The 70616-nt window shown below is 41.9% G+C and overlaps 3 protein-coding genes and 1 pseudogene across 3 annotated transcripts in view; all 4 read right to left on the minus strand.

Annotated features, from left to right (window-relative positions):
* Nucleotides 1-8110: 8110 nt before the first annotated feature.
* LOC148086615 (intestinal mucin-like protein) lies at nt 8111-14407 on the minus strand. Its single transcript, XM_087783011.1, has 19 exons — nt 14269-14407; nt 13966-14171; nt 13674-13842; nt 13295-13545; nt 13037-13220; nt 12689-12959; nt 12415-12587; nt 12265-12334; nt 12032-12153; nt 11916-11947; nt 11469-11637; nt 11035-11133; nt 10904-10944; nt 10131-10430; nt 9209-9307; nt 8987-9115; nt 8873-8912; nt 8678-8798; nt 8111-8332 (listed from the first exon to the last, which is right to left on the minus strand). The coding sequence occupies exons 1-19, from the start codon at nt 14405-14407 to the stop codon at nt 8149-8151; spliced, it is 2799 nt and encodes a 932-aa protein (XP_087639137.1). The 3' UTR covers nt 8111-8148.
* Nucleotides 14408-21891: 7484 nt separating this feature from the next.
* LOC148086616 (mucin-2-like) lies at nt 21892-40886 on the minus strand (annotated as a pseudogene).
* Nucleotides 40887-48382: 7496 nt separating this feature from the next.
* On the minus strand, nt 48383-50696 carry LOC148086617 (intestinal mucin-like protein). Its single transcript, XM_087783012.1, has 6 exons — nt 50460-50696; nt 49604-49702; nt 49382-49510; nt 49270-49309; nt 49075-49195; nt 48383-48656 (listed from the first exon to the last, which is right to left on the minus strand). Exons 1-6 carry the CDS (start codon nt 50694-50696, stop codon nt 48458-48460), a joined length of 825 nt encoding a protein of 274 aa, XP_087639138.1. The 3' UTR covers nt 48383-48457.
* A 4740-nt stretch (nt 50697-55436) lies between these two features.
* Nucleotides 55437-70616, minus strand: part of LOC148086618 (mucin-5AC-like) — a 19181-nt gene continuing 4001 nt past the window's right edge. The window contains exons 10-29 of the mRNA XM_087783013.1: nt 70569-70616; nt 70270-70339; nt 70029-70166; nt 69770-69934; nt 69597-69691; nt 69402-69528; nt 69024-69269; nt 68533-68642; nt 68308-68459; nt 67011-67149; nt 66693-66797; nt 66209-66376; nt 65856-66095; nt 65499-65655; nt 65264-65392; nt 64986-65133; nt 64824-64867; nt 64524-64706; nt 63114-63946; nt 55437-55466 (exon numbers count right to left, since the gene is read on the minus strand). The exon at nt 70569-70616 is cut by the window's right edge and continues 60 nt beyond it. Coding sequence (XP_087639139.1) covers nt 55437-55466; nt 63114-63946; nt 64524-64706; nt 64824-64867; nt 64986-65133; nt 65264-65392; nt 65499-65655; nt 65856-66095; nt 66209-66376; nt 66693-66797; nt 67011-67149; nt 68308-68459; nt 68533-68642; nt 69024-69269; nt 69402-69528; nt 69597-69691; nt 69770-69934; nt 70029-70166; nt 70270-70339; nt 70569-70616 — 3327 coding nt within the window. The remainder of the gene's footprint in view (nt 55467-63113; nt 63947-64523; nt 64707-64823; nt 64868-64985; nt 65134-65263; nt 65393-65498; nt 65656-65855; nt 66096-66208; nt 66377-66692; nt 66798-67010; nt 67150-68307; nt 68460-68532; nt 68643-69023; nt 69270-69401; nt 69529-69596; nt 69692-69769; nt 69935-70028; nt 70167-70269; nt 70340-70568) is intronic.

A 70616-nucleotide genomic window follows, 5' to 3' on the forward strand; every position in this document is an offset into this window, starting at 1 on the left:
CTATAATGCCTTCAAAATCATCTTGTCCATTATTGACATTTTATCCATGCTCTTCACAAATAATAGTATATTAAAAAGTGAAAATGTTTAATAAATGAATGATGCATTTAAAATTAATTACATGCCAGGCTTTAACATAATTTTAGACTCTTATTATAACTTTTTTTTTCCACATTTATGTTCTATGATTAACATTTATTTTATCACCTAAAGCATTTCTTACTCTATTTCTGTGATTAGAGGAATATCTTTGAGGAAACTGCTTTCATGAGGCCTCGATCCAAATTAAATTGCCTACAGATTAAATTGTTACAGATTATTATTATTATTATTATTTTTATTTCAAATTTTATTGGAAAACAACAAATAACATCACAGTGTACATCACACAATCTTCTTTGACTTCTTTGACTCTTTTTTTTAAATTGCAATACAAGAAAACAAACAGCACCCTTTTGAGCTTCTGGTACTTCTGTAGTTTTTATAGAATAGGTAATGTTAAGGAGAGTCCGCATGTTAAAAAATAGTTGCCATCCTATAATGAAACCATTTTGTTCCTCTGTAGTAATGATTGGCATTGCCCCTTTTGGTCTCAGAGCAATGCGTTTGGCAAGATTTAACATCTACATCCAATAACGAAAGTGGTCTATTTGAAGTACACAGTGTTGGGTCTTTACCCTCTTTTAGAAGTAAAGCCATAGTTGCTTGGACTGGTGCTCTCTTCGGCTGCATTGCTTTTATGGCACTATTAACTTCCTCCAATGATAGCGGGGACTCTTAATTCCTTAGCATAGATATTAATATTAATTAATAATTGTTGGGATGTCAAGATTATTTAAAAAAAATGCATTTTAGTTTTATCATTTGGAGCATTTGATTTATACAATTAAGTAAAAAATAATTTAAACATTTACAAAATAACTTTCTTTTTCATCAGAACACCAGCAACCATTATGTACCTACCAAAAACACCCCACTAAAACAAAAACACCCCAATTCTCCAAAAGAGAAAGAGCGGTGTGAAAAAAAAAACGACTATAGTTGCCAAACTAAAATGACGCCAAAAGCCATGAGAACCTTGAAGTTGAAAACCCAACCGATTAATTTGCAGAAAAAAAGAGAATAAATAATACAATACAAATGTAACTTATGAAACAATAGACACAGCATGTAGTTATGGAATACTTTAGATACATTGCACCAAGCATACTTAAAGTATAAATTAAGTCGTAAAAAACATAGTGAATACTAATGTAGCTTGTTAACCTGAATAGTTTTTTATTTTTTATTTTAAGATTGCCGTATTCCGGCACGCCAATAATTCTGATATTATTACGCCAAAATTTGGAACTCAACGTCTTCATACTTAGCTTTTAGCTTAACAAACTCAGCCGCTAAGTGCTCAAAATTGCTTTTCAGTTCCACCACACCGTCTGTGTATGTTGATAGTGACTCGAACCCACAGTGTTTTTGAACGTGGCCATGTTTGCATCCAAAGCGGCCTTCTCATTGGTGAGCTGTGCTTACAATGACTTGATATCAGTTTAAGTGTGCTTAAACCATCAACAAGTAATGCCTTCAGTTCAATTCTGAAGATGTTAGATATTTATTTTCCAAGTGATGCCATCAGCTCCAATGAGTCGACAGCTAGCATACCTGTTGGGGAGGGGTTAGCTCCTCTGGGTAAAATCTGGTCTTTTTCTTCAAATAAATACCTTTCAGACAGTAATAATCACGAATCAAATACATTTCTTGCTGTGTGGTCCAGTAACAAATGTCAGACTTGAGCCCAGATCCCGGCCTACTTATGGGGGACTGCTGGGCAACATATTACGCCTTTCTTCTTAACACACCTTGCTATGCTTCTTCTCACGGTCCTCCTTTACCAGGTCTTCTAATAAGCACTTCCATTTCTTACATTACTTTTCTTATATGTGATTTGTCTTTCTGTGTTTGTGTCAGAGCAACTGTTTCTATAGCAGGTATCACTACTACTGTTTGGACAGAGAGACGTTCAGGGTAAAAGAAGTAACAATATTTATTGAAATACGTTTAAACGTTTCTAAATACAATCCTTTAAATGGCTATTGGGAAATACATACACGCATAAATGTGTATATTAATGTGTATATGTAATTCCAAAAAGCGATTTTTCTATTTTCAAACACTTTACAATTAACTAATTATGGCACTACATGTATTCCATAAAGGAAAAATACTAACAATTCGAAAATTTGGGTTTATTACTCTTTTTTTTCTATAATTCTTCTAAAGATTCAAGAATTGAAATCTCAAATGAGTGTCTTTGGTTGACAGCGCCTCACACCTCGTTGGCAATGATAATAAGGTGCAAACAACACCAGTGTTGGTCTAAGGAGGAATAGGTTGCGTTGATGCTGGAGGACCAACAAAAGAGTCACTTTGTGTCATCCACAAGGATGCAGATCCTGTGCTGTCTCTTTGAAAAATCTCTACCCATCAGTGTTTGTCTTTAGTCAATAATAGCTTGTTTGATTTACTACACTGCGTCAGTACATATAGGGTAAGATTTACTAACGGTTTGTGTGAACGGACAAACATCTTCCTGCATTAAAAAAAGGATAATGCTATCAACTTAAAAAAAGATTCCAGTAATGTAAATCTTCATTGCATTACTCTTTAGGATGGTAGTTAAATGTCGAAGTGATTTCTGGCATACATTAATGAATGAAATGAAAGATACTTTATGAATCTCCATAGAGAAATTCACAAGTGGTGCATGGAAAAACGCAAGACAATCACAGAGGCAGCCATGACAGCGCCAAAAACTTGTCTTGCACTAAAATCACATAAGGAAAGTGGGAGGGGGTGCAGGTGCAGAAAAACAGGCATCCCTGCTCTGCTCCTGAAGGGAGAAACACACCTCTGAACACAAAAGCTCAAACCACGACAGAGACAAATAGGAGGGATGTAAGGAGGCCCAGCCCACAGTGGCGATGGGACTTCAATCAGGTGATCATGAGGGAAACCGGATTATATTTTGATATGATTTATTTATTTTAACTAGGACGATGTAAGCACAATAGCTAATTTTCATCCGTTGTCCTAAGGTAGGTTAGATGACACAGAGTACATACATGAATACAATAACAACAATACATTATACATTACAGGTAAACCATAGATTGATAAAAATGACGTGAAGTTGTTTCACAAGAATGTCTGTGACTCTCGTAAAACAAGCCATAAAAAGTGCAATGAAATAGTGCTTCTAAAAACGGTCCATATACAGTTGTCGAGTATCCACTAATTTATTTGCAAACATTACTTCTCAACATGACTAGTAAGGCTGACATGGATCTGAGCAGTAAATATGTACGACACCTTCAAACTTGTCAGGAAGTCTGCACGGTTTCATCGTCTTTTCATTCTTGATACAAATGAAACTTTGATGCTAAAAATTACGTGCGCATGCACGCACTCTTAGTACATGAGGCCCAGGGGTTCGAACCTACAACTCCAAAAGAGAAAAGTGTTGATTCATTATATTCTAATTTTGGAAAGCAATTATTCATTCTTCCCCCACTGTTATCTTGGACAATATCACAGTAAACTAATGTACGAATCATGACAAGAAGGTTTTGTATTCCTTGAACATCAACCTTGCACAATGTGCACGAATATACTGTACGAATAGTCTCTTAGTAAAATGATATATATTTTTTAATTCTTTCTTCACATTGTATTGTTTCCTATATTGTTAACTATCTATAATGAAGCTAAGCGAAAGTTCAATCAGTAAGACTTCTTGTGTTTCCTTCCCACAAGTCTTTCACTCAGTTTTGTTCTAAAACATCTCGACGATCGAAGTTCCGGGGAAAAGTCAAGGCGGAGAATGTGTCCTCCTCCTGCCATGCATGCCATTGACACACGTTGCAGTCTCCGTCACCTCTAACGCTCGACACCTTCAAGTCTGCTGACACAACAGCTGAACCATATTCCAGCTACCCAAGTCTTCTGCTGATATTTCATGAGATATTCACTCATTTAGCGCAACTTCTCTGGTCACCGTAGGCAGAAAATGCATTCGAGGTAAGATGACCCTTTATTTATTTATTTTGTTTCAAGTTTGAGTGTGACAAAAGCAGGGAAAAAATACTTACTTGAGAGCAAATCAAAATGAATGACATATAATTAAAATGCATAAATACATTCATTTAATGAAAGTAATATCTCATTCTCTGGAGCCGTGGTGTTTATTTACTAAAAGTCTCTGAAGCTCTTGCAGGATCTCGCGCTGCAGAACAAAGTCACATCAGTTCTGTAAAAATAATTTTTGCCATACGAAATATCTTCACTTTCACATAAAAGTCACTTTTAGTCTTCACATGTAATAGCAATAAAAAAAATCATAATAAAAAATTCAAACAAAATAAATGAATGATAAAAAAAAAAATGAAAAAACAATAATGAGAGATAACTAACTAAACAGCCGTCTTTTTTCATCTTCTATGAAGATCCATTCTGCAAGGACATTCATTCACATTACACCATTTGAATTGTACCATGTTCACTTGATGCAGTTGTGGTGGGGGAGAATTCAGGCTAAATACGGAGTTTTCTAGAACCAGTGGGAAGGTTTGACTTCTTGATGAAGTCACAGTTCTTATACACTTGAGGTCATCAGTTTATTCAACACTGTCCAAGCATCATACAAGCACCTAAAGAAGTTCCCACCTCATTGCAGCCCACAGTACCAACCTTCTCAGATTAAGACTAAGAGTTGCTGCTCTACGATTTCTTTCAGACGCCTTGGCCTTCAGGGTTTCCTTTTTCCAGGCCAGTGATTTTCCAGGTTTGGACTTGTTTTTTTCCCTCTCATCGGCACTATTCTATATCGAAACCTGCCATCGCATGTCATGTTCGCAACACTAGCTGTGAAGCGCATTGCAGTACTCATTGACATTGACAAGACGTCGTCGAAATATTTAGGGGGTTCTTTCCCAAACGCCACCATGCCATTCACGAGTAGTTTTACTTGATTCGTCGTCAACCACAATTTCACCACTGTCGTCATTTATCAAGTCACCTGAATATGTAGCTGATGCGCTTCTCTTCAACTGCCAGATTTCAGGAGCATCTGTCCAGAAGCCATTCTGCACTTACACAAACGCTTAGCTAATTTTGAAGGACATGAGATTCAAAATGAGTGAGTACTTTGCAGGTTATACCTAAAATATTGCGATTTGCACAGAATCTTTTGCTTACCTCTTCTCAGCTTACCATTTAAACTAGTCCTAATAAGACTATACTTGCTTCTTCTACGTATTGCTTAGCCTCAGGCATTTCAAGCTCGATGCATTCACGGTTTGTTCTCTGGCTTCAAAATAAACATTAATTATTTGTATCCATTCTGTCCAGGTTATTATTAAACAGCTATGAAACTATTACTCAAAGGCATAGCAAAAAGAAAAATGACAATAATAAAAATTATTTCAATAATATGCCATGCAATGATAAAAATGGATAAATAATAATAAAATAAGTTAAGTTAAAATCTTACGTCACAGAGCTTGATATTAGCTTTCTGATTTTCTTTTTAATGCATTATTCAAGCTACAATTAAAAAGCGCACATTTGCATCATAACCATTGTAACCATTTTTGGGCCTTATGCTACCCTCTCCTGTATTTCGGGATCCTCACTCAATCACAGTGGTTCAGATGAAGGTTTCATTAAATGCAATTTATCCAGGCAGTGTTCAGGACAATCTTCCAGGATCGCTGCAACCAGAAACTGTGGCGCTGTTCTTCTTGGACACCATCACCACTACAAGAGCCCACGGCTTACTTACTTACTTACTTGCTTACTTACTGTCATTGTCATTGGTTGTGCATCCCCAGTGTCTGCATCAAATGTGCAGACCCCACCTAATTGTCTGTTAGTACAAAAATGTTGGAGAACTCGGCAAGCAATTTCCACAACAATTTCCCTGATTATTTGCATACTTGGGACAGTCTCTGACAAGATGGCCTGGCTGTCCACACCTCCAGCATACTCGTGAACGCTGTTGAGGTGGCTGCACTGACACTGCCCTGATCAGTCCAGTAATCTTCTCGACCCACCTGGGTCTGGTGTCAGCAGGGTTTACATAGCAGTCCTCACTGCAGCAGGTACGTTGTCTTCTGCTCCTTCTTCCACAATCTCTAGTTTCATAGCAAGCTCAAAAGCATCTTGAGTAGAGTGGGGATAGGCCAGTTTAGTTTGAAAAATGAAACTTTTTGGTGTTACAGCTTGACTGAACTGGTCAGAAGCAATCTCCGTCTGCACTGCAGGAGGCATGTGGGCGCAAGCCCTTCTGGCCAGTATCTAAATGTAATTTGCAAGCACACAAAGAGGTTCCCCAGGTTATCTGTGACTACTGTCTACTGTCACTGACTACTAAGTCCTGAACACAATGTCACAATGTCAAAAAGGTCTCTGCAGAGCCCTAACAAACGCTCCCTAGACTGTTCTTTCTTCTGGACTGAGGAGCAGAAAACGCATTAGTGTTTCCCCAAGGTCAGGTTGACACCGTACAGATCTCTAGGCCCTGTCAGGCTTAGGGCCAGCTTTTGTGCATGGAAAGCTTGCCGGTCAGTTCTACCAGAGTAATTTGGAGTTTTGCATACTTTCTGGACGCTCATGCTGCAAGGGCGGCACGTTGTTGGTGAAGACTGCGCTTTGTCCTTCCCTCCACCGGGTGTCAGCAGAACCAAACCCTGCATCCACAGCCATGTGTCTCTCAAGCAAATCTTGAACTGTCACTCACTATGTTCGGGGACACCAAGAAAAAAACATCTGGGTTCCAAATGCCAATAGAGCTAGCCTTTGATTGTCTAGAAGTCACGTTGGGGAAGTAATGCCTCCCACAGACTTCCCACTGTAAGTGTCTAAAAAATATGCCCATGACGTGGGAGAGAGATTTGATGATTTGTTGCATTGACATTGCCTAATAAACAAATGCTCTTGTGAAGTAAATTGCTTCAATAAAGATCTGAGTCATCCTTCTGATTCTGTGTCCCTCTAATATTTGTTTTGGTCAATCATTTCATAACCAATACTCAAGCCCTTTAAAGGGTGTAGAACCCATTACCATATTTTAGGTTGAGTTGAGAAGGAAGACAAGATGTAGGATTCAATACAAATCAAGATAACACTCATGTGAAGGCTCACAGTCAGAGAAAGCAAAGCCCAAGCCCAACCTGGCCAAAAGTAGTGTTCTTAAAACCATTGTATATCTGTTGCTTTCCTTAGAGTAAATCTACCCTTTACATCACAATGTTGTGGGGCCCTTTCCATACAGTAGTCTGTTACAGACCCAAATACTGGCCCTTGTCCTTACTCAATTTCCAAAAAGTTAACCAAAAACCGTGCCACAAACATGGCCCGTCTATGTGTGATTTTAGAAGTTGGTGGTGACTACTCATGATACTGAAAGGATCAAGGACACATAACCGTTTATCCCTGTGGTTGACTGATGTGATTGATTCAAGTTCAAACTTACAAGTAAATCATCGTCATATCCAGTTTGACCTCTGCCTAATACCTGAGGTTAAATGTTAAGCAATCCTCAATCACTGAAGACTCCCATCTTAGAGTACCTACAGGTAATAACTAAGTAGACCTATAAAAAGACTCCCTTTAGCAGTGAAGAAAGCAGAAGGTCTAGGCAAGCAACCCTCACTGCTGCTGGAGATTAATCTTGTAAACCCTCCTCCAATACCAGGCAACTATAATAATGCCAGTGTTAGCAGCAACATCAAGGCCAGTTGCAATCCCTTGTGACTCCTGCGAGTCGCACCTGAAATCCTCACCAAAAGGTCAGTATTCTACATGCTGACTTTGGAAGTTTCTCAAACTTTAAGATCAAGTGGAAACACACACATACAAACACAGGCATGTACATGCGCACACATAAACGAACATACTTGTTCATATGTAAATAAATATTAACACCGGTTTTCATGTTGCAGGAAATATGTTTTAATATTCACCATTTTTAAATTAGAGAGTTTACATGACATTCTGTCAAAATGTGACAAGACAAAAAGAAAAAGTGAAAGTTAGTGCTTTAAAACGTGTCAATCATTCCGGTCAATCCATGTAGGTCAGGTCTGTGCTCATTGTCTACTGCGGCGTGGATGTGCCTGGGACACACTCAGCTTTGGTGCAGCTGCATGATTCCACTACGGTGTAGGTGTGCGGGATTTTGGTTCCATCCTCACAGGTCATCTCTACCTGCCTATACTTGGTAACATCCTCTTGGCAACACTCACACTGGTGCGTCATTGAGTTTGATGCAGCAGAATATCTGCGCACACACACAGAAAAAACAAGTTTGTAAAACGATGGATTGTATTTTCTTTTTTGCTAAAACTTAACTTAAGAAAATATGCTCAATCACTGTGGCACTTGTTAAGTTTGGGGACGTTTTTTAATGGTCAAGTACATGTTTGTTGTTTGTTGTTGATGTCTGTCATTTTAGCTTTTTTTTCTAGCCTTATGCATTTCTTTAGCTTTTCAAGAAGGGTAATTATACGTAATTTGAAGATAAATCTGGAACAAAGGCAATTTCTGAAGACGGTTCTTGCATGATAATTTCCAAAGTATATTTAAAATTTTTTTTTATTAAATATTGAAAATTATGTTCACTTACTTGGATGTGCTTCCACAGTGGCCTGCACAGTAGGTGACGTTGACCGGCACAGTTGTTCTACACTTGTCATCCTTAAGGATGATCTCTTCAGTTTTTACCTCACAGACACTGCGCAGCTGGCCTACAACAGAGAATTGTCTAAAGTTAGAAAAAAATTATTGAATTAAAAAATGTGCAGTTTGACCAGTAACTTACAAGACTTGCAGCATCCATCAGCATCAGTTGTCTCTGTTCCCTGGACATTGAGGAAGATTTAGAAGATTAGAGGTAAAATAGTTTTCTGATGTAAAATTGTGTTGACAAACTCACAGTCTCACAGTCATCTGGGTTGAACGGGGGGCAGGACTTGATTGTCTCAAGGGTCATCAGTGTACCACTGATCTTATCACAAGTATATGTGACACAAGGATCATCAGGGGAAACATAAGTCTCGTTGAGCTGTGGGAGGATTACAGAACCACAAAATGACTCAATGTGTCTACATAATTCTGGCCCAAAAGGGGTTTTGTGTAAAACAAAGTTAATACGTACCCCAATGAGAAGAGTAGAATTATCTGGAGCAGAAACGAGACAGCTCTTCTGAACACACTTTCCACAGCACTTGTCAGGATCAGGTTGATATTCATAGCCCTGGATGGAAAATGTTATCAACTCACACAACTGATTCTTAAATGACTGATGAGGAAGAAGATAACAGTGAAGGCCCAGCTCAAGATTAAATCTAGGATCTGGATAGTCAGGAAGTGTATGAGTGAGGCAAGTACCTTGAGAATGCAAGAAAGAGAAATGTTGGAGCAATCTTTTTCTTTTTTATTAACATTTATTTATACATGTAAAATTCTCATTGAGACCTAGAGTCCCATTTTCAAGAGAGACCTATAGGCAGAGATTTTGAGTATCAGGAAAAGAAGACAGCAGATAAAAATGTGAGATAAGCATATGTGTGCCAATGTCTTTGTCTATAGAAAAGATATGATATGACATAGTAAAAAATATATGACAGTTGTGCCTATATATATATATATATATATATATATATAGTGAGAAACCAAGGCTTGGCTCCCAGCCCATTCTTGGTGGAAAGATAAGGTAAGTTGACGATTATTTAAAGGGTTTGAGCTGGATAGAAAAGAAACAATAAATTAAATAAAATTGCATATGTGTAAATTAGAGGGAGGCAGAAGGGAGAGATATTAGGGAGTCGATAAGATCAGATAAGATATTTAAGATCAGTCTTTGGGAAGAGTGTACCAAGATGGGATGGGTGGACACACTGAAAGGTTTGATATGTAAAAGCAAAAGTGAAAAGTAAGATTCATAAGACAGTGGACCTGACAAGAAACGGAAGGCATAAAGGCAAGAAGCAAAGATAGACGTGGCTGACTTCTAGATGGTCAGGTTTTTATTACAGGTCTGAGGTTAATGGATGTAGAGGTGAATTCAAAGCACTTACCTCGGAGCAGCTTGTGTTACAGATGATAGGCTTGCAAGAAATTATGTTGAGTCCTGTATCTGGATCCATTTTTGGACCACAGTAACATTTTGTGCAAGGTCCAGGTTTAAAAGGTGTGATAGGTGCTGTTGTCTTTGGGATTGTTCCAGATGGCTGTGCAGGTCCTGTAGGTAATGCTGTCGTCCCTGCTGTTTCAGATGGCTGCTCAGGTCCTGGTAGAGGTTCTGTAGTTCGTTCTGCTGTACCGGTGGGTTGACCAGGTACTGTTGTGGGTTCTGTTTCTGGTATTTTCTCACCAGGCTTGGAAAGAAAAGAGAACATTTATTACAAATTCCATAACATATTCCAGATGTTTTACACAAATCACAAAAGAAGGTTATGGGACAGGGAACAGCTGATTCATTTTTCATTCTTAACAAAAATGAAAAGTGTATTAATTTCTAAACGCGAATGGTGAGTTAAATAAATGAGAACAATATCATGAAAGAAACATTTGATTTTTTTAACATGTAAATACAGATTATTATCAGCTCAATCAATTGCTTGAAATCAAGTGTATTGTATTCACCATTCGCTCATTCAAATAGTTTAAATACTAGTTTAAGTACTTTAACTGTAAACCAAAAATATTTGTAAAAGTGGTTTTATACATTTATTGTATGCTGTGTTTAATAAAGTAATACACAATTAGCTCCCCTGTTATTATTTGTATAAATTCTGAAATGGTTTCACAGAGCTGAATTACTTTCATATATACCCAAAAGGTCTGTTACCTCGTATTCAGTCATGTCGTAGACGCATACACCCTTTGGCACTGCAAAGACATTCAGGCGACGTAATTAGACCAATTGATTTTGATTGAATTATGTAATCAACGAAAAAAGAATTAATCTGAAGATCTTACCACAGCTGTATGTCTGACAGCAGGTTCCATTGTTGGTTATGTTGAGAGTGAATCCCAATTCACAGGTGATTTCCTCAGGACAAAGGTTTAAATTGCATTCTGAATGGTAAAGAAATAACAATGTTACTATGTATCGTCATTATTAGATTATAGTTGTTCATAGGTTATAATAGTCTAAATGCTCAATTGATGTTCCATCATTTGTCTTGAAATAATTCACTTTAATATACAAATGGGTTCTAAAAATTCAGAAAAGCTCCTCTTCTTTGTAATATTAAGAAAACGTTTGAAATGTATTAGGAACACAGGCTACGTTTTGGATTACACACTGTTTAAGACAACAAAGTATTGACTGTATTGAACTACAGTGCCAGTAAATCAATGTTAAAATCTAAAAAAAGATTACATCAAAATAATCAAACATGATAACCAACCACAGGACTGTTTAGTGCAGCAGCCTTCTGTCTTGTTAATAAGCTCTTGGCCTGGCTCAGAACAATCCAGAACTTCGTCTTCTTCACACTTCACTGGCTCACAATGGATGCCCATGATGTCGCTGTCACACTCACAGACTTGGCAATTGGCCATCCAGGTATCACCAGGCTGTTGTAATTGAAACATTAATTAAAGTAAAACTTCTTCTAGATTAAGTTTGGCTTTACTCATTTGGTTCTGAAAAATCGAATTTATTTCCAATCTAGGAACGCTGCAAAACATAAAACATCTACCGCCATCACCATTAAAAAAGAATCATCTATGCCTCCAAACCTTTGCAACCGATTTAATTTGTTTGTCATCCTACATCTGTGGTTCGACAATATAACTGTGAGCCTGGTTAAGTGTGTTGAGGAGGATCTAACATGGATTGAAGAGTTTCTTACTTTCACTGGGCGTCCATCAGGGCCGACACAATCTGGAATTGAGACAAGGTTTACCAGTGTTTATGCATCTGTGCTTACAAAATGATCTAAGTCAAAAAGAGGGACTTAGTTCTTACCACAATATTCAACACATGTGTCATAGACAGTGTTGAACAAGGTTGTGCCCTCAGCACAGTAGCAGCCCTCTTTTGTCACGTTGTTGGAGACAGAGTTGTCTGCCTCGTACTTTTTATTGTACCTGTTCCCAGAGAAGGTGTGATGTGTAACATCAAATATCAAATAGATCAGGAGGCAAACTTCTATACCTTCAGGATCATTAAGAATTAAGATTATCAAAGGTATACTTTACCTGTCATTGCATGTGGGCTCAACATTTGGACCACAGGCCTTGTACACTTTATTTGTAGGACATGTGTGCTCTGCGGGAAAGAAATTGTTTTTAGAAGCATGATTTAACAATAACCTTTATTTTCCCTAAAATGATAAGTTTTTAAATTACCACATTGCCCGTTGGTGTAATTCCTCCAATCAATACAGACGCCTTCCCTAGCGCACTCAGTTGCATATGCATCCAGGCTTTCACATGTGTTACCGCTGTTATCACAATTGTCTGTTACACAGGATGTTTTATAAGGATCAGGTGGTACAATTGATAGGCAAGGCTCAAACACACTGCAAGGAAAAGAAGACAGTCAGAAAGCAAGGCAAAAGAAAACATTTTAATTTATTTAGAGCTAAAAAAAATTCTAAACTTACTACTAAAAAGTTCATACCTGCTGGTCAAAAGGTCACATATGGCCGGACTGCAAACAGTGGGTGTTGTGGTGGCAATTGGTGTGGTTTTTAACGATGGTGTTGAGGGTGTTGCAGGTGTTGTAATAGATGGTGGAGTTGTTAATGCTGGTGTTGTTGTTGGAAATACTGGTGTTGTTGTAGGGTAACAAGGTTTTCCTGGTACAGTCCACTCTTCTGACGTGGTAGGACAATCTCCTACATGACCGTTGGGAGAGCGGCAGTCGTTGGCCTGTGAGTTGTCACATGTTCCTGTAACATGTTTTTATACAATTCAAACAAGGCCATTTCACGTGGTTTGCTTTTCACTTCCTGTCAGAGCAACTCACCACAAAGTCCCTCAGTTTTACCACTAAATATCTGATAATTAAGTGAGGCAAGGATGAGAGTCGGCGAGTAGAGAACTTCAGTCTTGATATCAGGTATCTCCACTTTAACGACCATATCAGAGCTTGTGATGAGTAATCCAGAATTACTGTAGGCAGGGTAGATTCTTTTCTGGTATAAATAAACCTACATGAAGACAAAGATGGAATTGATCTTATTTTAAATTGTATAAGTCCATAAAAAATAAGATGAAAACTTACCTCATTAGTTATTTCCGAAAGTGAATTCTTACTGTGAGTTAAATATATTGAATGCGCTCCATATGTTATATTAAGGGACTGGGGACAGAAGCTTTGGTCTCCAGCTTGACAGTCTGCGTTGTTTATAATAAGACTAAGTTCATAATTATTTACAATTTCTTTGACCAGGTAGTAAGAGCACTGGCCCTTAAAATCATATTTAAATCCGTCAAATGTCTTGTAGTGGTTTTTCGTCCAGGTACTACAGATACCTAAAAGAAAATAATTAGTGTAAATAATAATATTTCCATATCAGTATGTTGATAATATAAATATAAAAAAATCTGCTGAAAATGATTTTTATCAAGGTATGAATAAATAAATGTATGAAGGTACGTACATTGGCATTGATTTTCGTAGCAGCAACCATCTTCAGTGACCGAGACAGGCTCACGTCCATTGGCACACACAATTGGCTTCGGTGTGGTACAAATACTAGCGACCTCTTCAACATTTCCTTCAACGCATGTAGCTGTTGTGCAATTATCAGTCTTCCATGACTCACCATTCTATTTGGGAAAGAATAAAAAAAAGAAAAGTTACTCACTTAGCAGGATTACCACAAAACTTGGGAATACTATCGACTATAAAGTGTTAAAAGCTTAATTCGCAAAAGAAAAAACTTGACAAACCTTCCGAGGTGTATCCAAATGTGTACAATCAAGAGTAGTTGTAACTTGTGGGGTAGTGATAGTACTCATGAATACAGTTGTGAAAGCTGGAGCGGTTGGGCTAGGAGTAACACATTGACTGGATTGTGTCTCAATTTTACATGATGCATTGCAGTATGCAATATAACACCAGCCCAAGCCATCTGTGACATTGTAAACAGTTTCACCTGTAAAGATGGATATACAATGTTATTTGATTAAGTCTTGCATACTGAAGATGAGATAAAATACAAAGAAACATACAAATTTAAATCAATGACTTACCTGGATTAAAAGAGGTACCATTTACAATGCAGGTACATATTGGTGGCTTAGTGAATGTAGGGACTGAGGTAGTAGCTGTAAAAATAGAAGTAAAGTGAGTTGTGCTGGTTGGGGGTGTCTTTGTAATAGGGGAAATCATAGATGTCGCTGTTACTGAAGGGGTTGTTATCCTTGTCTGTGTAGTTGATTCTGGTACTTTGGTAGATCCTGTGACAAAAAATGGCGTTGTGGTTAAAACAGCTGTGGTGGGCCCTGCTGTTGTCTCAACTGTGTCGATAACAGGTGTGGTAGCTGTGGAAACTGGACCGGTGGTTTCAACTGGAGGCTGAGTTGTTGCAGCAGTAGCAGTTGTAGGGGCTGGTGTTCCTGTTACTGAAGGGGTAGTCGTGGCCACCTGTGGAGTTGTCTCTGGTACTTTAGTAGTTTCTGTGATAATAGATGATGTTGAAGTAACAACAGCTGTGGTGGGTCCTGCTGATGTTTCACCTGGAACTCTAGTGGTTGTGATGATAACAGGTGTGGTAGCTGTGGAAACTGGACCAGTGGATACAACTGGAGGCTGAGTTGTTGCAGCAGTAGCAGTTGTAGGGGCTGGTGTTCCTGTTACTGAGGGGGTAGTCGTTGCCACCTGGGGAGTTGTCTCTGGTACTTTGGTAGTTCCTGTGACAATAGATGGTGTTGATGTAACAACAGTTGTGGTGGGTCCTGCAGTTGTCTCAACTGGAATGTTAGTTGTTGTGATGACAACAGGTGTGGTAGCTGTGGAAACTGGACCGGTGGATACGACTGGAGGCTGAGTTGTTGCAGCAGTAGCAGTTGTAGGGGCTGGTGTTCCTGTTACTGAAGGGGTAGTCGTGGCCACCTCTGGAGTTGTCTCTGGTACTTTGGTGGTTCTTGTGACAATAGATGGTGTTGATGTAACAACAGCTGTGGTGGGTCCTGCAGTTGTCTGTACTGGAACTCTAGTTGTTGTGATGATAACAGGTGTGGTAGCTGTGGAAACTGGACCGGTGGATACAACTGGAGGCTGAGTTGTTGCAGCAGTAACAGTTGTAGGGGCTGGTGTTCCTGTTACTGAAGGGGTAGTCGTGGCCACCTGTGGAGTTGTCTCTGGTACTTTGGTGGTTCCTGTGACAATAGATGGTGTTGATGTAACAACAGCTGTGGTGGGTCTTTCTGTTGTCTCAACTGGAACTCTAGTTGTTGTGATGACAACAGGTGTGAAAGCTGTTGAAACTGGACCGGTGGATACAACTGGAGGCTGAGTTGTTGCAGCAGTAGCAGTTGTAGGGGCTGGTGTTCCTGTTACTGAAGGGGTAGTCGTGGCCACCTGTGGAGTTGTCTCTGGTACTTTGGTGGTTCCTGTGACAATAGATGGTGTTGATGTAACAACAGCTGTAGTGGGTCCTGCAGTTGTCTCAACTGGAACTCTAGTTGTTGTGATGACAACAGGCGTGGTATCTGTGGAAATTGGACCTGTGGATACAACTGGAGGCTGAGTTGTTGCAGCAGTAGCAGTTGTAGGGGCTGGTGTTCCTGTTACTGAAGGGGTAGTCGTGGCCAGCTGTGGAGTTGTCTCTGGTACTTTGGTGGTTCCTGTGACAATAGATGGTGTTGATGTAACAACAGCTGTGGTGGGTCCTGCAGTTGTCTCAACTGGAACTCTAGTTGTTGTGATGACAACAGGAGTGATAGCTGTGGAAACTGGACCGGTGGATACAACTGGAGGCTGAGTTGTTGCAGCAGTAACAGTTGTAGGGGCTGGTGTTCCTGTTACTGAAGGGGTAGTCGTGGCCACCTGTGGAGTTGTCTCTGGTACTTTGGTGGTTCCTGTGACAATAGATGGTGTTGATGTAACAACAGCTGTGGTGGGTCTTTCTGTTGTCTCAACTGGAACTCTAGTTGTTGTGATGACAACAGGTGTGAAAGCTGTTGAAACTGGACCGGTGGATACAACTGGAGGCTGAGTTGTTGCAGCAGTAGCAGTTGTAGGGGCTGGTGTTCCTGTTACTGAAGGGGTAGTCGTGGCCACCTGTGGAGTTGTCTCTGGTACTTTGGTGGTTCCTGTGACAATAGATGGTGTTGATGTAACAACAGCTGTGGTGGGTCCTGCAGTTGTCTCAACTGGAACTCTAGTTGTTGTGATGACAACAGGTGTGAAAGCTGTTGAAACTGGACCGGTGGATACAACTGGAGGCTGAGTTGTTGCAGCAGTAGCAGTTGTAGGGGCTGGTGTTCCTGTTACTGAAGGGGTAGTCGTGACCACCTGTGGAGTTGTCTCTGGTACTTTGGTAGTTCCTGTGATAATAGATGGTGTTGATGAAACAACAGCTGTGGTGGGTCCTTCTGTTGTCTCAACTGGAACTCTAGTTGTTGTGATGACAACAGGTGTGAAAGCTGTTGAAACTGGACCGGTGGATACAACTGGATGCTGAGTTGTTGCAGCAGTAGCAGTTGTAGTGGCTGATGTTCCTGTTCCTGAAGGGGTAGTCGTGACCACCTGTGGAGTTGTCTCTGGTACTTTGGTAGTTCCTGTGATAATAGATGGTGTTGATGAAACAACAGCTGTGGTGGGTCCTTCTGTTGTCTCAACTGGAACTCTAGTTGTTGTGATGACAACAGGTGTGAAAGCTGTGGAAATTGGACCGGTGGATACAACTGGATGCTGAGTTGTTGCAGCAGTAGCAGTTGTAGTGGCTGGTGTTCCTGTTACTGAAGGGGTAGTCGTGACCACCTGTGGAGTTGTCTCTGGTACTTTGGTAGATCCTGTGATAATAGATGGTGTTGATGTAACAACAGCTGTGGTGGGTCCTGCAGTTGTCTCAACTGGAACTCTAGTTGTTGTGATGACAACAGGTGTGGTAGCTGTGGAAACTGGACCGGTGGATACAACTGGAGGCTGAGTTGTTGCAGCAGTAGCAGTTGTAGGGGCTGGTTTTCCTGTTACTGAAGGGGTAGTCGTGGCCACCTGTGGAGTTGTCTCTGGTACTTTGGTGGTTCCTGTGACAATAGATGGTGTTGATGTAACAACAGCTGTGGTGGGTCCTGCAGTTGTCTCAACTGGAACTCTAGTTGTTGTGATGACAACAGGTGTGGTATCTGTGGAAATTGGACCGGTGGATACAACTAGAGGCTGAGTTGTTGCAGCAGTAGCAGTTGTAGGGGCTGGTGTTCCTGTTACTGAAGGGGTAGTCGTGGCCACCTGTGGAGTTGTCTCTGGTACTTTGGTGGTTCCTGTGACAATAGATGGTGTTGATGTAACAACAGCTGTGGTGTGTCCTGCAGTTGTCTCAACTGGAACTCTAGTTGTTGTGATGACAACAGGAGTGATAGCTGTGGAAACTGGACCGGTGGATACAACTGGAGGCTGAGTTGTTGCAGCAGTAGCAGTTGTAGGGGCTGGTGTTCCTGTTACTGAAGGGGTAGTCGTGACCACCTGTGGAGTTGTCTCTGGTACTTTGGTAGTTCCTGTGATAATAGATGGTGTTGATGAAACAACAGCTGTGGTGGGTCCTTCTGTTGTCTCAACTGGAACTCTAGTTGTTGTGATGACAACAGGTGTGAAAGCTGTTGAAACTGGACCGGTGGATACAACTGGATGCTGAGTTGTTGCAGCAGTAGCAGTTGTAGTGGCTGGTGTTCCTGTTACTGAAGGGGTAGTCGTGACCACCTGTGGAGTTGTCTCTGGTACTTTGGTAGTTCCTGTGATAATAGATGGTGTTGATGAAACAACAGCTGTGGTGGGTCCTTCTGTTGTCTCAACTGGAACTCTAGTTGTTGTGATGACAACAGGTGTGAACGCTGTGGAAATTGGACCGGTGGATACAACTGGATGCTGAGTTGTTGCAGCAGTAGCAGTTGTAGTGGCTGGTGTTCCTGTTACTGAAGGGGTAGTCGTGACCACCTGTGGAGTTGTCTCTGGTACTTTGGTAGTTCCTGTGATAATAGATGGTGTTGATGAAACAACAGCTGTGGTGGGTCCTTCTGTTGTCTCAACTGGAACTCTAGTTGTTGTGATGACAACAGGTGTGAAAGCTGTGGAAATTGGACCGGTGGATACAACTGGATGCTGAGTTGTTGCAGCAGTAGCAGTTGTAGTGGCTGGTGTTCCTGTTACTGAAGGGGTAGTCGTGACCACCTGTGGAGTTGTCTCTGGTACTTTGGTAGATCCTGTGATAATAGATGGTGTTGATGTAACAACAGCTGTGGTGGGTCCTGCAGTTGTCTCAACTGGAACTCTAGTTGTTGTGATGACAACAGGTGTGGTAGCTGTGGAAACTGGACCGGTGGATACAACTGGAGGCTGAGTTGTTGCAGCAGTAGCAGTTGTAGGGGCTGGTTTTCCTGTTACTGAAGGGGTAGTCGTGGCCACCTGTGGAGTTGTCTCTGGTACTTTGGTGGTTCCTGTGACAATAGATGGTGTTGATGTAACAACAGCTGTGGTGGGTCCTGCAGTTGTCTCAACTGGAACTCTAGTTGTTGTGATGACAACAGGTGTGGTATCTGTGGAAACTGGACCGGTGGATACAACTGGAGGCTGAGTTGTTGCAGCAGTAGCAGTTGTAGGGGCTGGTTTTCCTGTTACTGAAGGGGTAGTCGTGGCCACCTGTGGAGTTGTCTCTGGTACTTTGGTGGTTCCTGTGACAATAGATGGTGTTGATGTAACAACAGCTGTGGTGGGTCCTGCAGTTGTCTCAACTGGAACTCTAGTTGTTGTGATGACAACAGGAGTGATAGCTGTGGAAACTGGACCGGTGGATACAACTGGAGGCTGAGTTGTTGCAGCAGTAGCAGTTGTAGGGGCTGGTGTTCCTGTTACTGAAGGGGTAGTCGTGACCACCTGTGGAGTTGTCTCTGGTACTTTGGTAGTTCCTGTGATAATAGATGGTGTTGATGTAACAACAGCTGTGGTGGGTCCTGCAGTTGTCTCAACTGGAACTCTAGTTGTTGTGATGACAACAGGTGTGGTATCTGTGGAAATTGGACCGGTGGATACAACTGGAGGCTGAGTTGTTGCAGCAGTAGCAGTTGTAGGGGCTGGTGTTCCTGTTACTGAAGGGGTAGTCGTGGCCACCTGTGGAGTTGTCTCTGGTACTTTGGTGGTTCCTGTGATAATAGATGGTGTTGATGTAACAACAGCTGTGGTGGGTCCTGCAGTTGTCTCAACTGGAACTCTAGTTGTTGTGATGACAACAGGAGTGATAGCTGTGGAAACTGGACCGGAGGATACAACTGGAGGCTGAGTTGTTGCAGCAGTAGCAGTTGTAGGGGCTGGTGTTCCTGTTACTGAAGGGGTAGTCGTGACCACTTGTGGAGTTGTCTCTGGTACTTTGGTAGTTCCTGTGATAATAGATGGTGTTGATGAAACAACAGCTGTGGTGGGTCCTTCTGTTGTCTCAACTGGAACTCTAGTTGTTGTGATGACAACAGGTGTGAAAGCTGTTGAAACTGGACCGGTGGATACAACTGGATGCTGAGTTGTTGCAGCAGTAGCAGTTGTAGTGGCTGGTGTTCCTGTTACTGAAGGGGTAGTCGTGACCACCTGTGGAGTTGTCTCTGGTACTTTGGTAGTTCCTGTGATAATAGATGGTGTTGATGAAACAACAGCTGTGGTGGGTCCTTCTGTTGTCTCAACTGGAACTCTAGTTGTTGTGATGACAACAGGTGTGAAAGCTGTGGAAATTGGACCGGTGGATACAACTGGATGCTGAGTTGTTGCAGCAGTAGCAGTTGTAGTGGCTGGTGTTCCTGTTACTGAAGGGGTAGTCGTGACCACCTGTGGAGTTGTCTCTGGTACTTTGGTAGATCCTGTGATAATAGATGGTGTTGATGTAACAACAGCTGTGGTGGGTCCTGCAGTTGTCTCAACTGGAACTCTAGTTGTTGTGATGACAACAGGTGTGGTAGCTGTGGAAACTGGACCGGTGGATACAACTGGATGCTGAGTTGTTGCAGCAGTAGCAGTTGTAGTGGCTGGTGTTCCTGTTACTGAAGGGGTAGTCGTGACCACCTGTGGAGTTGTCTCTGGTACTTTGGTAGATCCTGTGATAATAGATGGTGTTGATGTAACAACAGCTGTGGTGGGTCCTGCAGTTGTCTCAACTGGAACTCTAGTTGTTGTGATGACAACAGGTGTGGTAGCTGTGGAAACTGGACCGGTGGATACAACTGGAGGCTGAGTTGTTGCAGCAGTAGCAGTTGTAGGGGCTGGTGTTCCTGTTACTGAAGGGGTAGTCGTGGCCACCTGTGGAGTTGTCGCTGGTACTTTGGTGGTTCCTGTGACAATAGATGGTGTTGATGTAACAACAGCTGTGGTGGGTCCTGCAGTTGTCTCAAATGGAACTCTAGTTGTTGTGATGACAACAGGAGTGGTAGCTGTGGAAACTGGACCGGTGGATACAACTGGAGGCTGAGTTGTTGCAGCAGTAGCAGTTGTAGGGGCTGGTGTTCCTGTTACTGAAGGGGTAGTCGTGGCCACCTGTGGAGTTGTCTCTGGTACTTTGGTAGTTCCTGTGATAATAGATGGTGTTGATGAAACAACAGCTGTGGTGGGTCCTTCTGTTGTCTCAACTGGAACTCTAGTTGTTGTGATGACAACAGGTGTGGTAGCTGTTGAAATTGGACCTGTGGATACAACTAGATGCTGAGTTGTTGCAGCAGTAGCAGTTGTAGGGGCTGGTGTTCCTGTTACTGAAGGGGTAGTCGTGGCCACCTGTGGAGTTGTCTCTGGTACTTTGGTGGTTCCTGTGACAATAGATGGTGTTGATGTAACAACAGCTGTGGTGGGTCCTGCAGTTGTCTCAAATGGAACTCTAGTTGTTGTGATGACAACAGGAGTGGTAGCTGTGGAAACTGGACCGGTGGATACAACTGGAGGCTGAGTTGTTGCAGCAGTAGCAGTTGTAGGGGCTGGTGTTCCTGTTACTGAAGGGGTAGTCGTGACCACCTGTGGAGTTGTCTCTGGTACTTTGGTAGATCCTGTGATAATAGATGGTGTTGATGTAACAACAGCTGTGGTGGGTCCTGCAGTTGTCCCAACTGGAACTCTAATTGTTGTGATGACAACAGGTGTGGTAGCTGTGGAAACTGGACCGGTGGATACAACTGGAGGTTGAGTTGTTGCAGCAGTAGCAGTTGTAGGGGCTGGTGTTCCTGTTACTGAAGGGGTAGTCGTGGCCACCTGTGGAGTTGTCTCTGGTACTTTGGTGGTTCCTGTGACAATAGATGGTGTTGATGTAACAACAGCTGTGGTGGGTCCTGCAGTTGTCTCAAATGGAACTCTAGTTGTTGTGATGACAACAGGTGTGAAAGCTGTTGAAACTTGACCGGTGGATACAACTGGAGGCTGAGTTGTTGCAGCAGTAGCAGTTGTAGGGGCTGGTGTTCCTGTTACTGAAGGGGTAGTGGTGGTCATCTGTGGAGTCGTCTCTGGTACTTTGGTAGTTCCTGTGACAATAGATGGTGTTGATGTAACAACAGCTGTAGTGGGTCCTGCAGTTGTCTCAACTGGAACTCTAGTTGTTGTGATGACAACAGGTGTGGTAGCTGTGGAAACTGGACCGGTGGATACAACTGGAGGCTGAGTTGTTGCAGCAGTAGCAGTTGTAGGGGCTGGTGTTCCTGTTACTGAAGGGGTAGTCGTTGCCACCTGGGGAGTTGTCTCTGGTACTTTGGTAGTTCCTGTGATAATAGATGGTGTTGATGTAACAACAGTTGTGGTGGGTCCTGCAGTTGTCTCAACTGGAATGTTAGTTGTTGTGATGACAACAGGTGTGGTAGCTGTGGAAACTGGACTGGTGGATACAACTGGAGGCTGAGTTGTTGCAGCAGTAACAGTTGTAGGGGCTGGTGTTCCTGTTACTGAAGGGGTAGTCGTGGCCACCTGTGGAGTTGTCTCTGGTACTTTGGTGGTTCCTGTGACAATAGATGGTGTTGATGTAACAACAGCTGTGGTGGGTCCTGCAGTTGTCTCAACTGGAACTCTAGTTGTTGTGATGACAACAGGTGTGAAAGCTGTGGAAACTGGACCGGTGGATACAACTGGATGCTGAGTTGTTGCAGCAGTAGCAGTTGAAGGGGCTGGTGTTCCTGTTACTGAAGGGGTAGTCGTGGCCATCTGTGGAGTTGTCTCTGGTACTTTGGTAGTTCCTGTGACAATAGATGGTGTTGATGAAACAACAGCTGTGGTGGGTCTTTCTGTTGTCTCAACTGGAACTCTAGTTGTTGTGATGACAACAGGTGTGAAAGCTGTTGAAACTGGACCGGTGGATACAACTGGAGGCTGAGTTGTTGCAGCAGTAGCAGTTGTAGGGGCTGGTGTTCCTGTTACTGAAGGGGTAGTCGTGGCCACCTGTGGAGTTGTCTCTGGTACTTTGGTGGTTCCTGTGACAATAGATGGTGTTGATGTAACAACAGCTGTAGTGGGTCCTGCAGTTGTCTCAACTGGAACTCTAGTTGTTGTGATGACAACAGGTGTGGTAGCTGTGGAAATTGGACCGGTGGATACAACTGGATGCTGAGTTATTGCAGCAGTAGCAGTTGTAGGGGCTGGTGTTCCTGTTACTGAAGGGGTAGTCGTGACCACCTGTGGAGTTGTCTCTGGTACTTTGGTAGATCCTGTGATAATAGATGGTGTTGATGTAAAACCAGCTGTGGTGGGTCCTGCAGTTGTCTCAACTGGAACTCTAGTTGTTGTGATGACAACAGGTGTGAAAGCTGTGGAAACTGGACCGGTGGATACAACTGGATGCTGAGTTGTTGCAGCAGTAGCAGTTGAAGGGGCTGGTGTTCCTGTTACTGAAGGGGTAGTCGTGGCCACCTGTGGAGTTGTCTCTGGTACTTTGGTGGTTCCTGTGACAATAGATGGTGTTGATGTAACAACAGCTGTGGTGGGTCCTGCAGTTGTCTCAAATGGAACTCTAGTTGTTGTGATGACAACAGGTGTGAAAGCTGTTGAAACTTGACCGGTGGATACAACTGGAGGCTGAGTTGTTGCAGCAGTAGCAGTTGTAGGGGCTGGTGTTCCTGTTACTGAAGGGGTAGTGGTGGTCATCTGTGGAGTTGTCTCTGGTACTTTGGTAGTTCCTGTGACAATAGATGGTGTTGATGTAACAACAGCTGTAGTGGGTCCTGCAGTTGTCTCAACTGGAACTCTAGTTGTTGTGATGACAACAGGTGTGGTAGCTGTGGAAACTGGACCGGTGGATACAACTGGAGGCTGAGTTGTTGCAGCAGTAGCAGTTGTAGGGGCTGGTGTTCCTGTTACTGAAGGGGTAGTCGTTGCCACCTGGGGAGTTGTCTCTGGTACTTTGGTAGTTCCTGTGATAATAGATGGTGTTGATGTAACAACAGTTGTGGTGGGTCCTGCAGTTGTCTCAACTGGAATGTTAGTTGTTGTGATGACAACAGGTGTGGTAGCTGTGGAAACTGGACCGGTGGATACAACTGGAGGCTGAGTTGTTGCAGCAGTAACAGTTGTAGGGGCTGGTGTTCCTGTTACTGAAGGGGTAGTCGTGGCCACCTGTGGAGTTGTCTCTGGTACTTTGGTGGTTCCTGTGACAATAGATGGTGTTGATGTAACAACAGCTGTGGTGGGTCCTGCAGTTGTCTCAACTGGAACTCTAGTTGTTGTGATGACAACAGGTGTGAAAGCTGTGGAAACTGGACCGGTGGATACAACTGGATGCTGAGTTGTTGCAGCAGTAGCAGTTGAAGGGGCTGGTGTTCCTGTTACTGAAGGGGTAGTCGTGGCCATCTGTGGAGTTGTCTCTGGTACTTTGGTAGTTCCTGTGACAATAGATGGTGTTGATGAAACAACAGCTGTGGTGGGTCTTTCTGTTGTCTCAACTGGAACTCTAGTTGTTGTGATGACAACAGGTGTGAAAGCTGTGGAAACTGGACCGGTGGATACAACTGGAGGCTGAGTTGTTGCAGCAGTAGCAGTTGTAGGGGCTGGTGTTCCTGTTACTGAAGGGGTAGTCGTGGCCACCTGTGGAGTTGTCTCTGGTACTTTGGTGGTTCCTGTGACAATAGATGGTGTTGATGTAACAACAGCTGTAGTGGGTCCTGCAGTTGTCTCAACTGGAACTCTAGTTGTTGTGATGACAACAGGTGTGGTAGCTGTGGAAATTGGACCGGTGGATACAACTGGATGCTGAGTTGTTGCAGCAGTAGCAGTTGTAGGGGCTGGTGTTCCTGTTACTGAAGGGGTAGTCGTGACCACCTGTGGAGTTGTCTCTGGTACTTTGGTAGATCCTGTGATAATAGATGGTGTTGATGTAAAACCAGCTGTGGTGGGTCCTGCAGTTGTCTCAACTGGAACTCTAGTTGTTGTGATGACAACTGGTGTGGTAGCTGTGGAAACTGGACCGGTGGATACAACTGGAGGCTGAGTTGTTGCAGCAGTAGCAGTTGTAGGGGCTGGTGTTCCTGTTACTGAAGGGGTAGTCATGGCCACCTGTGGAGTTGTCTCTGGTACTTTGGTGGTTCCTGTGACAATAGATGGTGTTGATGTAACAACAGCTGTGGTGGGTCCTGCAGTTGTCTCAACTGGAACTCTAGTTGTTGTGATGACAACAGGAGTGATAGCTGTGGAAACTGGACCGGTGGATACAACTGGATGCTGAGTTGTTGCAGCAGTAGCTGTTGTAGGGGATGGTGTTCCTGTTACTGAAGGGGTAGTCGTTGCCACCTGTGGAGTTGTCTCTGGTACTTTGGTAGTTCCTGTGACAATAGATGGTGTTGATGTAACAACAGTTGTGGTGGGTCCTGCAGTTGTCTCAACTGGAACTGTAGTTGTTGTGATGACAACAGGAGTGGTAGCTGTGGAAACTGGACCGGTGGATACAACTGGAGGCTGAGTTGTTGCAGCAGTAGCAGTTATAGGGGCTGGTGTTCCTGTTACTGAAGGGGTAGTCGTGACCACCTGTGGAGTTGTCTCTGGTACTTTGGTAGTTCCTGTGACAATAGATGGTGTTGATGAAACAACAGCTGTGGTGGGTCCTGCAGTTGTCTCAATTGGAACTCTAGTTGTTGTGATGACAACAGGTGTGAAAGCTGTTGAAACTGGACCGGTGGATACAACTGGAGGCTGAGTTGTTGCAGCAGTCGCAGTTGTAAAGGCTGGTGTTCCTGTTACTGAAGGAGTAGTCGTGGCCATCTGTGGAGTTGTCTCTGGTACTTTGGTAGTTCCTGTGACAATAGATGGTGTTGATGAAACAACAGCTGTGGTGGGTCTTTCTGTTGTCTCAACTGGAACTCTAGTTGTTGTGATGACAACAGGTGTGAAAGCTGTTGAAACTGGACCGGTTGATACAACTGGAGGCTGAGTTGTTGCAACAGTAGTAGTTGTAGGGGCTGGTGTTCCTGTTACTGAAGGGGTAGTCGTGGCCACCTGTGGAGTTGTCTCTGGTACTTTGGTAGTTCCTGTTACAATAGATGGTGTTGATTTAACGACAGCTGTGGTGGGTCCTGCAGTTGTCTCAACTGGAACTCTAGTTGTTGTGATGACAACAGGTGTGGTAGCTGTGGAAATTGGACCTGTGGATACAACTGGATGCTGAGTTGTTGCAGCAGTAGCTGTTGTAGGGGATGGTGTTCCTGTTACTGAAGGGGTAGTCGTTGCCACCTGTGGAGTTGTCTCTGGTACTTTGGTAGTTCCTGTGACAATAGATGGTGTTGATGTAACAACAGTTGTGGTGGGTCCTGCAGTTGTCTCAACTGGAATGTTAGTTGTTGTGATGACAACAGGTGTGGTAGCTGTGGAAACTGGACCAGTGGATACAACTGGAGGCTGAGTTGTTGCAGCAGTAGCAGTTGTAGGGGCTGGTGTTCCTGTTACTGAAGGGGTAGTCGTGGCCACCTGTTGAGTTGTGTCTGGTACTTTGGTAGATCCTGTGATAATAGATGGTGTTGATGTAACAACAGCTGTGGTGGGTCCTGCAGTTGTCTCAACTGGAACTCTAGTTGTTGTGATGACAACAGGTGTGGTAGCTGTGGAAACTGGACCGGTGGATACAACTGGAGGCTGAGTTGTTGCAGCAGTAGCAGTTGTAGGGGCTGGTGTTCCTGTTACTGAAGGGGTAGTCGTGACCACCTGTGGAGTTGTCTCTGGTACTTTGGTAGTTCCTGTGACAATAGATGGTGTTGATGAAACAACAGCTGTGGTGGGTCCTTCTGTTGTCTCAACTGGAACTCTAGTTGTTGTGATGACAACAGGTGTGAAAGCTGTTGAAACTGGACCAGTGGATACAACTGGAGGCTGAGTTGTTGCAGCAGTAGCAGTTGTAGAGGCTGGTGTTCCTGTTACTGAAGGGGTAGTCGTGACCACCTGTGGAGTTGTCTCTGGTACTTTGGTAGATCCTGTGATAATAGATGGTGTTGATGTAACAACAGCTGTGGTGGGTCCTGCAGTTGTCTCAAATGGAACTCTAGTTGTTGTGATGACAACAGGAGTGGTAACTGTGGAAACTGGACCGGTGGATACAACTGGAGGCTGAGTTGTTGCAGCAGTAGCAGTTGTAGGGGCTGGTGTTCCTGTTACTGAAGGGGTAGTCGTGGTCATCTGTGGAGTTGTCTCTGGTACTTTGGTAGTTCCTGTGACAATAGATGGTGTTGATGAAACAACAGCTGTGGTGGGTCCTTCTGTTGTCTCAACTGGAACTCTAATTGTTGTGATGACAACAGGTGTGAAAGCTGTGGAAATTGGACCGGTGGATACAACTGGATGCTGAGTTGTTGCAGCAGTAGCAGTTGTAGTGGCTGGTTTTCCTGTTACTGAAGGGGTAGTCGTGACCACCTGTGGAGTTGTCTCTGGTACTTTGGTAGTTCCTGTTACAATAGATGGTGTTGATTTAACGACAGCTGTGGTGGGTCCTGCAGTTGTCTCAACTGGAACTCTAGTTGTTGTGATGACAACAGGTGTGGTAGCTGTGGAAATTGGACCTGTGGATACAACTGGATGCTGAGTTGTTGCAGCAGTAGCTGTTGTAGGGGATGGTGTTCCTGTTACTGAAGGGGTAGTCGTTGCCACCTGTGGAGTTGTCTCTGGTACTTTGGTAGTTCCTGTGACAATAGATGGTGTTGATGTAACAACAGTTGTGGTGGGTCCTGCAGTTGTCTCAACTGGAACTGTAGTTGTTGTGATGACAACAGGAGTGGTAGCTGTGGAAACTGGACCGGTGGATACAACTGGAGGCTGAGTTGTTGCAGCAGTAGCAGTTATAGGGGCTGGTGTTCCTGTTACTGAAGGGGTAGTCGTGACCACCTGTGGAGTTGTCTCTGGTACTTTGGTAGTTCCTGTGACAATAGATGGTGTTGATGAAACAACAGCTGTGGTGGGTCCTGCAGTTGTCTCAATTGGAACTCTAGTTGTTGTGATGACAACAGGTGTGAAAGCTGTTGAAACTGGACCGGTGGATACAACTGGAGGCTGAGTTGTTGCAGCAGTCGCAGTTGTAAAGGCTGGTGTTCCTGTTACTGAAGGAGTAGTCATGGCCATCTGTGGAGTTGTCTCTGGTACTTTGGTAGTTCCTGTGACAATAGATGGTGTTGATGAAACAACAGCTGTGGTGGGTCTTTCTGTTGTCTCAACTGGAACTCTAGTTGTTGTGATGACAACAGGTGTGAAAGCTGTTGAAACTGGACCCGTTGATACAACTGGAGGCTGAGTTGTTGCAGCAGTAGTAGTTGTAGGGGCTGGTGTTCCTGTTACTGAAGGGGTAGTCGTGGCCACCTGTGGAGTTGTCTCTGGTACTTTGGTAGTTCCTGTTACAATAGATGGTGTTGATTTAACGACAGCTGTGGTGGGTCCTGCAGTTGTCTCAACTGGAACTCTAGTTGTTGTGATGACAACAGGTGTGGTAGCTGTGGAAATTGGACCTGTGGATACAACTGGATGCTGAGTTGTTGCAGCAGTAGCTGTTGTAGGGGATGGTGTTCCTGTTACTGAAGGGGTAGTCGTTGCCACCTGTGGAGTTGTCTCTGGTACTTTGGTAGTTCCTGTGACAATAGATGGTGTTGATGTAACAACAGTTGTGGTGGGTCCTGCAGTTGTCTCAACTGGAATGTTAGTTGTTGTGATGACAACAGGTGTGGTAGCTGTGGAAACTGGACCAGTGGATACAACTGGAGGCTGAGTTGTTGCAGCAGTAGCAGTTGTAGGGGCTGGTGTTCCTGTTACTGAAGGGGTAGTCGTGGCCACCTGTTGAGTTGTGTCTGGTACTTTGGTAGATCCTGTGATAATAGATGGTGTTGATGTAACAACAGCTGTGGTGGGTCCTGCAGTTGTCTCAACTGGAACTCTAGTTGTTGTGATGACAACAGGTGTGGTAGCTGTGGAAACTGGACCGGTGGATACAACTGGAGGCTGAGTTGTTGCAGCAGTAGCAGTTGTAGGGGCTGGTGTTCCTGTTACTGAAGGGGTAGTCGTGACCACCTGTGGAGTTGTCTCTGGTACTTTGGTAGTTCCTGTGACAATAGATGGTGTTGATGTAACAACAGCTGTGGTGGGTCCTGCAGTTGTCTCAACTGGAACTCTAATTGTTGTGATGACAACAGGTGTGGTAGCTGTGGAAACTGGACCGGTGGATACAACTGGAGGCTGAGTCGTTGCAGCACCAGCAGTTGTAGGGGCTGGTGTTTCTGTTACTGAAGGGGTAGTCGTGGCCACCTTTGGAGTTGTCTCTGGTACTTTGGTGGTTCCTGTGACAATAGATGGTGTTGATGTAACAACAGCTTTGGTGGGTCCTGCAGTTGTCTCAACTGGAACTCTAATTGTTGTGATGACAACAGGTGTGGTAGCTGTGGAAACTGGACCGGTGGATACAACTGGAGGCTGAGTTGTTGCAGCAGTAGCAGTTGTAGGGGCTGGTGTTCCTGTTACTGAAGGGGTAGTCGTGGCCACCTGTGGAGTTGTCTCTGGTACTTTGGTGGTTCCTGTGACAATAGATGGTGTTGATGTAAGAACAGCTGTGGTGGGTCCTGCAGTTGTCTCAACTGGAACTCTAGTTGTTGTGATGACAACAGGTGTGGTAGCTGTGGAAACTGGACCGGTGGATACAACTGGAGGCTGAGTTGTTGCAGCAGTAGCAGTTGTAGGGGCTGGTGTTCCTGTTACTGAAGGGGTAGTCGTGACCACCTGTGGAGTTGTCTCTGGTACTTTGGTAGTTCCTGTGACAATAGATGGTGTTGATGAAACAACAGCTGTGGTGGGTCCTTCTGTTGTCTCAACTGGAACTCTAGTTGTTGTGATGACAACAGGTGTGAAAGCTGTTGAAACTGGACCGGTGGATACAACTGGAGGCTGAGTTGTTGCAGCAGTAGCAGTTGTAGAGGCTGGTGTTCCTGTTACTGAAGGGGTAGTCGTGGCCATCTGTGGAGTTGTCTCTGGTACTTTGGTAGTTCCTGTTACAATAGATGGTGTTGATTTAACGACAGCTGTGGTGGGTCCTGCAGTTGTCTCAACTGGAACTCTAGTTGTTGTGATGACAACAGGTGTGGTAGCTGTTGAAATTGGACCTGTGGATACAACTAGATGCTGAGTTGTTGCAGCAGTAGCTGTTGTAGGGGCTGGTGTTCCCGTTACTGAAGGGGTAGCCGTGACCACCTGTGGAGTTGTCTCTGGTACTTTGGTAGATCCTGTGATAATAGATGGTGTTGATGTAACAACAGCTGTGGTGGGTCCTGCAGTTGTCTCAACTGGAACTCTAGTTGTTGTGATGACAACAGGTGTGATAGCTGTGGAAACTGGACCGGTGGATACAACTGGAGGCTGAGTTGTTGCAGCAGTAGCAGTTGTAGGGGCTGGTGTTCCTGTTACTGAAGGGGTAGTCGTGGCCACCTGTGGAGTAGTCTCTGGTACTTTGGTGGTTCCTGTGACAATAGATGGTGTTGATGTAACAACAGCTTTGGTGGGTCCTGCAGTTGTCTCAACTGGAACTCTAGTTGTTGTGATGACAACAGGTGTGATAGCTGTAGAAACTGGACCGGTGGATACAACTGGAGGCTGAGTTGTTGCAGCAGTAGCAGTTGTAGGGGCTGGTGTTCCTGTTACTGAAGGGGTAGTCGTGGCCACCTGTTGAGTTGTGTCTGGTACTTTGGTAGATCCTGTGATAATAGATGGTGTTGATGTAACAACAGCTGTGGTGGGTCCTGCAGTTGTCTCAACTGGAACTCTAGTTGTTGTGATGACAACAGGTGTGGTAGCTGTGGAAACTGGACTGATGGATACAACTGGAGGCTGAGTTGTTGCAGCAGTCCCTGTTGTTGGCGCTGGGGTTTCTGTTACTGAGGGGGTAGTTGTGGCAACCTGTGGAGTTGTCTTTGGTACTTTGGTAGTTCCTGTGACAATAGATGGTGTTGATGTAAAAACAGCTGTGGTGGGCCCTGCTGTTGTCTCAATTGGAACTCTTGTTGTTGTGATAACAATATGTGTGGTAGCTGTAGAAACTGTACCAGTGGATACAACTGGAGGCTGAGTTGTTACAGCAGTAGCAGTTGTAGGGGCTGGTGTTCCTGTTACTGAAGGGGTAGTCGTGGCCACCTGTGGTGTTGTCTCTGGTACTATGGTAGTTCCTGTGATAATAGACACATATACATATTACAACTTTAAGTTATTATTCATGACAAATTTATACATTTTCATCACATCTTCACTACCTGTAGTGAATGTAAATGGAGTTGTTGTAGGAAGCGGTGTAGTTGAAGGACAAGGATACACATCCCTTGTTACCTCCCCATCTGGGCCACATACAGCTTCGATACAAGTCTCAAGGCCATCTGTAGTGTTGTAAATTGTTTCACCGTACTTGTATGTTCTTCCATTGACAAAGCATGAGCAATCTGCAAATGAAGGAAACATATTTTAGTATATAAATAAAATATTTTCTCTTACTATGTATATTTACTTACAGTTCACATCATATTCACACCTAATTCCAGACAGTGTGCAAGAGCTGTAAAACATTACAATGTGTTTATATTACCAATTAGGGAACCTTTATGTATTTGAAAACCAAAGAATAATGTACATTGTACATTTTGGCAGTGAATGTTGTTTAAATTTCAAAATGATTTGATGACGGCTTAAACATACCATTGGTAACAATTTTTTGACGGAACATAATCCCCAATAGCATAATTGGTGCCTTGGTCATCATAACAGCCGCACTGTTCCCAGGCAACACAGGTCATAGAGTCCTCGTTGAAAAAAGGTGCAGCTGGTGGACACTGTGGGTAACATCCTGCAAAAACGATCACGAGTCAATCATTCGTTTTATTTACAGAACTTTGAAGGTGTACATGAAGCTTTTTCTTCAAAATAAGAGGTGGATGAATCTGAAGACTTTTTTGTTACCAAATGTCAATTCAATCATACCTTCCAGGCCAGTGATGAGAGCAGAACAGTTCCCAGAAGGATTCCGGCAGGTTTTCATGCAGTCGGCGCCACAAGGTTTGTAATGCCACTCACAGCCTTCAGGGGAGTTATAGTAGTCACAGAAAACAGCTGCAAGGGATACGTTTGGTTACTTTTGACAACTTGTATTAAAAAAACAAGTTACTTTATGCCAGTTATGCATAATGGTTTGCTATTTCACTATAGTTTCACGATATAATAATCAAGTATCTTGACTTGTTTTAACTAATTTACTGATGTAATTGACGGTCATGTAACCGCACTCACGGCATAGTTTTGGAGTTCTCCATCTCACACAGGCTCCTGCCTCAGTGCAAGATTTTGCATAGGAAGCAACAGCTGTGCAGAAACACTCACAGTCCCCACCAGCGTCACAAGCACAAGAATCTCTCACACATGAGTCGTAGTATGGACCAGGATCCACCTTGGAATAAGTAATACAATTTGTGAGTTAATTGTTTCACGCTGAGGTTGACCTATGTGAAGATCATTTAATTGTATACTTTTGTACAACATATGTAAAAACATTAGGGCTATTTACATCTTAAGATATACATTAATCATGCATATTATTGTACCATTTCAGAAAGTACTTTCTTCTATGTAATGCAGTTGTTCTTAACCTGGGTTCGGTCAAGCCCTAGGGGTTCGGTGAGTCGGTCTCAGGGGTTTGGCAGAGCCTCCGCCATGGAGGTCCGGACACACCCGAATTATCGTATGAATTCGTGATGACACACCTCGCTTGGCCATCACTGGCTGAGGATGATCATGCTACACTGTTTAGACAATCCGTGCTGCGGTGAATTTAGTGCGCTCAGTAGTCAACGTGCGACTGTCGTGGTAGTACGTGGTGTGATTTCTTTGTTAATATTTGAATCCATACTAACTATGTCGGGGAAAAAGAAAGTGGTCGGACGAATATGTACAACATGGATTCACACGTATCACGGAATGTGATGGGAGTGAGCGTACTATCTGCATGATTTGCAACGCCAAGTTGAGCAACTCTAGTCTCGCACCGGCAAAACTAAAGGAACACTTTAGATGGGGAATACAGAAACATATCATATACATATCTATGTCTTGAATTTTAAAAAAAATCATATTTTATTTTTCACGAAAGAGGGGTTCGGTGAATGCGCATATGAAACTGGTGGGGTTCGGTACCTCCAACAAGGTTAAGAACCACTGATGTAATGTTTACCTTTGAATGGCAGTCCTGAAATGTAACACTGGTGATGATACTACATTGCCTCTGGGACCAAGCTGCTCTGTATCTGTTCTTGGTACAGGGATCTGTTGATAGCTTGGCATCAGGGCATCCCGACGAGACCTTCCAACTGTTACCAAACTCCAGAACATCTGCTACTGTTTCCTGGGAGCGTGTGGTGAAGTCATTTTTGCTATTGCCATCGTAGTTTCCACATAGTCCACATACTTGTCTCTGATGAAGGAAGTTATACGTAGAAATATGAAAAATGTATATTGATACATTTTTAATATATCAATAGCATTTGTATATTTTACAAATATACGTTTGTAAAAATGTATATTGTTGACCACAATATACATTTTGGTATAACATTATTCATTTATATGTAGATTTAGAGTTGGGAACTGTTGGTCTTACCTGGTGCTGTGGACCAAGTTTAATGAACAGACTGGTCTTCTTATCCCACATGACCACAATTCCTGGCTTGATGGCCACCACAAGGTAAATGCCCATCTTGGAAACTTGAGAAGGCCTGCTGCCCTTGACCACACGAATGGTTTCATCTTTAAATTGATACTCATCACTCTGTAGATGTGAAAGAAAGGAATTAGTGACAGAGATACACATGTGTGTTCTTAATCTTGTTCCACAAATTCATTGTTAAATATAATTTAAAAAAGAGCACACTAAAATATAATATTAACAATCAGGGATTTGCAACCTCAACATCACATGCTTGTCCTTGTTTCAAGACAAATAGGTAAAGACTAGCTACCTGCTTTTGCTGTCATCGACCAGTTACAGTTTTTTGTGTCCCTCATACAATCATTAGCTTAGTTGCTCAGATTCATATATTGAAAGACAGATAATAAAAGTAACATAAAGTTATTTTACCCCAAGGTAGATCTTGATAGTTTTGGAACAGGTAGTTCCAGTGGTTCCACAAAGAACATTTTCAGTGACAATTCTGAAGCTTCCATTCTCTGAGCCGCAGTAGTCCTAAGTGAAGCAATAGGAGTGATGGTGAGTTGGTTTGACGCGGTTACATGATATTTTCATAAACATAGACTCTTTTCATGTCAACATTTTGTTCCTGTTGCAAATGTATCTGGTTTATACACAAACATGGAAAAGTATTTAAAAACTGTTTCCTAAAATCAAAGCACTACACCCTGTAAATCAATCTCAACTTGTTTTAGTGTTAATTCCATGAAGTTTACCTGTGCAAGAACGTATTCACATTCTCCACTGAAGTCAAACCTTTTCCCATCAAAAGTTATGTAGTGACCATCACCATAGATACCACAAACTGCATCACAAACGTTGGTGGTACAAGTGAACTTTCTATTGCGGCAGGAGCTGTAAGGACACACATGAAGGTTGATCAAATATTATTCCTCTTACATTTATATTTATACACAGTGATAGGTTTGCCAAAGTATATCAACTTTGTACAATAAAGTTCATTAATTTAACTCTACTGAATTACAGGTCATTATTGTGTCCAGATAGGATTATTATACATTTTCAAAGCAATGAGAATTGTTTGCATGAATAATTTAATCTGAAGAAGTATCTATACAAACCATGTGTTGCAATCAACAGTAAGTGTTTCTCCTGGTTGGTATTTCTTTCCATTGTGCACACACGGACAGCTACTCTCGCTGATACAACCTTCGAGTCCATCTGCGACCAGACCATCGGGACACATGCATCCTGATACGCACCCAGCGCTTATCTATCAGAACCAGAATGATATCATGTAAGCCTGATAAGAATTTAAAAAAAGTAAGAATGTTTCGTGTACATACGCATGCCATGTCCAGAGTACCGCAACTCTTCTGGCACTCAACTCCAGAACTCCCAGGTGCCTCATCAGAGCAGTTAAAATAAACCATGGAATTCTTGCATGTTGGTGTTACTGTGCAATAACAAATACAGTTATATTTGAACATATGATGTGTATTTTTGCTTAATTCATGCATATAATGAACACAAGTTGATGTATTGTGTAATGTAAGACATAAAGTACATCCATAGAATTAAAAACAACGAAACAACGTACCTTGTGTTTGCTGACCTTGGCAACTTAGACGTCCTTCTCTGCAGAAACTGTGAGAACAACCACAAGAATGTAAGAAACAAAATTAACACTGCATAGATTATATTTATTCCTAACAGATTGTACATTTTTCTGGTGTTGTCTACTCACTACTCCTGACACTTTAAAAAATATGATTTTCCTAAACTGATCTGCAAACTGTAAATAATATGCACTTGTGGGGAAAATAATGTTTACCAAATTCCACCATCTTTGGTGATTGATTGACCGCTTGGAATTATGTTGTCTCCGTCATAACAAGGACAATCTGTGCCAGGGATGCAAAGACCATTCTCATCCATGTATGTTCCCATTGAACAGCCACAACCATCAACTGAGGGGAAGTTTGATTGACAACTGTAGTCCATTTGACTGATGGAGTAACAAGTACGGCCACAGCTCGACATGCTGTATTCATACACAGTTCCTTCAGGGCAGGAAGTGCTGAATTTGCCTGGATGAGAGGAAAGCATGTGTCAGCAGAAATATATGTTGGTTAATATTTTTTACTTTTCTCTTCATCATTTATCCTAAATCTTCCTAAAGAGTACTAGTTATTAATGAAAGAGTCCTGAGGTAGAACTCACTGCACATAACGTCCCTCCATCCAGTGATCACGATTCCTGCAGCTGAGCAAGCGTAGACATACGAAGAAGCAGAAGCACACATGCAGTCCTCACTCTTTTCACAGCTACATGTGTCATACATGCAGTTCTGTAGAGAGGATTAAAGACTTGTCAGGGTGAAACTATTGGAATCATATGTTTCAATGTGTAACATACATCTTTGTAGCTTGTTGGGCTAACAACATTGTGGCAGGAAGCGAACACTCCATTGGGGTCAGTTAGTTTGGAGCACCAGAACTGAGCAAAATCCTCTGGAAAAGTCATAAAAAATGTAACAAAATACGAAGAAATATGGATGAAACTACATAAAAGGCAGAGTTTATGTGTACCTTTGTTGATTCCCTGTGTGCAAGGGTGTGTAAAGCGTGTCGAAACATCTGGACAAGTGGCTCTCGTTTTCCAGGCATTGCCGAAGGCTGCTGCTGTACCCTCCACAAGCCCACTGCTCACCTTGAAGTCATCACTCATGATGTTGTTGAAGTTTCCACACAAACCTGTTAAATGGCAGTTGCAACAAATATATGTTATTAGACAACAGATACAACCTAAAAAGAAGAAAAACAGCTCAATTTAAGCATCATTGAAGGCACACCTGAAGTGGTCCCTCTGAGTGAACTGTCCGCTAAAATATAGACTTGCATCAAAGGGCTGAGCTGGATTATCAATCGAAGGCCTATCCTGGTGTTGATGTGGATGTAGAAGGATGAAGGTTTATAGACGCTCAGTTCATCTGTAAAATAGAGGAAATATGGACGTAGTAAACCATAGAAATCTTCAACAGGATTGTGTCTTTGTTATTATTTGTAGCCACTCACAGGTAAACAATGGAAGGTGAGACAGAATCTTGTTCACAAAGATCTGACCGGCAGATTGAACTTTAATTACCTGTGACAATAATCAAACAAATGTGTTATGTTGCAGAATAAAATAATCTAACATTGTATTGTCGACAGAAATGTTATACATCAATGTCAAATGTTTAGCTTCACTGTCTTTCTGCTTGTTATCACTGTTATGCTAACTACCAGCTAATAGCTATGAAATTCCATGTATTCCATTTTCTGCTTTTGCTTTCGTAAATCAGAAAAATGTGGAACCATCTATTTACAATCATAACAGTGAGGATAGTGTTTTATACAGTAGAAATATAATGCATATGCTGTTATGCTAACAAGATTAGCTAACAATCATTATCATGATGTAATGACTTCAACTTTTAGAAAACTTACCATCTCGTTGCTGTTCAGAGACAAAGTAACAGCTCGAAGGCAGGTTTTGCCTCTAACCACACCGCACTCGACGAGATCTCCTGTTATTACATACAAGCCGCTTTTCTCCTGCAAAATTTATCAAAACACAACATTGAATCACTTCATAAAAAATGTCTCACTGGTTTTGTCGACAAGACTACTAAGGATAGTCGATAGAATCCTCCAGCAGAAGAAATGAGGTTACTAAAAAAAACGAAACCTTATTGTTGTTGTAATAATAAGCTTATTGCGTATTGCTTATTATTATTGCGTATTTAGTTAGTCTGTCATGTTGCTGTCTTTGCAATATAAAATGCCTCAGAAATAAATTATTGATGACAATAATAATCCTTGAGTTCTTAAATCTTTGAACCCTCAATACCCATAATCTTTGTTATTTTTCTCATCTTAAACAATTCATCTCATTCATCAACTCATGTTGATATGGTGACATAGTCATATGTCACCATATCAACATGAATAATAAACTGCTTTCATTTGAGAAAACCATCCGGTGGGCCATATAGAATAACTTGTCCTCCCAGTTCTGGGGCCAAGGCCATATATGTGCTCTTATATCTCACAATCTGAAGGAACTTCCAACCAGATTTCAAACACTCAAAAATCTAACCTTTCTTAAAGAAACCTACTCACCATAGTAATCATCTTCATAGTTAAATGATCTTGTTCATTAATTTGATTTTTGTAAACCACAGATCATTGAACTACCTGTGCCATAATGTAGCTGCAGTCTCCATGAAACGTGTAGAGTTTGCCGTCAAATGTGTTAATGTGGGAGCCTCCTTCTACTGAGCAGGTTTCTGGACAATCGTTTTCAGTGCAAGACCACCGACCATTTTGACACGTACTGTAAATACAGACACATGTTGATTCTAGTTAATATGACCAGGAAGGTTTTCATTTAGTGTCAGTTTGTTTAAAGTCTGACCAGTGACATTGTAAACATCTCACATGTACATTTTTGTTTGTCTTACCAAGATTTGCAATAGTATTCAAATGTTTCCCCTGATTTGTAGACATTGCCGTTGTGCAAACATGGACACAATTCAACTGCTACACATCCATTTTTACCGATGTCATCCATGACAGTTCCTGAAAGAAAACATCATTATGGGGTTTTAAATCTCAGATTGAAAATGTAAGTATGATTTTATTTTTTTGAGAAATATTATTGGTCAATACCAGCAGGGCAGCTGCAACCGTCTATACAGTGGGTGTCACAAGTTTGAGTGGCCTGAGGGTTGGAGCAAGTGTTGGGACACGAGCTGCTGCACTCCATGAACACCATGCCAGCTGGACATGACTTAGCTGTGAAGACAACAGGTTTAACATCTAGCTGCCATGAAATTGTAAAAACCCACGGTAAAGGGTGGGTTAGCATGCTTACGGCATAAAGATGAACTCCTCCATTGTTGTGGCTGTCCACCTGCATGGACACACTGTCTCGAGTACTCTGAGATTGTTTTACACAGGACAGAATTGTCACCGGTGCACAGATCAGACATGCAGGCGGTTACAAAGGAGTCTATGTCCAGGAGGTTTTGGCAACTGCTAAATGAAGCTCTGGAGAAGATAGCCTCACAGTCAGCCTGTAAAAGAAATGTTAAATAGATAAATCAGTCAGTGTTATGCAAAGAAACACTTTTTTTTCTGTGAGTATGAGTGGCACTTTTTTTCCCTTAAAACAGGTCTTACACTGATACAACTGCAACTTCTGTTAATATTAAAACAGCAGTAGAGTGTTAAACACATTTCTTAGAAAAGTATCTTCCAATCCATATTGTCTCAAGAATATTTTATTCATTATCTCAAATGAAAAAACCTAATTTAGTGCATTTGTGAAACAAAGTTACCAGAAAAAGAAGAAAAGTAATAAAACTGAGCCATGTGTTGAGCAATAGAAGGAGAGTCACAGTGTCGTATGGAAGTAGAAATAAGTAGAGAAGGACAAACTCACTTTGGTTCCACAGAGCTCTGGAACAGTTTGTTCTGGTTCCACACAAACACGTACTAGATCACTGACTTTGCTAAATTCAGCATAATCTATTATGGAAAGGGATCCTGAAAAAAAATCTGTTTAGTATTGAATTTTGTTAAAACATCTTTTGATGGGATATATACCATCTTTGGGTAATTCATTGTTGATTCCATCAAAGTTTCCACAAAGTCCACAAGTCTGCCCTCTGAGCTCTTTATCCATCTCAATCTATAAAGACAAGGAAGATAAAGTTGATTGCCAGATCATTCATTCATTTCATAGAAATACATAAAATGATACACGATTGGTTTGGTATTTATATACTCAGAGTCTTAACATTACAACATATTTTACAAGAACATAAAAGGTTATCGTTTGAAGCCCAAAGACCTCTGAGGCAAACGTATCCATGTGAATTCTTATTCATACCTACCATGGTTATTCTAAAGGTTGCGTAGCGAGTTAACTGGACTGTGTTAAGTTTTTTGAAAAGGTGTTTAGACTCTATCTCAGGAACCTTCTTTAGTTCCAAATAACTGCTGTGAGGATCAGTTATATATGTTACTACAGAGTTACTATGAAAAGGAAACAAAACTATTTAACATTGCCACATAGGAGTCTCTGAAACGGGATCCCCCCAAAAGGTACAAAACAAAAGTGACTAACCTACTTTAACAACTGAAAAAATTAGGATTGATTGACTGATCACTATATTACAGAAAATACCCAGAGGAATCAGTTCTTCAAACTTTTGTATCACCCAAAAAACACAAGGAATCTGTTACCTGGAGACAATTATCCTTAGCATTTACTCTGTCACATACAATAGGTCTATATATATTTATTTTCTTTGATCGTCTTGTTGGCAATCCCACCATCCACATCAATAACTCAAAGACTTTTACCAGAAAATGTAAGTGCCCTACCAGTGAGTGAGACAAACAAAGGTGGCACTTACGTCCATGGAGTCTGCACGGTTCCAGGATATAATTATTCCCATTTTTGACTCAATGATGATACTGGATGTTGTCTCTTTGACAGTAAACCCAAATGAAACAAATGGCAGAGTCACCCTGCAGAGAAAGCAGAGTCAATGTCCATGTTTTTTTTATTTTGTTAAGATTATACTTTTAAATGTGCACCCATTTATATTATTTAGAATTGTATTTTCAAAATAATTTGCATAACACAGTATTAACAGGTTAGAATCAATATTAACTTGGTGAAGCATAAGTAGAACATTTCAAATTTACCTGTAAATAATTTAGCGTTTTCTGTATTTATCTTCAAAGTGGACATGCATATGCTGATTGTTGTCAATAAAATAGCCATATAAATATATCTTACTTCATCATTTACTTTTTTTAAATAGTTTTTTACGATTTTGAAAAATTTGATCGAAGTGGAAAAATTAAAACTAAACTTACGTATTTCCATTGACGATTACATCATCACTCGTGATCAGAACCACTGATGCCTCCAGCTTCATGAAGATACGGTCAATGGTGGAGATGCCGTCCACCAGCTTGCGTTGCATCTGGATGTTAAAGTTTTCGAAGGAGCCTTGGCACTGTGTTACCACCTCATGTGTGCATGAGGAAGAAAACTGGAAATAGTCGCCGTCAAATGTCTTCCAGTGGTTCTGTCCCCAGGTCGTGCAGACTTGGCCGAGATGAGATGAACTTCCTAAAATCAAATATTAAAAATTTAACCTATGATGGAGAAAAATCAAACCTTTGGTATATCAGGCAGTTTTATGTATAAATTATAAATTATAAATATATAAATTTAAATCATCATTCGTCCAACATTCAGTTAAAACAAAATGGATCTAGGGAGTCAAAAATCCCATCTGGTTTGGCACCATCACCCACCATTTTGAGCCAGCACGCTGACCAGCATCGTTAGATAGAGGAGCCATAACGCTGATTGGAGTCCTGTAGTCCCCATGTTGGAACTTAGGACTGGCCTGCTCTGACGATCTTGACCTGAATGAACTAGCTTTTATAGCCATTTGACATGGGAGGAGCTGCCCAGGTATGGAGAAAAAACGTCAGCATTTGTGTGTACAAGGCAGCTCCAATCATCCTCACTCTTTACATCAGTACAATAGATCAGTGATATTTACACATAACAAATTGCATCTTAAGTAATGATGATCCTATTTATTGAGTAGAACACACACTTGGACTTGATAGATATACAGTACATACACAATCATTGTACAATTTCAAGGAATTTAAGTTCAGTTTAGTCCTATGAACTTTTCAGTTATCAGTTAACAGTTTTTAAACGGTCAACTTCAATCACATATTGGTATCCTCGTGGTAATAATGGTCCACACATTCCTGTTATAAATGTTTCATCACTGACACGTCAGTCTTACTTTGTGCTTTACTTTTTAACTGCGTCACTTATGTGTAAATCATATTTCTGCTTCATACTTCTAAATCAAAGTCAAACATACACATACATAAATTACATTGTTCTATAATGCCCTCAAAATCATCTTGTCCATTATTGACATTTCATCCATGCTCTTCACTGTAAAAACACATTCACAAATAGTAGTAAATTAAAAGTGAAAAATTTTAGTAAATTAATGATGCATTTAAAAGTTATTTATTAATATAAAGATCTACAAATTGTACCAAGTTCTTTGTCTGGATGTGATCAGCCAAAACAAAGATTAATCAAAATCACTGCAGTACACATTCAAGGCCTTTATATAGTTTCAGACTTATTACTATTCCTTTTTGTCTTGTTTTTGTCTTTGATTAAGGTTTTGTTTTTGTCACGCCTTACAAATCCTAAGGACTTTAGATTAACTCACATAAATTTCAACATACCATTAATTCAGTCTGAGACGTGGGATTGTTTCTCTGCGGCAGTAAATTGTAGTTTACTGGCATGTATTTTTTTGGGGGAAACTTGACCAAAACAAACGTCTAAATGTAGAACAAGTCAAAGGCTAATATGACTTCGTTAAAAATCTGGGGCCTCATGTACAAAGGGGTTATACGCACAAAAAACATGCTGAGCCACCGTTCATGTCAAAGTCCATATGTATCAATACTGAAAAGAGCGGTAAAAAGTTTGTAATTCCCGCACACACATCCGAGACACATTAACTGTCAACCTTCATCATTAATTAAAACTACCAGGTGTCTACAATTACACGTGTGATTACACGAGTGTGTATAAAAACCTGGGCGAAGTTTAACAAAAAAATGGCTGCATTATCATTGTTGGAGGACAAAGTTAACCGATTAATAAGGCGCACAGCGAGGACCCATTTGTTGCCCATGCAGGTTCAAGTACCGACCACACTTGATTTCCTGGCAACTGTGGCATTCTAGGGAGAGCTGGCTTACCGATCTGGACTGTGCCAGTCGAACCATGCCGGTCTTGTGGGAGCAAATCATTAGCATGTCAGACAGATATGACAGACTCTCATACCATCCAGCTGAACAGGCCAACATTAAAGCGCACATTAAATTTGCAGCGAAACTGGGGTTTCCTAAGTTGATCGGAGCTATCGACTGCACACACATTGCTATAAAAGCCCCATCTCATAACGGGTACATTTATGTAAAATGTAAAAGTTCCCACTCAATTAATGTGCAACTCATATGAGATGCGCAAATGCAACTTACCAATATTGTGGCGTAACAGCATGGTTTGAGAGTACAGAGTACAACCTGGTACAGTGCGTGATAGTTGACTTCTGGGTGAGTTCATATATTTGTGACTGATTAAAAATGATTTGAAAATGCTTGATGCATTTGGAGCAGGCGTGAATGGTCCGCGCTTACAAATGTAACATTTCATAGTCACTGATGGCGTTTAAAGTTCAACTTTCAATTCATTTTTTTCAAAAAGTATGTTTGATTGCTGCGCCATCTTCTGGATTTCAGTTTCCGGATATATTTAGTAGAAGATCTACGAACTTGTTAGTACATGAATCCCCAGGTCTTTTACAGACAGTAATAATAAATACATATTGGTGTGTAGTTTCAATACATTTTATTTTGCTCAAGAAAAAATGCTTACTGTCGAATACCAGGAGTTCCATACTAATTAATATTCATAATAAAGTGTTTGGATTGGAGACAACCAGGGTAAAAGAAGTAACGATATACTGTATATTGAAATACGTTTTTAAAGGTTTGAAATAAATACATGCATAAATGTGTATATCAATAAAGAAATATGTGTATTCCGTAATTAAAATAATTATGGCACAGCTGGTATTCCATAAAGGAAAAATACTAACAATTCAAACATTTGGGTTTATTAATTTTTGCCCTGAACAATCAGAACTTATACAATTTTTTACCTAATGTTCTTCTGAAGATTCAAAAATTAAACTCTAAAATGGGTGTCTTTGGTTGGCAGCGCTTTAAACCTCGGTGGCAATGAAAATGAGGTATAAGCAACACCAGTGTTGGTCTAAGGAGGAATAGGTTGTGTTGATGCTGGAGGACTTACAAATGAGTCACTTCAAGTGATCAACAAGGATGCAGATCCTGTGCTGTGTCTTTGAAAAATCTCTACCCATCAGAGTGTTTGTCTTTAGTCAATAATGGCTTGTTTGATTTATTGAACTGCGTCAGTACATATAGGGTCAGATTTACTAACGGTTTGTGTGAACGGACAAGCGTGTAAGAGTGAAAGAGTACTACAGATGCAGTATTTGATTTAAGAATTTTGGTAGAGAACAGGGAGTGATAATGAGATGATGGTGATGAGAGATAATGAGAGATAAAGGACTGGAGGAGGAGAATTTTAAGAATTTAGGGTCCACAGTCCAGTGCAGTGGAAATTGTGAAAAGAGGTGAAGAAACGTGGTAGGTATGGGTGGAAAAAGTGTCTGGGTTAATGAGTGGTAAAAAAGTATCAGCCTGAATGAAAGGAAAGATATACAAGACAGTGGTGAGACCAGCCATGATCTATGATCTAGAGACAGTGGTACTGAGGAAAAGGCAGGAAGCAGAGCTGGAGGTAGCAGAGATGAAGGTGTTGAGGTTCTCTTTGAGAGTGACGGAGAAGGATAGGATCAGGAATGAGTCGGTCAGAGGAAAAGCACAGTTTTACACAGTTAAATGTTTTGGAAATAAGGTCAGAGAGGCCAAAACGAGTTGGTGAGGTTTGGTCATGTACAGAGGAGGGATAGTGAGTATATTGGTAGAAGGATGCTGGGGTTGGAATCGCCAGGCAGCAGGTCTAGAGGAAGACCAAAGAGAAGGTGTATGGATGTGAAAGAGGACATGAAGTTGGTTGGTGTGAGAGAGGGCGATACAGGGAACAGGGTTTGATGGAAGAGGTTGATTCACTGTGGCAACCCCTGAAGGGAGCAGCCAAATGGAAATGGAAGAAGAAGAAGAAGAAGAAAAGAAGCTCCTCCTCCAGCCAGCTGTAAACACGGCCTTTTTGTTTTTACAACGATATCCATAGTGGAGCAAGAAATTATTCATATACCCCTGCAAATTTTGACAAAAAGTTACTACTATTTAACCAGCGGTTTAATTTTTTTTGACTGCAAACACTCTGGAAAATACAATTTCAACCAATCCACCCTTTTCTACATCTTCATAATTACCCACATTCATTGGTAACAGTTGTTTTAATTAAGTCAATAGGTGAAAAACAAGCAGCTCTCTGCAGTTGGTTTTCTAGATAACCATGGCTAAAACCAAGGAGCTTTTTTGAGGAACCATGGCTGCTTATCGTACCTGTTTCGGCCAATGGACCAGGGAACCTCATAAACATCACTATTAAAAAGAGCAGTGCATCAAGATTCTGAACAACAACTTCAGGCAGTCTGCAGAGAAACTTGACTGTGGGCCTCTGTAGACATTTCAGCACGACAATGACCCACTGCAAACAGAAAATGGGGTGAAGAAATGGTTAGCAGACAAAAACATGTGCTGTTCAAGTCAGGATTCTGGAACCGTATAAAAATCTGTGGCAGGAGCTTCAAATCAGGATGTCGAGACCCTTAAACATGAAATATTCATTCATTGACAACCGTTTTATCCCGGGGTCAGGGTTGCGGGGAGGCTGGAGCCTATCCCAGAATCATAGGGCGAGAGGCAGGGGACACCCTGGACAGGACGCCAGTCTGTTGCAGGGCACACACAAAGACAGACAACCATTCACACACACACTCATACCTATGGACAATTTCTCAAAGTTCTCAATTAACCTCTGTATGTTTTTGGACTGTGGGAGGAAACCGCAGGGCCCAGAGTAAACCCACGCAACACAAACTCCACACAGAAAGGTTGCCTTGGCGTGGAATTGAACCAGAAATAGTTGGGAGTAATTTCCATAGATGAATGGGCAGAAAATAAGAGTGGGGACATGCAAACAGCTGGTCAGCTATTATAGTAAGCATTTGATATGAAATAGCCATTAAAGCCTTTTATATTGAACCTCTGGAATTGATGACGCGCAGAACCTTGATGCTTGACCAATCACAGCTGAGTGGGCTAGGTTGGGGTTAATTATATTTTATCATCAGAAAAACATAGCGTTTGTTGCCTTGGCTTAAACACATTTTCTAATATAAATGTTTCAATGAAAAGAGAGTTTTGTACAAAAAGACACATACTGATGAGTACAATAGAGTCCAAGATCAATTAAAGAGACACTCGAATCAACACATTAGTTGCTCTTCTAATATTTAAATTAAGTAATCAGTTCCATTATTATTTAATCTTAGATCAAACCCCAATATATTTAATATAAGGTCTGGATTTAGATCATTCTCTTGTTTTGTTTAACCTGCACCTAAGCCCTTGAAAGTTAGGTCTCAGAGGCAGACAGTTTTTCTGCTATGTTTGACCCTCTTCTCTTCAATGCTTGTTTTAACGTAGATAATTTGATTCACTGTTTCACTAATCATTGTGTTGAAATACTGGATCAAGGGGCACCAGTTAAATCGAACTTGACAATTCAGAAAAAACGGTGCCCTTGGACAAATGAAGTTCTCCTGAGTCTGAAGAGACTTTGACGAAAGACTAAGCGTCTCTGGAAGTCCACTAAACCTGAGGTGCACAGACTTCACCTCAGGACTGATGTCCCCATTCAATGAGATGGAAACTGACAGATCTGATTCGGAAACTGCTGACAGTAAATAAGAAAAACATTGCATTGCATTTCAGGCCTATTTCTAAGCTTCCATTCTTGTCCAAGATCTTTGAGAAGGTGGTGTCAGAGCAGTTATAGTTCTTCCTGGATTCCTGAGATGATTCAGTCTGGCTTCTGCAAACATCACCTCTAGCCTTTGACACAGTTGATAACTTCATTAATGAAGTGGGACTGTCTGGGTCTGTGTTCTCATCATACCTTTTTGGGCGCAGTTTAAGTGTATCTGCCAATCAAATAAGGTCTGAATCAGCAGATCTCTGATCTCTGATCCAGCCTTAGACCCCAGCTCAGGCTCCTAGGTCTGTGGATCAGAATCTACTGATGGTTCCACGCACATGGTTCAGGACCAGAGGAGAAATATCCTTCCAGGCTCTTGCACCTAAGCTTTGGAACAATGTTCCTCTCCCTCTACATTTGATGGGGTCTACTGAAATATAACCTTAACTTTACTTTACTTACTTACTTTATTGCATTTGTACTTTTAATATTGTACCTTTTGTCTCCTTGCTGTTTATTTTATTTAATATTAATTTATCTTGTACAATGCCATGTCCAATCCCTAAAATGGATTAACAGACAAAAGTTGTTTTATATAGTTGTATTGGTTGATTGCTAAGAAGCCTGCAAATATTGCGCAATCCAGGAACAACACTGTGTAAACATGACAGGAAATGTCAGAGAAGGATAAGAGTTGTATACCCAAAATGGTTGGCGTGGATTTGACAATATAATCCCGCCTAAAACTACAGGCTTATTTTTTGTCTCATAATGTTTGTAACTGTACAGAGGATGATCTGAAAATATGCTATGGTTGCACGTCTGTTGTGATAGCCACACGTTTTCAATTTAATATTCGTAATTTGTATTTTGGTATTTACAAATACCTTTTTTATTTTAGAAATATCAATTTATTTGAAAAAAACAAGTAAATTTGTTAAATTGTAAATTCTGTGTGTGAAATTATATTTACATGTGGATCAGCAATTACACCGATTCTCCATTTAAAAGTCATGTGACTACAGGCATTGGCCACGTACAAGTCTGCCGTATTTGGGGACAATAGAAAATTTTGAGGTAACTCAGATTCGCAAATCTGCTTGCAATTCACATTTTAACCACTAGATGACAGGGTTGTAATCGACATTGACTAAACATCCAGCAGCATCAATCACCATCCTCTGTTATCGCAAACTAGTGATGGGTTGATGAGGCCTCATGATGCAGCATCTGTTGTTGGAGCTGATTCATGATTCATTTACACAATTAGGATTGGTTACTAGCTGGCATTCTCTACATTAAGCTTTTTGGCTCTGATCAACAAATTCAATGAAACCTTTCTATTTTGTGAGTTTTGCTGCATCATGAGGCCTATAATTATAATAATCCTTTATTCAGGTTTACTAGGCTCACAGCATTGTGAAGTTTATGAAGTGCAATTTGCCCCAGTGAGATCACTATGGAAGTATATCAGTGCCAGCATAATATGAATGGTTGATTTTAAATGTTGTAACGGTTATTACGTTTGTGAATAATTTGATTGATACCTATTGGAAGGTTGATATTGTTTTTATTGAATGATTGAATTAAATTATTCAAATATAAATAGGTTGCCTTGAATTCCAAAATGTATAATACAATTTAATAATTTAAATATTTTCAAAATTAATTTAAATTCAAAGTTCTAAGCATTTCAAAAAATGAAATTCGAAGCCTTTCAAATTCAACATAAATGCGAGTCTAAAGTGCCACCAGACAAAACCAAACCAGTACCGAGCCACTTGTAGTTTCAGCCAAACATGCTAGGCATAACGATAAGGTGACAACATTGAAGCACTGACGCATTAATTTAGTTATTTTCCTGACAGTGTCAACTTCGTTTTAACGTCTGGACACATCTCACGGTCAATCTGGTTTCACATGTCAAAGGATTTAAGCAGAAACAATGTTTTACTCTGATGGTCTGATCAATAGTCTCCATAACAAAGTTTGCTGAAGACCTGCCCACAACATCTGTTTATCTCAATCAATTGATGAATCAACACTTTGTCTTTAGAGTCGCAGGTTCGAAACCTGCTCTTGACTTTTTTTATGTAAGCAGCAACATCAAGGCCTGTTGCAATCCCTTGTGACTCCTGTGAGTGGCACCTACCCCTAAACTCTCACTGAAAGGTCAGTATTCTACATGCTAAGTTTGGAAGTCTCTTAGACTTTAAGATTAGGTAGAAACACACACACACACACACATGCATGTACAAATGCACACACATAAACAAACGTACTTGTTTATATGTAATGTAATAAATATCAACACCAGTTTTCATGTTGCAGGAAATGTGTTTATATGAAATTCTGTCAAAATGTGACAGGAAAAAAAGAAAAAGGGAAAGTAACTGTTCTAAAACATTTCAATCATTCCGGTCATTCCAGGTAGGTCAGGTCTGTGCTCTACCGCTGCGTGGATGTGTCCCTGGCACACACTCAGCTTTGGTGCAGAGGCATGATTCCACCACGGTGTAGGTGTGCGGGATTTTGGTTCCATCCTCACAGGTCATCTCTACCTGCCTCTGACTAGTAGCATCCTCTTGGCAACACTCACACTGGTGCATCATTGAGTTTGATGCAGCAGAATATCTGAACACACACACGTAAAAAACAAGTTTGTAAAATGATAGATTTTATTTTATTTTTGAAAGGCAGCAACAGAAACTAATGGGCTGAAACTTAACTTAAAAAAGATGCTCAATCACTCTGGCACTTATAAATTCCTCAGATCACTCTTCTAAATGAACTACTGTTAAAGTATGGGGACGTGTATAATGTTCATATGATTGCATTCTTCCAAAGTAAGAGAAATAATTAATCGTGATGTAATCTAATGTAATCTAATGTGATTTAAATACAAAATAATTAATAAAAATCCTATTTTTTTTAGCTTGCGTTAAAGGTATGGGTGCCTGTGCAAATTCCGAAGATATTTCTTGCATGATATATTTCAAATCATATTTCATTTCAATATTTTAATTAAATATTACACATTTTGTTCACTTACTTGGATACGCTTCCACAGTGGCCTGCACAGTAGGTGAGGTTGACCGGCACAGTTGTTCTGCAGTTGTCATCCTCAAGAATGATCTCTTCAGTTTTTACCTCACAGACACTGATCAGCTGGCCTGCAACAGAGAATTGTCTAAAGTTAGAAAACAATTTCTGAGCTTAAAAATGTTCAGTTTGACCAGTAACTTACAAGACTTGCAGCATCCATCAGCGTCAGTTGTCTCTGTTCCCTGGACATTGAGGAAGATTTAGAAGATTAGAGGTAACAATTTTCTGATGTAAAATTGTGTTGACAAACTCACAGGTTCACAGTCATCTGGGTTGAACAGGGGGCAGGACTTGATTTTCTCAAGGGTCACCAGTGTACCACTGATCTTATCACAAGTATATTTGACACAAGGATCATCAGGGGAAACATAAGTCTCGTTGAGCTGTGGGAGGATTAGAAAACCACAAAATGACTCAATGTGTCTACATAATTCTGGCCCAAAAGGGGTTTTGTATAAAGCAAAGTTAATACGTACCCCAATGAAAAGAGTAGAATTATCTGGAGCAGTAACGAGACAGCTCTTCTGAACGCACTTTCCACAGCACTTGTCAGAATCGGGTTCATATTCATAGCCCTGGATGGAAAATTAAATGAATTCACGCAACTGCTTCTGAAGTGACTGACGAGGAAGAAGAAAGCGTTGAAGGCCCAGCTCATGATTAAATGTAGGATCTGTTTATTCAGGAAGTGTATGAATGGGGCAAGTGCAAGAAAGAGAAGTGTTGGAGGAATGTTGATATTATTAGTAAGTATCAGGAGATATAAAGAAGCAAATAGAAAAAATAAAAATGTTAAGCATAGAGACGAATGCCAGTGTTTTAAAGGAGAACTATAGAAAACGAAAATATGATATGAGATAGTAATAAATAATGTATTGTGCAGAACATATATAAGATCAGTGAGACACCAAGGTTTAGCCCCAAGCCCCTTCTTAGTGGACAGATAAGGTAAATTGGGGATTAATCAAAGGGTTTGAGCTGGATAGAAGATAAAAAATATTGCATTTGTGTAAATAATAGAAAGGCAAAAAGGAAGGTTTCAGGGAGTCTATGAGATCAGAGGAGTTCAGGTATTTGTAATCAGTCATACACATATAATGTATGTGAGAATAGTGTACCAAGATGAAATGTGTGGACTCGATTGGAAGGGATGATATTTAAAATCCAAAGTGAAGAGTAAGATTCATAAGACAGTGAACATGACGAGGAACGGAAGGCACAAAAACAAGAAGTGAGATAGAGGAGGCTTAGACTTTTAGATGGTTCGGTTTTTATTGTAGGTCTGAGGTAAATGGAACCTAATGGATGTAGAGGTTAATTAAATGCACTTACCTCGGAGCAGCTTGTGTTGCAGATGATAGGCTTGCAAGAAATCATGTTGAGTCCTGTCTCTGGATCCATTTTTGGACCACAGTAACATTTTGTGCAAGGTCCTGACTTATAAGTTGTTCCAGTTGGTGCTGTTTGTGATGATGGCAGCGTTGTTCCCACGGTTGCACCAGTTGGTGGCAGTGGGCCTGTTGTGACTATTGTAGTCATTGCTGTTGTTGCTGGAGGTGGTTCTGTCATCCCTGCTGTTATAGATGGCTGCTCGGGTACTGGTGGAGTTCCAGTAGTTTGTGCTGCCGTACCAGTGGGTTGACCAGGTCCTGGTGGAGGAGCTGACGTTTTTGCTGTTGTAACTGAGGGTTGACTTGGCCCTGGTGGGGGCAGTGTTGTTGTTGGTGTTGCACCTATTGGTTTAGTGGGTCCTGGTGGTGGTGCTGTTGTTCTTGGTGTTGTCCCTGAAGGCTGTACTGGCCTCTGTGTGGGTGCTGTTATGGCTGCTGTGGTTGCAGTAGGGGGTCCTGTAGTTTTTGTTGTTGTTACAGAAGGCTGAGAAGGTCCAGGCGGTGGTGCTGTTGTGGCAGCTGTATTGCCAGAAGGTTGGCTTGGGCCAGATGGTGGAGCTGTTGTTCCTGCTGCTGTTCCAGTTGGTTCCCCAGGACCTGGTGTTGGTGCTGTTGTCTTTGGGGTTGTTCCAGATGGCTGTGCAGGTCCTGTAGGTGGTGCTGTCGTCCCTGCTGTTATAGATGGCTGCTCAGGTACTGGTGGAGTTCCAGTAGTTTGTGATGCCGTACCAGTGGGTTGACCAGGTCCTGGTGGAAGAGCTGACGTTTTTGCTGTTGTAACTGAGGGTTGACTTGGCCCTGGTGGGGGCGGTGTGGTTGTTGGTGTTTCAGCTATTGATTTAGTGGGTCCTGGTGGTGGTGCTGTTGTTCTTGGTGTTGTCCCTGAAGGCTGTACTGGCCTCTGTGTGGGTGCTGTTATGGCTGCTGTTGTTGCAGATGGGGGTCCTGTTGTTTTTGGTGTTGTTACAGAAGGCTGAGAAGGTCCAGGTGGTGGTGCTGTTGTGGCAGCTGTAATGCCAGAAGGTTGGCTGGGGCCAGGTGGTGGAGCTGTTGTTCCTGCTGCTGTTCCAGTTGGTTGCCCAGGTCCTGGTGGTGGTGCTGTTGTCTTTGGGGTTGTTCCAGATGGCTGTGCAGGTCCTGTTGGTGCTGCTGTCATCCCTGCTGTTATAGATGGCTTAGGTACTTGTAGAGTTCCAGTAGTTTGTGCTGCCGTACCAGTGGGTTGACCAGGTCCTGGAGGAGCTGACGTGTTTGCCGTTGTAACTGAGGGTTGACTTGGCCCTGGTGGGGGCAATGATGTTGTTGGTGTTGCAGCTATCGATTTAGTGGGTCCTGGTGGTGGTGCTGTTGTTCTTGGTGTTGTCCCTGAAGGCTGTACTGGCCTCTGTGTGGGTGCTGTTATGGCTGCTGTCGTTGCAGATGGGGGTCCTGTTGTTTTTGGTGTTGTTACAGAAGGCTGAGAAGGTCCAGGCGGTGGTGCTGTTGTGGCAGCTGTTATGCCAGAAGGTTGGCTCGGGCCAGGTGGCGGAGCTGTTGTTCCTGCTGCTGTTCCAGTTGGTTGCCCAGGTTCTGGTGGTGGTGCTGTTGTCTTTTGGGTTGTTCCAGATGGCTGTGCAGGTCCTGTAGGTGGTGCTGTCGTCCCTCCTGTTATAGATGGCTGCTCAGGTACTGGTGGAGTTCCAGTAGTTTGTGTTGCTGTACCAGTGGGTTGACCAGGTCCTGGTGGAGGAGCTGACGTTTTAGCTGTTGTAACTGAGGGTTGACTTGGCCCTGGTGGGGGCGGTGTTGTTGTTTGTGTTGCACCTATTGGTTCAGTGGGTCCTGGTGGTGGTGCTGTTGTTCTTGGGGTTGTCCCTGAACTATGTCCTGTCCTCTGTGTGGGTGCTGTTATAGCTGCTGTTGTTGCAGATGGGGGTTGTGTTGTTTTTGGTGTTGTTACAGAAGGCTGAGAAGGTCCAGGCGGTGGTGCTGTTGTGGCAGCTGTTATGGCAGGAGGTTGGCTTGGGCCAGGTGGTGGAGCTGTTGTTCCTGCTGTTGTTCCAGTTGGTTGCCCAGGACCTGGTGTTGATCCTGTTGTCTTTGGGGTTGTTCCAGATAGATGTGCAGGTCCTGTAGGTGGTGCTGTCGTCCCTCCTGTTATAGATGGCTGCTCAGGTACTGGTGGAGTTCCAGTAGTTTGTGTTGCCGTACCAGTAGGTTGACCAGGTCCTGGTGGAGGAGCTGACGTTTTTGCTGTTGTAACTGAGGGTTGACTTGGCCCTGGTGGGGCCGGTGTTGTTGTTGGTGTTGCACCTATTGATTTAGTGGGTCCTGGTGGTGGTGCTGTTGTAATTGTTGTTGTCCCTGAAGGCTCTCCTGGCCTCTGTGTGGGTGCTGTTATAGCTGCTGTTGTTGCAGATGGGGCTCGTGTTGTTTTTGGTGTTGTTACAGAAGGCTGAGAAGGTCCAGGCGGTGGTGTTGTTGTGGCAGCTGTTATGCCAGAAGGTTGGCTTGGGCTAGGTGGTGGAGCTGTTGTTCCTGCTGTTGTTCCAGTTGGTTGCCCAGGACCTGGTGTTGGTCCTGTTGTCTTTGGGGTTGTTCCAGATGGATGTGCAGGTCCTGTAGGTGGTGCTGTCATCCCTCCTGTTATAGATGGCTGCTCAGGTACTTGTGGAGTTCCAGTAGTTTGTGTTGCCGTACCAGTGGGTTGACCAGGTCCTGGTGGAAGAGCTGACGTTTTTGCTGTTGTAACTGAGGGTTGACTTGGCCCTGATGGGGGCGGTGTTGTTGTTGGTGTTGCACCTATTAGATTAGTGGGTCCTGGTGATGGTGCTGTTGTTCTTGGTGTTGTTCCTGAAGGCTGTACTGGCCTCTGTGTGGGTGCTGTTATGGCTGCTGTTGTTGAAGATGGGGATCCTGTTGTTTTTGTTGTTGCTACAGAAGGCTGAGAAGGTTCAGGCGGTGGTGCTGTCGTGGCAGCTGTCATGCCAGAAGGTTGGCTTGGGCCAGTTGGCGCAGCTGTTGTTCCTGTTACTGTTTCAGTTGGTTGGCCAGGTCCTGGTGGTGGTGCTGTTGTCTTTGGGGTTGTTGCAGATGGATGTGCAGGTCCTGTAGGTGGTGCTGTCGTACCTGCTGTTATAGATGGCTGCTCAGGTCCTGGTGGAGGTCCTGTTGTCCGTGTTGCTGTACCAGTGGGTTGACCAGGTCCAGATGTTGTTCTTGCTGTTGTTCTTGAGAGTTGTACAGTTTGTGACGGTGTTGTTCTGAGGGGTTGTACTGTTGGAGGCACGGTTGTGGGTTCTGTTTCTGGTATTTCCTCACCAGGCTTGGAAATAAAAGAGCAGCTTCAGATCAAAGTTCATTTGTATAAGATGACCTTTTAAATGTATTCTACATTGATTCAAGACCATTTTTTATTCAACAAATATAAAGTTTTAACACAATTTATTTTGTGGTACACCCATAGGTTTTTCTGTCTATGTCAAACTAAAATGTCGCATTTAACAAGTATTTTCAAAATCTTAGATTACATTTGGTGTACTCATTTCCAACCGAGAATGGTGAGTAGAATAAAAGAGCACAATATCGTAAAGCAAACCATCGATTAAACAACAAGTAAATACAGATCAATATGTTTATATTTTATAACTACTTGAAATCACGTGCATTGTGTTCACCGTTCACTTATTAAATTAGTTTTAATGATAGTTTGAGGACTCTGTACTTTTACTGTGAACCAATAAACATTTGTGAAAGTAATTTTATATATTTATTGTATGCCGTATTTAATAAAGTAATACACAATTAGCCCCCCTGTTATTATTTGTAAGAATCCTTAAAAAAAAATTCACAGAGCTAAATTACTTTCATATATTCCCAATATATAAGGTTTGTTACCTCGTATTCAGTCATGTCGTAGACGCATACACCCTTTGGCACTGCAAAAACATTCAGGTGACATAAATAGACCAATTGATTTTGATTTAATTATGTAATCAACAAAAAGAGAATTAATCTGAAGATTTTACCACAGCTGTACGTCTGACAGCAGGTTCCATTGTTGGTTATGTTGAGAGTGAATCCCAATTCACAGTTGATTTCCTCAGTACAAAGGTTTACATTGCATTCTGAATGGTAAAGAAAGAACAATGTTAATTATTATTATCAGATTATAGTTGTTCAAAGGTTATAAAAGTCTAAATGCTCGATTGATGTTCCATCATTTGTCTTCAAATAAAGGCAGTGGTAAATTGAAATGAAATAATTAACTTAAATTTACAAATGGGTTCTATGAGTTCAGACAAGCTCCTGATCTATGTAAAAAATATTAAGAAAACATTTTAAATGTATTAGGAACACGGGCTAGGTTTTGGATTAAACACTGTTTAAGACAACAAAGTATTGAATGTATTGAACTACAGTGCTGGTAAATCAAGGTTAAAATCTAAAAAAAAAATACATCAAAATAATCAAACATAATAACCAACCGCAGGACTGTTTAGTGCAGCAGCCTTCTGTCTTGTTGATAAGCTCTTGGCCTAGCTCAGAACAATCCAGAACTTCTTCTTCTTCACACTTCACTGGCTCACAATGGATGCCCATGATGTCGCTGTCACACTCACAGACTTGGCAATTGGCTGTCCAGGTATCACCAGGCTGTTGTAATTGAAACATTAATTACAGTAAAACTTCTTCTAAATTAAGTTTGGCTTACTAAATTAGTTCTGAAAAATCTAATTTCTGCTCAATCTTGCAATGTTGCAAATTATAAAACATCTACCACCATCACCATTAGAAAAGAATCAACCATCTATGCCTCCAAACCTTTGCAACCGATTTAATTTGTTTGTCATCCTACATCTGTGGTTCGACAATATAACTGTGAGCCTGGTTAAGTGTGTTGAGGAGGATCTAACATGGATTGAAGAGTTTCTTACTTTCATTGGGTGTCCATCAGGGCCGACACAATCTGGAATTGAGACAAGGTTTACCAGTGTTTATGCATCTGTGCTTACAAAAGGATCTCAGTCAAAAACAGGGACTTAGTTCTTACCACAATATTCAACACATGTGCCACAGACAGTGTTGAACAAGGTTGTGCCCTCAGCACAGTAGCAGCCCTCTTTTGTCATGTTGTTGGAGTTGTCTGCCTCATACTTTTTATTGTACCTTTTCCCAGAGAAGTTGTGATGTTAAACATCAAATAGATCAGGAGGCAAACTTCTATACTTTCAGGATCATTAAGAATTACGATTATCTAAGGTATAATTTACCTGTCATTGCACGTGGGCTCAACATTTGGACCACAGGCCTTGTACACTTTATTTGTAGGACATGGGTGCTCTGCGAGAAATAAATTGTTTTTAGAAGCATGATTTAACAATAACCTTTACTTTCCCTAAAATGACAAGTTATTAAAATTACCACATTGCCCATTTGTGTAATTCCTCCAATCAATACAGACGCCTTCCCTGGCGCACTCAGTCGCATATGCATCTAGGCTTTCACATGTGTTATCACAATTGTCTGTTACACAGGATGTTTGATAAGGATCAGGTGGTACAATTGAACGGCAAGGCTCAAACACACTGCAAGGAAAAGAAGACGTTTTATTATATTTAGAACTCAAAAATCCTATACTTACTAATAAAAGTTCTCACCTGCTGGTCAAAAGGTCACAAATGGTCGGATAGCAAACAGTGGGTGTCGTGGTGGCAATGGGTGTGGTTTTTAACGATGGTGTTGAGGGTGGTGAAGGTGTTGTAAAAGTTGTTGGGGTTGTAAGAGTTGTTGGGGTTTTAAGAGTTGGTGCAGTTGTAAGAGTTGGTGGAGTTGTAAATGCTGGTGTTGTTGTTGTATAAACAGGTGTTGTTGTAGGGACACAAGGTTCTCCTGGTACAGTCCACTCTCCTGAGGTCGTAGGACAATCTCCCACCTGACCGTTGGGAGAGCGGCAGTCATTGGCCTGTGAGTTGTCACATGTTCCTGAAAGATGGTTTTATACAGTTAGGCATTTTCACTTGGTTTGCTTTACCCTTGCCTGTCAGAGCAACTCACCACAAAGTCCCTCAGTTTTACCACTAAATATCTGATAATTAAGTGAGGCAAGGATGAGAGTCGGCGAGTAGAGAACTTCAGTCTTGATATCAGGTATCTCCACTTTAACGACCATATCAGAGCTTGTAATGAGTAATCCAGAATTACGGTAGGCAGGGTAGATTCTTTTCTGATTTAAATAAACCTAAATGAAGACAAAGATGGAGTTAATCTTATTTAAAACTGTCTAAATCCATTAAATGTCTAATGAAAGCTTACCTCATTAGTTATTTCCAAAATTGAATTCTTACTGTGAGTTAAATATATTGAATGCGCTCCATATGTTATATTTAGGGACTGGGGACAGAAGCTTTGGTCTTCAGCTTGACAGTCTGCGTTGTTTATAATAAGACTAAGTTCATAATTATTTACAATTTCTTTGACCAGGTAGTAAGAGCACTGGCCCTTAAAATCATAGTTAAATCCATCAAATGTCTTGTAGTGTTTTTTCGTCCAGGTACTACAGATACCTAAAAGAAAAGTGTAAATAATAATATTTCTTTATCAGTATATTGATAATACAACAAACAATAATCTGCTGAAACATATTTTTATCAAGGTATGAATAAAAAAATGTATGAAGGTACGTACATTGGCAATGATATTCGTAGCAGCAACCATCTTCAGTGACCGAGACAGGCTCACGTCCATTGGCACACACAATTGGCTTCGGTGTGGTACAAATACTAGCGACCTCTTCAACATTTCCTTCAACGCATGTGGCTGTTGTGCAATTATCAGTCTTCCATGACTCACCATTCTATTTGGGAAAGAATAAAAAAAAAAAAGTTCCTTACTGAGCAGGATTACAAAAAACCTTTGGAATACTATCGACTATATGCTGTTAAAAGCTTAATTGGAAAGAGAAATAACTTGACAAACCTCCCGAGGTGGATCCAAGTGTGTACAATCAAGAGTAGTTGTAACTTGTGGGGTGGTGATAGTACTTATGAATACAGTTGTAGAAGCTGGAGCGGTTGTGCTAGGAGTAACACATTTACTGAATTGTGCGTCAATTTTACATGATGCATTGCAGTATGCAATATAACACCAGCCCAAGCCATCTGTGACATTGTAAACATTTTCACCTGTAAAGATGGATATACAATGTTATTTGATTAAGTCTTGCATACTGAAGATGAGACAAAAGACAAAGAAATATACACATTTAAATCAGTGACTTACCAGGATTATAAGAGGTACCATTCACAATACATGTGCATATTGGTAACGTGGTGAATGGAGGGACTGAGGTAGTAGCTGTAAAAATGGAAGTAAACTGAGTTGTGCTGGTTGGGGGTGTCTTCACAGTCACAGTTGTTGCTGTTACTGAAGGGGTTGTTTCCCTTATCTGTGGAGTTGTCTCTGGTACTCTGGTAGTCCCTGTAACTGTAGTTGTTGTGATGATAACTGGTGTGGTAGCTGTGAAAACTGGACCTGTGGTTTCAACTGGAGGCTGAGTTGTTGCAGCAGTAGCAGTTGTAGGGGCTGGGGTTTCTGTTACTGAAGGGGTAGTTGTGGCCACCTCTGTAGTTGTCTCTGGTACTTTGGTTGTCCCTGTGACAATAGATGGTGTTGAAGTAACGACAGCTGTGGTGGGTCCTACTGTTGTCTCAACTGGAACAGTAATTGTTGTGATGATAACTGGTGTGGTAGCTGTGGAAACTGGACCTGTGGTTTCAACTGGAGGCTGAGTTGTTGCAGCAGTAGCAGTTGTAGGGGCTGGGGTTTCTGTTACTGAAGGGGTAGTTGTGGCCACCTCTGTAGTTGTCTCTGGTACTTTGGTTGTCCCTGTGACAATAGATGGTGTTGAAGTAACGACAGCTGTGGTGGTACCTACTGTTGTCTCAACTGGAACTGTAGTTGTTGTGATGATAACTGGTGTGGTAGCTGTTGAAACTGGACCTGTGGTTTCAACTGGAGGCTGAGTTGTTGCAGCAGTAGCAGTTGTAGGGGCTGGGGTTTCAGTTAATAAAGGGGTAGTTGTGGCCACCTCTGGAGTTGTCTCTGGTACTTTGGTTGTTCCTGTGCCAATAGATGGTGTTGAAGTAACGACAGCTGTGGTGGGTCCTACTGTTGTCTCAACTGGAACTGTAGTTGTTGTGATGATAACTGGTGTGGTAGCTGTGGAAACTGGACCTGTGGTTTCAACTGGAGGCTGAGTTGTTGCAGCAGTAGCAGTTGTAGGGGCTGGGGTTTCTGTTACCGAAGAGGTAGTTGTGGCCACCTCTGTAGTTGTCTCTGGTACTTTGGTTGTCCCCGTGACAATAGATGGTGTTGAAGTAACGACAGCTGTGGTGGGTCCTACTGTTGTCTCAACTGGAAATGTAGTTGTTGTGATGATAACTGGTGTGGTAGCTGTGGAAACTGGACCTGTGGTTTCAACTGGAGGCCGAGTTGTTGCAGCAGTAGCAGTTGTAGGGGCTGGGGTTTCTGTTACTGAAGGGGTAGTTGTGGCCACCTCTGTAGTTGTCTCTGGTACTTTGGTTGTCCCTGTGACAATAGATGGTGTTGAAGTAACGACAGCTGTGGTGGGTCCTACTGTTGTCTCAACTGGAACTGTAGTTGTTGTGATGATAACTTGTGTGGTAGCTGTGGAAACTGGACCTGTGGTTTCAACTGGAGGCTGAGTTGTTGCAGCAGTAGCAGTTATAGGGGCTGGGGTTTCTGTTACTGAAGGGGTCGTTGTGGCAAACTCTGTAGTTGTCTCTGGTACTTTGGTTGTCCCTGTGACAATAGATGGTGTTGAAGTAACGACAGCTGTGGTGGGTCCTACTGTTGTCTCAACTGGAACTGTAGTTGTTGTGATAATAACTGGTGTGGTTGCTGTGGAAACTGGACCTGTGGTTTCAACTGGAGGCTGAGTTGTTGCAGCAGTAGCAGTTGTAGGGGCTGGGGTTTCTGTTACTGAAGGGGTAGTTGTGGCCACCTCTGTAGTTGTCTCTGGTACTTTGGTTGTCCCTGTGACAATAGATGGTGTTGAAGTAACGACAGCTGTGGTGGGTCCTACTGTTGTCTCAACTGGAACTGTAGTTGTTGTGATGATAACTGGTGTGGTAGATGTGGAAACTGGACCTGTGGTTTCAACTGGAGGCCGAGTTGTTGCAGCAGTAGCAGTTGTAGGGGCTGGGGTTTCTGTTACTGAAGGGGTAGTTGTGGCCACTTGTGGAGCTGTACCTGGTACTCTGGTAGTTTCTGTGACAATAGATGGTGTTGAAGTAACGACAGCTGTGGTGGGTCCTAGTGTTGTCTCAACTGGAACTGTAGTTGTTGTGATGATAACTGGTGTGGTAGCTGTGGAAACTGGACCTGTGGTTTCAACTGGAGGCTGAGTTGTTGCAGCAGTAGCAGTTGTAGGGGCTGGGGTTTCTGTTACTGAAGGGGTAGTTTTGGCTACTTGTGGAGTTGTCACTGGTACTTTGGTAGTTTCTGTGACAATAGATGGTGTTGAAGTAACGACAGTTGTGGTGGGTCCTACTGTTGTCTCAACTGGAACTGTAGTTGTTGTGATGATAACTGGTGTGGTAGCTGTGGAAACTGGACCTGTGGTTTCAACTGGAGGCCGAGTTGTTGCAGCAGTAGCAGTTGTAGGGGCTGGGGTTTCTGTTACAGAAGGGGTAGTTGTGACCACCTCTGTAGTTGTCTCTGGTACTTTGGTTGTCCCTGTGACAATAGATGGTGTTGAAGTAACGACAGCTGTGGTGGGTCCTACTGTTGTCTCAACTGGAACAGTAATTGTTGTGATGATAACTGGTGTGGTAGATGTGGAAATTGGACCTGTGGTTTCAACTGGAGGCTGAGTTGTTGCAGCAGTAGCAGTTGTAGGGGCTGGGGTTTCTGTTACTGAAGGGGTAGTTGTGACCACTTGTGGAGCTGTACCTGGTACTTTGGTAGTTTCTGTGACAATAGATGGTGTTGAAGTAACGACAGCTGTGGTGGGTCCTACTGTTGTCTTAACTGGAACTGTAGTTGTTGTGATGATAACTGGTGTGGTAGCTGTGGAAACTGGACCTGTGGTTTCAACTGGAGGCCGAGTTGTTGCAGCAGTAGCAGTTGTAGGGGCTGGGGTTTCTGTTACTGAAGGGGTAGTTTTGGCCACTTGTGGAGTTGTCACTGGTACTTTGGTAGTTTCTGTGACAATAGATGGTGTTGAAGTAACGACAGTTGTGGTGGGTCCTACTGTTGTCTCAACTGGAACTGTAGTTGTTGTGATGATAACTGGTGTGGTAGCTGTGGAAACTGGACCTGTGGTTTCAACTGGAGGCCGAGTTGTTGCAGCAGTAGCAGTTGTAGGGGCTGGGGTTTCTGTTACAGAAGGGGTAGTTGTGGCCACCTCTGGAGTTGTCTCTGGTTCTTTGGTTGTCCCTGTGACAATAGATGGTGTTGAAGTAACAACCGCTGTGGTGGGTCCTACTGTTGTCTCAACTGGAACTGTAGTTGTTGTGATGATAACTGGTGTGGTAGCTGTGGAAACTGGACCTGTGGTTTCAACTGGAGGCTGAGTTGTTGCAGCAGTAGCAGTTGTAGGGGCTGGGGTTTCTGTTACTGAAGGGGTAGTTGTGGCCACCTCTGTAGTTGTCTCTGGTACTTTGGTAGTTTCTGTGACAATAGATGGTGTTGAAGTAACGACAGCTGTGGTGGGTCCTACTGTTGTCTCAACTGGAACTGTAGTTGTTGTGATGATAACTGGTGTGGTAGCTGTGGAAACTGGACCTGTGGTTTCAACCGGAGGCCGAGTTGTTGCAGCAGTAGCAGTTGTAGGGGCTGGGGTTTCTGTTACTGAAGGGGTAGTTGTGGCCACCTCTGTAGTTGTCTCTGGTACTTTGGTTGTCCCTGTGACAATAGATGGTGTTGAAGTAACGACAGCTGTGGTGGGTCCTACTGTTGTCTCAACTGGAACAGTAGTTGTTGTGATGATAACTGGTGTGGCAGCTGTGGAAACTGGACCTGTGGTTTCAACTGGAGGCTGCGTTGTTGCAGCAGTAGCAGTTGTAGGGGCTGGGGTTTCTGTTACTGAAGGGGTAGTTGTGGCCACCTCTGTAGTTGTCTCTGGTACTTTGGTTGTCCCTGTGACAATAGATGGTGTTGAAGTAACGACAGCTGTGGTGGGTCCTACTGTTGTCTCAACTGGAACTGTAGTTGTTGTGATGATAACTGGTGTGGTAGCTGTGGAAACTGGACCTGTGGTTTCAACTGGAGGCCGAGTTGTTGCAGCAGTAGCAGTTGTAGGGGCTGGGGTTTCTGTTACTGAAGGGGTAGTTGTGACCACCTCTGTAGTTGTCTCTGGTACTTTGGTTGTCCCTGTGACAATAGATGGTGTTGAAGTAACGACAGCTGTGGTGGGTCCTACTGTTGTCTCAACTGGAACAGTAATTGTTGTGATGATAACTGGTGTGGTAGATGTGGAAATTGGACCTGTGGTTTCAACTGGAGGCTGCGTTGTTGCAGCAGTAGCAGTTGTAGGGGCTGGGGTTTCTGTTACTGAAGGGGTAGTTGTGGCCACCTCTGTAGTTGTCTCTGGTACTTTGGTTGTCCCTGTGACAATAGATGGTGTTGAAGTAACGACAGCTGTGGTGGGTCCTACTGTTGTCTCAACTGGAACTGTAGTTGTTGTGATGATAACTGGTGTGGTAGCTGTGGAAACTGGACCTGTGGTTTCAACTGGAGGCTGAGTTGTTGCAGCAGTAGCAGTTGTAGGGGCTGGGGTTTCTGTTACTGAAGGGGTAGTAGTGACCACCTCTGTAGTTGTCTCTGGTACTTTGGTTGTCCCTGTGACAATAGATGGTGTTGAAGTAACGACAGCTGTGGTGGGTCCTACTGTTGTCTCAACTGGAACAGTAATTGTTGTGATGATTACTGGTGTGGTAGATGTGGAAATTGGACCTGTGGTTTCAACTGGAGGCTGAGTTGTTGCAGCAGTAGCAGTTGTAGGGGTTGGGGTTTCTGTTACTGAAGGGGTAGTTGTGGCCACCTCTGTAGTTGTTTCTGGTACTTTGGTTGTCCCTGTGACAATAGATGGTGTTGAAGTAACGACAGCTGTGGTGGGTCCTACTGTTGTCTCAACTGGAACTGTAGTTGTTGTGATGATAACTGGTGTGGTAGCTGTGGAAACTGGACCAGTGGATACAACTGGAGGCTGAGTTGTTGCAGCAGTAGCAGTTGTAGGGGCTGGGGTTTCTGTTACTGAAGGGGTAGTTGTGGCCACTTGTGGAGTTGTCACTGGTTCTTTGGTAGTTTCTGTGACAATAGATGGTGTTGAAGTAACGACAGCTGTGGTGGTTCCTACTGTTGTCTCAACTGGAACTGTAGTTGTTGTGATGTTAACTGGTGTGGTAGCTGTGGAAACTGGACCTGTGGTTTCAACTGGAGGCCGAATTGTTGCAGCAGTAGCAGTTGTAGGGGCTGGGGTTTCTGTTACTGAAGGGGTAGTTGTGGCCACCTCTGTAGTTGTCTCTGGTACTTTGGTTGTCCCTGTGACAATAGATGGTGTTGAAGTAACGACAGCTGTGGTGGGTCCTACTGTTGTCTCAACTGGAACTGTAGTTGTTGTGATGATAACTGGTGTGGTAGATGTGGAAATTGGACCTGTGGTTTCAACTGGAGGCTGCGTTGTTGCAGCAGTAGCAGTTGTAGGGGCTGGGGTTTCTGTTACTGAAGGGGTAGTTGTGGCCACCTCTGTAGTTGTCTCTGGTACTTTGGTTGTCCCTGTGACAATAGATGGTGTTGAAGTAACGACAGCTGTGGTGGGTCCTACTGTTGTCTCAACTGGAACTGTAGTTGTTGTGATGATAACTGGTGTGGTAGCTGTGGAAACTGGACCTGTGGTTTCAACTGGAGGCTGAGTTGTTGCAGCAGTAGCAGTTGTAGGGGCTGGGGTTTCTGTTACTGAAGGGGTAGTAGTGACCACCTCTGTAGTTGTCTCTGGTACTTTGGTTGTCCCTGTGACAATAGATGGTGTTGAAGTAACGACAGCTGTGGTGGGTCCTACTGTTGTCTCAACTGGAACAGTAATTGTTGTGATGATTACTGGTGTGGTAGATGTGGAAATTGGACCTGTGGTTTCAACTGGAGGCTGAGTTGTTGCAGCAGTAGCAGTTGTAGGGGTTGGGGTTTCTGTTACTGAAGGGGTAGTTGTGGCCACCTCTGTAGTTGTTTCTGGTACTTTGGTTGTCCCAGTGACAATAGATGGTGTTGAAGTAACGACAGCTGTGGTGGGTCCTACTGTTGTCTCAACTGGAACTGTAGTTGTTGTGATGATAACTGGTGTGGTAGCTGTGGAAACTGGACCAGTGGATACAACTGGAGGCTGAGTTGTTGCAGCAGTAGCAGTTGTAGGGGCTGGGGTTTCTGTTACTGAAGGGGTAGTTGTGGCCACTTGTGGAGTTGTCACTGGTTCTTTGGTAGTTTCTGTGACAATAGATGGTGTTGAAGTAACGACAGCTGTGGTGGTTCCTACTGTTGTCTCAACTGGAACTGTAGTTGTTGTGATGTTAACTGGTGTGGTAGCTGTGGAAACTGGACCTGTGGTTTCAACTGGAGGCCGAATTGTTGCAGCAGTAGCAGTTGTAGGGGCTGGGGTTTCTGTTACTGAAGGGGTAGTTGTGGCCACCTCTGTAGTTGTCTCTGGTACTTTGGTTGTCCCTGTGACAATAGATGGTGTTGAAGTAACGACAGCTGTGGTGGGTCCTACTGTTGTCTCAACTGGAACTGTAGTTGTTGTGATGATAACTGGTGTGGTAGCTGTGGAAACTGGACCAGTGGATACAACTGGAGGCTGAGTTGTTGCAGCGGTTCCTGTTGTTTGAGCCGGGGTTTCTGTTACCACAGCTGTGCTCTTTTTTACTGGCGTTGTAACAACTGAAATACATATATTACAAATTTAAATTATCATTCATGACACATTTAAAAATATTCTTTATATCTACACTACCTGTAGTGAATGTAAATGGAGTTGTTGTAGGAAGCGGTGTAGTCGAAGGACAGGGATACACATCCCTTGTTACCTCCCCATGTTGGCCACAGAAAGCTTCGATACAACTGTCAAGGCCATCTGTAGTGCTGTAGATCATTTCACCGTACTTGTATGTTCTTCCATTGACAAAGCATGAGCAATCTGCAAATATTTTAATAATATTTTTAATACATATATACACATACAATACAATACAACATATTTTATTATATAGATAAAATTTTAGACTATTTTCTCTGACTATGCATTGTTACTTACAGTTCACATCATATTCACACCTAATTCCAGACAGTGTGCAAGAGCTGTAAAACATCACAATGTGTTTTTATTACCAATAAGGGAACCTCTCTGTATTTGAAAACCAAAGAATAATATACATTGTATATGTTGATAGTAAATTATGTTAAAATAAGAACATACCATTGGTAACAATTTTCCGCTGGAACATAATCCCCAATAGCATAATTGGTGCTTTGGTCATCATAACAGCCGCACTGTTCCCAGGCAACACATGTCATAGAGTCCTCGTTGAAAAAAGGTGCAGCTGGTGGACACTGTGGGTAACATCCTGCAAAAACAATCACAGCGTATGAGTTTTATTTACAGAACTTTGAAGCTGAACATGTAGATTTTTCTTCTAAATAAGACTTTCATAAATCTGAAGATTTGTTTGTTACCAAATGTCAATTCAATCATACCTTCTAGGCCAGTGATGAGAGCAGAACAGTTCCCAGAAGGATTCCGGCAGGTTTTCATGCAGTCGGCGCCACAAGGTTTGTAATGCCACTCACAGCCTTCAGGGGAGTTATAGTAGTCACAGAAAACAGCTGCAAGAGATACAATAGACAAACATTATAATAATCAACTCTCTTGACTTGTGTCAAATAAATTACTGATGTTTTTGTTTCTTGATGGTCATGTAGTCGTACTCACGGCATAGTTTTGGAGTTCTCCATCTCACACAGGCTCCAGCTTCAGTGCAAGATTTTGCATAGGAAGCAACAGCTGTGCAGAAACACTCACAGTCCCCACCAGTGTCACAAGCACAAGAATCTCTCACACATGAGTCGTAGTATGGACCAGGATCCACCTTGGATTAAATAATAAAAAAATTTAAGTTAATTCTTTCATGCTGAGGTTCTCTTATACAGTATGTGAAGATCTGATTTGATTTTGTACTTTTGTACAACATATGTAAAAACATTAGGGCTATTTACATCTTAAGATATACATTAATCATGATTATTATAGTGTAATTTCAGAAAGTACTTTCTTCTATGTAATGTTTACCTTTGAATGGCAGTCCTGAAATGTAACACTGGTGATGATACTACATTGCCTCTGGGACCAAGCTGCTCTGTATCTGTTCTTGGTACAGGGATCTGTTGATAGCTTGGCATCAGGGCATCCCGATGAGACCGTCCAACTGTTACCAAACTCCAGAACATCTGCTACTATTTCCTGGGAGCGTGTGGTGAAGTCATTTTTGCTATTGCCATCGTAGTTTCCACATAGTCCACACACTTTTTCCTGACAAGGGGAGTTATATATGTAGAAATTATGTAAAACAAATGTCGAGCAAAATATACATTTTGGTACAAGATTATGAATTAATATAAAGAAATGTGATCTGTAGGTCTTACCTCGTGCTGTGGACCAAGTTTAATGAACAGACTGGTCTTCTTATCCCACATGACCACAATTCCTGGCTTGATGGCCACCACAAGGTAAATGCCCATCTTGGAAACTTGAGAAGGCCTGTTGCCCTTGACCACACGAATTGTTTCATCTTTAAGTTGATACTCATCACTCTGTAGACGTGAAAAAAATACATTTGTAACATTACTCAACACGTTTCTGAATTACGTTACTACATAGTGATGATCCACAAATTCATTGTAAATAGAATAAAAAAAGGAGAACACTAAAATATGATTTTAACAATCAGGGAAATGCAACCTTTAACATGCTTGTTCCTGTTCTAAGACAAATAGGTAAAGACTAGCTACCTGGTTTTGCTGTCATCGACCAGTAAAAGTTTTATGTGTCCCTCATACAATCAGTAGCTTAGTTGCGCAGATTCATATATTTAAAGACGAAAATAAAAGTAATTCAAAGTTATTATACCCCAAGGTAGATCTTGATTGTTTTGGAACAGGTAGTTCCAGTGGTTCCACAAAGAACGTTTTCAGTGACAATTCTGAAGCTTCCATTCTCTGAGCCGCAATAGTCCTAAGTGAAGCAATAGGATTGATGGTGAGTTGGTTTGACGCGGTTACATGATATTTTCATAAACATAGACTGTTTTCACGTTAACATTTTGTTCCTGTTGCAAATGTATCTGGTTTATACACAAACATGAAAACATATTGAAAACCTGTTTCCTAAAATCAAAGCACTACACCCTGTAAATCAATCTCAACTTGTTAATTCCATGAAGTTTACCTGTGCAAGAGCGTATTCACATTCTCCACTGAAGTCAAACCTTTTCCCATCAAATGTTTTGTAGTGACCATCACCATAGATACCACAAACTGCATCACAAACGTTGGTGGTACAAGTGAACTTTCTATTGCGGCAGGAGCTGTAAGGACACACGAACGTTGATCAAATGTCACCTATTGAACAATTTATTTTTAAACACAGGGATAAGTTCGTCAAGGTATATTTTTTAAAATAAAGTTAATTTAACTGTACTGAAATAACAAATTCCATGATCATGAGCAATTTTATTACATTTGAATAATCAATTTTAAAAGCGTGTCATTTATCTGATTCTACACAGTATTAAGTGAAAATTACGGAGCCCCTAAAGGAACATGAAAAAAAATGTTGGAAGGTTTTCTCGTTAGAACGAGAAAGTTTCGCGTTAGAATGAGAGAGTTTTCACGTTAGATGGAGAAATTTTCATGTAAGAACGAGAAAGTTATGTCAATAGAATTGTAAAAGGACTGTGTTATGTGGCGGATATAGATAACCTGCGCATTGATTCGAATCAGTCTCGTTAGCATCGGTCGAAATGCTTGTTTGTGTTCTCAGAATCCTTAATAAAGATAACTAGAAATACAAGCACTTGTATGTTTGATTTAAGAACATTACACATGTCTTGATGAAGTCACTGATTCGAACCATAGCGGCGCATCACTTGCACCGAAAAACACACTTCATTATCAGTTCTAAGTGTCTTTCAGAAAAATACTAGAACAGCGATTATGACAGACTTCCTTAAATTTAAAAGTGTCCGTGGATGATCATCTGTCTAAGATTTGGCGCAGATTTTGACTTTATGAACGGAAACTTCTCCGGTTGATCCACTTCCGCATTCCAACAACTGAATTCCAACAATTACAATCTTTTTTTTCTTCAATACATATTTTAAAAAGATAGATCTCCCTCTGGATTAAGCAGGGGAAAGAGTATTCAATTGCCCAGGTGTGTCAGGATGTTCATGCTTGTGATGCCCATGTGGAGACTTATTGTTGATCGATGATCGACTCATTCTGGGTTGATCTTGAACCTTTATTATGGTATGAGGAGCATCACATCAGCTTCCTTCATGTTTCCACATGTGCATCACAAGCATGAACATCCTTACACATCTTGTCAGGTTTATCGTCTTTCCCTTTCTTTTAACAAGAAAACCTTTTAACTTTTCATTTGTCATTTCCCTTTAGGGGCTCTATAGAAAATGATGTGTAATTATTGTATAAATATTTTAATCTGAAGAAGTATCTATACAAACCATGTGTTGCAATCAACAGTAAGTGTTTCTCCTGGTTGGTATTTCTTTCCATTGTGCATACACGGACAGCTACTCTTGCTGATACAACCTCCAAGTCCATCTGCGACCAGACCATCGGGACACATGCATCCTGATACGCACCCAGCGCTTATCTATCAGAACCAGAATGATATCATGTAAGCCTGATAAAAATTTAAAAAAAGTAAGAATGTTTCGTGTACATACGCATGCCATGTCCAGAGTACCGCAACTCTTCTGGCACTCAACTCCAGAACTTCCAGGTGCCTCATCAGAGCAGTTAAAATAAACCATGGAATTCTTGCATGTTGGTGTTACTGTGCAATAACAAATACAGTTATATTTGAACATATGATGTGTATTTCTGCTTAATTCATGCACATAATGAACACAAGTTGATGTATTGTGTAATGTTAGACATAAAGTACGTCCATAACTTCAATTAGAACAACCATAAACACTTACCTTGTGTTTGTAGACCTCGACATCTTAGACGTCCTTCTCTGCAGAAACTGTTAGAACAATTACAAGAATGTAAGAAGCAAATGAACACTGCATAGATTATATTTATTCCTAACAAATTATTTAACTAAATTGTTACATTTTGCTGGTGCTACATACTTGTGGCACTTTCTAAACTGATCTTAAAACTCTAAAGAATATAAACAAGTGAAGAAAGAAACGTTACCAAGTTCCACCGTCTTTAGTGATGGATTGACCGCTTGGAATTATGTTGTCGCCGTCATAACAAGGACAATCTGAGCGAGGGATGCAAAGACCATTCTCATCCATGTATGTTCCCATTGAACAGCCACAACCATCAACTGAGGGGAAGTTTGATTGACAACTGTAGTCCATTTGACTGATGGAGTAACAAGTACGGCCACAACGCGACATGCTGTATTCATACACAGTTCCTGCAGGGCAGGACTTGGTGAATTTGCCTGGATGAGAGGAGAACATGTGTCAGCATAAATATATGTTGGCTAATATATTTACTTTTCCCTTCATCATTTATCCTTAATCTTACTAAAGAGTACTAGTTATTAATGAAAGAGTCCTGAGGTAGAACTCACTGCACATAACGTCCCTCCATCCAGTGATCACGATTCCTGCAGCTGAGCAAGCGTAGACATACGCAGAAGCAGCAGCACACATGCAGTCCTCACTCTTTTCACAGCTACATGTGTCATACATGCAGTTCTGTAGAGAGGATTAAAGACTTGTCAGGGTGAAACTATTCGATTCATATGTTTCAATGTGTAACATACATCTTTGTAGCTTGTTGGGCTAACAACTTTGTGGCAGGAAGCGAACACTCCATTGGGGTCAGTTAGTTTGGAGCACCAGAACTGAGCAAAATCCTCTGGAAAAGTCATAAAAAATGTAACAAAATACAAAGAAATATGGATGAAACTACATAAAAGGCAGAGTTTATGTGTACCTTTGTTGATTCCCTGTGTGCAAGGGTGTGTAAAGCGTGTCGAAACATCTGGACAAGATGCTCTCGTTTTCCAGGCATTGGCGAAGGCTGCTGCTGTACCCTCCACAAGCCCACTGCTCACCTTGAAGTCATCACTCATGATGTTGTTGAAGTTTCCACACAAACCTGTTGAATGGTAGATGTATGATATGTGATATTAGACGACAGAAAATACAACTTTTATAAAAGAAACTCAATTTAAGAATCATTGAAGGCACACCTGAAGTGGTCCCTCTGAGTGAACTGTCCGCTAAAATATAGACTTGCATCAAAGGGCTGAGCTGGATTATCAATCGAAGGCCTATCCTGGTGTTGATGTGGATGTAGAAGGATGAAGGTTTATAGACACTCAGTTTGTCTGCAAAAAAGAGGGAATATATAAATTACGTTCCTGAATGTAATAAACCATATAAATCTTTAACAAAAGATTTGAGTCTTTGTTATTATTTGTAGCCACTCACAGGTAAACAACGGAAGCTGAGACAGAATCTTGTTCACAAAGACCTGACCGGCAGATCGAACTTTAATTACCTGTGAAAATAATCAAACAAATGTGTTATGTTGCATGCTATTGCAGACAGAAATGTTATACATCTTTAATGTCAAATGTTTGGCTTCGCTGTCAAAAATCTGAAACCATTTATTTAAAATCATAACAGCGAGGATAGTGTTTTATACAGTAAAAATATAATGCATATGCTGTTATGCTAACAAGCTTAGCTAACAATCATCATCATGATGTAATGACTTCAACACTTACCACCTCGTTGCTGTTCAGAGACAAAGTAACAGCTCGAAGGCAGGTTCT

This window comes from Callionymus lyra, chromosome 2 (genome assembly GCF_982586985.1).
Source record: "Callionymus lyra chromosome 2, fCalLyr1.hap1.1, whole genome shotgun sequence".
Classification (NCBI taxonomy): Eukaryota; Metazoa; Chordata; class Actinopteri; order Syngnathiformes; family Callionymidae; genus Callionymus; species Callionymus lyra.

Coding starts and splice junctions, on each gene's coding strand:
- LOC148086615 (XM_087783011.1), bottom strand. CDS start 14,407: ATGATTTCCCCTATTACAAAGACACCCCCAACCAGCACAACTCACTTT. Junction 8,799..8,872: donor TGATGGATGCTGCAAGTCTT/GTAAGTTACTGG, acceptor TCTCTGTTGTAG/GCCAGCTGCGCAGTGTCTGT. Junction 8,333..8,677: donor CACTGTGGAAGCACATCCAA/GTAAGTGAACAT, acceptor GTGTGTGCGCAG/ATATTCTGCTGCATCAAACT.
- LOC148086617 (XM_087783012.1), bottom strand. CDS start 50,696: ATGACAGAACCACCTCCAGCAACAACAGCAATGACTACAATAGTCACA. Junction 49,703..50,459: donor GCAACACAAGCTGCTCCGAG/GTAAGTGCATTT, acceptor TTTTCCATCCAG/GGCTATGAATATGAACCCGA. Junction 49,511..49,603: donor ATTCTACTCTTTTCATTGGG/GTACGTATTAAC, acceptor ATCCTCCCACAG/CTCAACGAGACTTATGTTTC.